Source organism: Haliotis asinina, chromosome 14 (genome assembly GCF_037392515.1).
Source record: "Haliotis asinina isolate JCU_RB_2024 chromosome 14, JCU_Hal_asi_v2, whole genome shotgun sequence".
Taxonomy (NCBI): Eukaryota; Metazoa; Mollusca; class Gastropoda; order Lepetellida; family Haliotidae; genus Haliotis; species Haliotis asinina.
In genome coordinates, this window is record NC_090293.1 from 36020389 (window position 1) to 36092477 (window position 72089).

The 72089-nt window shown below is 38.8% G+C and overlaps 1 protein-coding gene and 2 pseudogenes across 1 annotated transcript; 1 reads left to right on the forward strand and 2 right to left on the reverse strand.

Annotated features, from left to right (window-relative positions):
• Positions 1–14447: 14447 nt before the first annotated feature.
• Positions 14448–16990, reverse strand: LOC137260774 (uncharacterized). The gene is made up of 3 exons (XM_067798347.1): positions 16748–16990; positions 15520–15628; positions 14448–15340 (listed from the first exon to the last, which is right to left on the reverse strand). Exons 1-3 carry the CDS (start codon positions 16988–16990, stop codon positions 14448–14450), a joined length of 1245 nt encoding a protein of 414 aa, XP_067654448.1.
• A 15859-nt stretch (positions 16991–32849) lies between these two features.
• On the forward strand, positions 32850–35086 carry LOC137260775 (uncharacterized; annotated as a pseudogene).
• An 8969-nt stretch (positions 35087–44055) lies between these two features.
• On the reverse strand, positions 44056–57857 carry LOC137260776 (mucin-22-like; annotated as a pseudogene).
• Between the last annotated feature and the right edge of the window lie 14232 nt (positions 57858–72089).

Sequence of the window (72089 nt, forward strand, 5' to 3'; positions counted from 1 at the left end):
GACTGCCATGAAGACACTACATGGACACAAGGGGACGAAGGACGACTGCCACGAAGCCAACAGAGGACCATAAAGGCAAGTAAATATCAATTAACATCAATTATTTCTAACATTAAACTTCTCATTATCTTTACTATCAGCTCCGTGGACATCATCATCCTGGGGGCAGAAATGGACCGTGAAGTCCTCCAGAGGCAGTAAAGACTGCCATGAAGACATTACATGGACACAAAGGGACGAAGGACAACTGCCACGAAGCCAACAGAGGAACATAAAGGCAAGTAATATCAATTAACATCAATTATTTCTAACATTAAACGTCTCATTATCTTTACTATCAGCACCGTGGACATACAGATTTTTCCACAATTAGGCATATATATACATACATTTCGCATTCATTACCTAGGTAGTAAATATCAATGATTTCAAACATTAATTTATTTTTCATTTATACAATTAGGACCATGGACATCATCATCCTGGGGGCAGAAATGGACCGTGAAGTCCTCCAGAGGCAGTAAAGACTGCCATGAAGACACTACATGGACACAAGGGGACGAAGGACGACTGCCACGAAGCCAACAGAGGACCATAAAGGCAAGTAAATATCAATTAACATCAATTATTTCTAACATTAAACTTCTCATTATCTTCACTAACAGCACCGTGGACATCATCATCCTGGAGGCAAAAATGGACCGTGAAGTCCTCCAGTGGCAGTAAAGACTGCCATGAAGACACTAAATGGACACAAGGGGACGAAGGACAACTGCCACGAAGCCAACAGAGGACCATAAAGGCAAGTAAATATCAATTAACATCTATTATTTCTAACATTAAACGTCTCATTATCTTTACTATCAGCACCGTGGACATACAGATTTTTCCACAATTTCGCATATATATACATACATTTCGCATTCATTACCTAGGTAGTAAATATCAATGATTTCAAACATTAACTTATTTTTCATTTATTCAATTAGGACCATGGACATCATCATCCTGGGGGCGGAAATGGACCGTGAAGTCCTCCAGAGGCAGTAAAGACTGCCATGAAGACACTACATGGACACAAGGGGACGAAGGACGACTGCCACGAAGCCAACAGAGGACCATAAAGGCAAGTAAATATCAATTAACATCAATTATTTCTAACATTAAACTTCTCATCATCTTTAATATCAGCACCGTGGACATCATCATCCTGGGGGCAGAAGTGGACCGTGAAGTCCTCCAGAAGCAGTAAAGACTGCCATGAAGACACTGCATGGACAGAGGAGGACGAAGGACGACTGCCAAGAAGCCAACAGAGGACCATAAAGGCAAGTAAATATCAATTAACATCAATTATTTCTACCATTAAACGTCTCACTATCTTTACTATCAGCACCGTGGACATACAGATTTTTCCACAATTCCGCATATATATACATATATTTCGCATTCATTACCTAGGTAGTAAATATCAATGATTTCAAACATTAATTTATTTTTCATTTATACAATTAGGACCATGGACATCATCATCCTGGGGGCAGAAATGGACCGTGAAGTCCTCCAGAGGCAGTAAAGACTGCCATGAAGACACTACATGGACACATGGGGACGAATGACGACTGCCACGAAGCCAACAGAGGACCATAAAGGCAAGTAAATATCAATTAACATCAATTATTTCTAACATTAAACGTCTCATTGTCTTTACTATCAGCACCGTGGACATACAGATTTTTCCACAATTTCGCATACATATACATACATTTCGCATTCATTACCTAGGTAGTAAATATCAATGATTTCAAACATTAATTTATTTTTCATTTATACAATTAGGACCATGGACATCATCATCCTGGGGGCAGAAATGGACCGTGAAGTCCTCCAGAGGCAGTAAAGACTGCCATGAAGACACTACATGGACACAAGGGGACGAAGGACGACTGCCACGAAGCCAACAGAGGATCATAAAGGCAAGTAAATATCAATTAACATCAATTATTTCTAACATTAAACTTCTCATCATCTTTACTATCAGCACCGTGGACATCATCATCCTGGGGGCAGAAATGGACCGTGAAGTCCTCCAGAGGCAGTAAAGACTGCCATGAAGACACTACATGGACACAAGGGGACGAAGGACAACTGCCACGAAGCCAACAGAGGACCATAAAGGCAAGTAAATATCAATTAACATCAATTATTTCTAACATTAAACTTCTCATCATCTTTACTATCAGCTCCATGGACATCATCATCCTGGGGGCAGAAATGGACCGTGAAGTCCTCCAGAGGCAGTAAAGACTGCCATCAAGACACTACATGGACACAAGGGGACGAAGGACGACTGCCACGAAGCCAACAGAGGACCATAAAGGCAAGTAAATATCAATTAACATCAATTATTTCTAACATTAAACTTCTCATCATCTTTACTATCAGCTCCATGGACATCATCATCCTGGGGGCAGAAATGGACCGTGAAGTCCTCCAGAGGCAGTAAAGACTGCCATCAAGACACTACATGGACACAAGGGGACGAAGGACGACTGCCACGAAGCCAACAGAGGACCATAAAGGCAAGTAAATATCAATTAACATCAATTATTTCTAACATTAAACTTCTCATCATCTTTACTATCAGCTCCATGGACATCATCATCCTGGGGGCAGAAATGGACCGTGAAGTCCTCCAGAGGCAGTAAAGACTGCCATGAAGACACTACATGGACACAAGGGGACGAAGGACGACTGCCACGAAGCCAACAGAGGACCATAAAGGCAAGTAAATATCAATTAACATCAATTATTTCTAACATTAAACGTCTCATTATCTTTACTATCAGCACCGTGGACATACAGATTTTTCCACAATTTCGCATATATATACATACATTTCGCATTCATTACCTAGGTAGTAAATATCAATGATTTCAAACATTAATTTATTTTTCATTTATACAATTAGGACCATGGACATCATCATCCTGGGGGCAGAAATGGACCGTGAAGTCCTCCAGAGGCACTAAAGACTGCCATCAAGACACTGCATGGACACAAGGGGACGAAGGACGACTGCCACGAAGCCAACAGAGGACCATAAAGGCAAGTAAATATCAATTAACATCAATTATTTCTAACATTAAACGTCTCATTATCTTTACTATCAGCACCGTGGACATCATCATCCTGGGGGCAGAAATGGACCGTGAAGTTCCCCAGAGGCAGTGATGAGTGCCATGAAGACACTCCATGGACAGAAGTGGACCAAGTAGGAAGGGAGGACCAGTGCCACGAAGCCAACAGAGGATCATAAAGGCCAGTAAATATCAATTAACATCAATTATTTCAAACTTTTTTTTTTTTTTATTGACCCAATTCCATATAGTGCTGTAAATGTTGCATACAATGTTTGCAATGGTATATGGGATTACATTCAACATATGTTTTACATACTCACGAGTATCCATGCTATCCTGTGATATGCAGTGTTATATTTAATATGTTATAAAGTAGGCATCTTAACAACATGGCATAAACATCAGATAAATGAGTCATTTGTGACATATCATATTGTCTCTATCCCTATATCTGGCCTATCATGCTGTATATTGCATCACGTCCAAACATATCTTATTGTGTGTTGCATTACATCTAATGTATCATGTTCTATAAATAATAGTGCATCACAGCCAGCATATTTTGTATATTGGAAATACATCTGACATATTACGTTGTTAATATCACCTCCTGTAATAAATAATGTCATGTTGTATATTGCAAAAAACATCCGATATATATTGCTTTGCTATACAGCAGTATACCCAAAATACCATGTGCACTTATTATCACATCTGACACATCATGTCGTATATAGCATAACACCTGACACAGTATATACAGTCGGGTCCAACCAACCGTGTTTTACATTGTGTATTATGTGACAGATATTACATATAGGTCTTATCAAACATATGTTACAAACAGTATCACATCTATCAAGCAGAGTCTAACATCAGATTGAATGCGTACTGTATATTTCGCCAACATTTAACTCATTGTGTTTTATATTTGATCATCTAGCCGCCCTATAATACATTTTCCCAGTGGTACATCAGTACACTTATTAGAACTAGAACAATGATATTTATTTATTTTGTTTCTAAAGAGGAAACAGATAAAGACTTCACAAAAGCAGTTGCTGCATCACAGGTCAGCTTTGAATAGTGGGACTAGAGGATGCCATTTCTTTGCAAATTTTACCGTTTCATTATTTCTTTTGGCAATGAAGCCTTCAACTGTGAAAATATCTTTTAAGGTCTTTATAAAGTTATTAGATTTTGGAATGATTCCTTTCAAAGAAGAGACATAGATATGTCTTTTCACTGAAATGGTGATATGATTAAGTTATGGGTTTTTACTTAAGGCACCAAAATACACCAAATATTTTGTCAGATGACATTTTTATATCAAGTAAGTGTCATTCCAAATTTGAAGATCATTCCAAAACGTTTTGGTTTCACGGCATTCCCAATAAACATGGCAGAAGTTTTGATCCTCATCCTTACAAAAGCTGCATAATGCACGTTGAATAAGGTTAAATTTTAAAAGTTCCTTTTAGGTATAGATGATACCATATAAAAATTTAAATTGGAAATCTAAGAGTTTTACATCATTTACGTCTTGTCTGTAAGACTTACAGGTCACATATATTCTAATAGCGTACAAATGCAAAATCACTTGCTGACATCATTATAAATGAAACCCTGTCATTAAAAATACTCATTTCGATCTTTAATTACCTTAAATCGACCTTTTAGTCAACAGTGCACAATTCTCAGCCGCAAACGAAATTTCAACCAACCAGAGCGCCACGTCTGCGTGACGTAATTGTAGGTATAGATTCTTTAGTGAGGGTCTTTGCAGTATTCATCTACATTTCAGGGGTTAAACTATTTCGTTTACAGGTTTGTACAAACCTGCAATCGCGAAACCTGTTGTGAAAAATGAAAGCTATATGTTCTCACAATCTACTATGACTTAGTTTTTTCTCCTGCTTTGCCTAGTTTCTGAGTTACAACCCTTGTTTTCATAGACAATTCTGTCAAAATCACTTGGTGTCGCTAGGTTGTAATTCGTGTTAGGTGGTATAAACCTAAACATTATTTGTCATCATTCACTTGATGCTTAGTTAATGAATTTATCACAGGTATAATTAGTGGTAACGCCACTTAGATTACCCGACAAAGGCCCCCATTTGGCATTTCTTGTGTCTGGATGGATCAAAGGATTAACCAATAACACGCTGATTGATTAAATAGTTTTATGGGGATTTAAATGGGGGGATTTGTCAAAAGGTAGTGTTTATGTATGTACATTTACTAATATATACAGAATACACTCTGCCGTATCTGTGTCTGAGTAAAAACAACACCCTTCTTTCAAAGGATTGACCACCAATACATTGACTGATTGCTCATTATTGGCTAACTAATTACTTTTTTAATAGAATGACGTACATTATGGAATCAGTTGCCAGGTGTGCTATCTTGGGTGACCAATGAGACTATACAGCAATGTGAAAAACCTGAAATGATACATTTCGTATATTCGATTGTTGAAAGACACATCACTTGGGAAATCTGCAGATGATTTATATATCACTCGTTTTTGTGGATATTGATAGATACATTCCTCGAACAAGGTAATAGTCTGACATTGCTCCAATAATATTTGCATTTTGTTTTTATTAAGTTGTCGTAACTTTCAGCAGAATCATTGTTTTCGTTGTAAGTTGTAATGATACAGACGACATACACAAGGGCGTGCGTGCGAATTATGATTCATATAGGCAAACTATAAAATGTCTAGATATTACATTCCTGTTATACATTCGCACATCGCTTCTTTCTGTTAAGTTTCAAAATCCATACAAGTATGATTATAAAGTAATTAGGATCATGAGACCAAATATAAAGATGTATATTGACATGTGTATACATACTGGTGAGTGAACGTTTACAAACCAAGTAAATTTAGCAAGTGTAGAAATTTATCACGCAGTATTTTCACTTCGACCCCGACCTTGCTTATGTTACTTTACAAGTTGTGTCATGCAAACTACTTCTGGCTATGATTCAAATACGTATTTAACTACTAGTAGAAAGTAGTTTCGATTCTCTAACTTGATGAAAACAAACCATAATCTCATTAATTCAAATGGATTTTAGTCTGTGACTTCACGCCCTGTTTGAGAATGAATGCTATTTAAGTTTGTTTTCATAGACTTACAAAATCAAAATTACTTTCTACTGGTAGTAAAATATGTATATTATTGATGGACATTTGGATTTTACATGACATTGCTTATAACATAACAATTTCACTCTTGGAATCGAGGCGGGGGCCGATATAATATTATTTACAATAATATTGGCACTTCAACCACAACCTCGTGTCTGAGGAAGAAAGCATTATATTCATGCAAAATCCTTTTGGTCAGCAATGTGTAGTAAGCAGTCTTTATTTCATAAACTCGATGAAACTTGAACTCCCATTTTCTATCCTGGGGCGAACCATCCGATTTAGTATATACCACAGGCTTCCACAATGCTCGCTTCGCACACACAAACAACCAATTAAAGCACAAACTATGCGGTCCGGTGGAAATCTGTGCATAGTGACACCATCACCCAACCCCAAAGAGCAATTGACGGCAACACAACAATTCGGCATGTCTTTGGTGACGTTGAGAAATCAGCAAAATGATGAGCTACACATTTTCTATACAATTAATTGGAAATTGTTCCTTCTATTACGTCACATCCAGTTCTCTGACGACAGTGTTATGTAACCGTGTCTGTGGTTTCGTTTGCGGTCAAGAGAGAAGCAGATGGCTTTTTAGCAACTTTTAAGCGCTTGGTATTAACTAACCTTGGTATTAATTAAGGTTTGTTTTTTTAAAAAAATGGTGTGTCGTTTATGACTAACCAGAAGTCTTTCATATGCAGTGATAAAAAGAGTACAAAAAAATTGAGTTCTTGAGTCCTTTAGAAGTGATTGGCCAATCAAAATTTGTATCATCGAACATATTTTCCCATTCATGACACATATGAGCATTATTTTTATTAAATGACAGTATATCATAAAATAATCTTGAGCCATGTACTGATTTCATAAAATTCTTTTGATAAGAACTTAACTTCATGTCATAGACATATGCATATACCTGTGATTAGTTATTATGTTTGTCCATGCTTCGGGTAAAATATTTAGGAGATATCTATGATCTAGCTCTGTCCCTTTTATTAAATATTTACTTTTCAAACATTCAAAAGACATCAAACCATCTTCATCACACAAGTCCTTGATGGTTAATAGTCCTTTATTTGCCCAGTGTTAGATGTAATGATTTTGGTTTTTAAATTTATGATTAAACCATAGTGGCTGCACTAAAATTTCATCAAGGTTGCTTTCCTCTATAGTGGTGTTTGTACAATACATATTCATGCTTTTAATGCATCTTTCCAATATGGATTATGAATATGAACAATATTACAAAAATTGGCACCAAATTTCATTATATCATGTAAAGGAAAATTGCATGGATTACATATTGATGATTTTCTGAAATTAAGTCTCAAAGTAGATAGTTTCAAGGCACTGATGAAGGTTATGTCAACCATCCTTAAACCCCCATGCTCATAATCCTTTTCCAAAGTACTTCTCTTGTTGTTGTCAGTTTTGTCATTCCAAATGAATTTGAAAAATATTTTGTCAAGGGAGGTAACAAAATCTTGGGGTGGATTTGGTAATGTATTGAGGATATGAACTAATTTTGCAATAGCTAGTGTCTTTATAACAGTGATTTTGCCAATAAGTGTTAGATGTCTTTTTCTCCAGACTGCCAATAATCTATTTATTTCCTCTAGTTTTTTCTTTGTATTGATGATCCATTGATCTTTCAATTGAGCATTAAATATAATTCCCAGGACATTAAATTCATTTACTCGCCATTCAATATTCAAATACTAACATAGTTTATCTCTACAACCTGCTTTTCATCCTATCCAGATTGTTTTAGTCTAATCAATATTTATTTTAAGTCCTGACATCTTATAGAATGTATTAATTGTAGCAATAGCAGAATAAAGACATTTTTCAGTACCATCTAAAAACAACTCAGTATCATCTGCATATTGTCCTAATCTATACTCTTTATCATCAATTACTATACCTTTGACTTTTTCATTTTGCCTTATCATGCATCCAAGGACTTCAGCTACAAGAAGAAAAAGACAAGGTGATAATGGGTCCCTTTGTCTACAGCCCCGTTCATTGGAAAAGAATTCTGAGAGATGTCTATTTTGAATGACACAAGAAGTTGTATTATAGGTTAGGATATTTATCCATCTAATAATTTGGGGATTGAAACCAAACTTTTCCAATACCAAATTGATAAACTCTTTAGAGACAGTATCAAATGCCTTTTCAAAATCGATCAGAATTAATAAACGTGGGATGTCTCTTCTTTTTGTCTCAAACATAATGTCATAGAGTAATCTTGTGTTTTCACTTATATTTCTACCAGGTATAAATCCAGTCTGATTTTCATGTATAAGGGAGTCTAAGGTTTTTTTTAAACGATTAGAAATACAAGTGCTCACTATTTTATACAATGAATTCAATAGTGTTATTAGTTCCAGTTTTTTAAAAGAGTTCTGTTTTTATTTGGCTTGTAATAACACCTCTTTTCATTGTAAAATATATTTGATTTTTATTAAGAATACCTTTAGTAAATTTATAAATCCATAAATCCAATATTTAAGGTCTTTCCAAAAATATTTAAAGAAATCTATTGGAAATCCATCTATTCCAGGACTTTTGTTATTTTTCATATTCTTAACCGCCAATGTTACTTCTTCCATGTCAATGTATTTCTTGTAATATGTTTCTAAGATGCTCACCTAAAGTGGGAGTGACTGTATCTTGTAAACAAGAATCATCCTCATATTTCCTACCAGAAGAGTAAAGCTTTTCGTAAAAACTTTTTACTTCATTTAAGATGGAATAGATGTCAGTAATTTCATCATTGGTAATTGTGACAATCTTATTAATTGATTTGCTAACATAGTTTCTATTTTCTAGGTTGCACAAATATTTGGTTGGCTTTTCCCCCTCTTCATACCATAGAATTCTGTTTCTGAGCTGTATACCCCTTATTTCATTTTCTTTAATTTGTTGTAGTTTAAGTTTATGTTTTGCAAGTTCGGTTAATAAATTTTCATCTACAGTTTGAAAGTCCCTTCTTATTGTTTCTGCATAGTCGTTAATTTCAGTTTCTAGTTCTGAGGTTTTATCGGTGAATTTCATTTTTAGAAAGGTTGAGAATGAAATTGATTTTCCTCTAACTTTCATGAGGAAAGTTTCTAAAAATAAGCTATTGTCAATCTTAAGTTTTATATTAAGGTAGTAAGTATTCTCATCATATACATCAATATCTGAGTATTCTTCAACCATGTCTTTTAGTATGGATCTAACAAGTTCACTATATTCTGGTTGTAACAATAACGAAGTATTAAATTTCCAATATCCCCGCCCTCTTTCTTCGTTAATGGTATTTGAAAAAGTGTAGGTAATAGCTGAGTGGTCTGTTTTATAGCCTGGTAGAATATTGGAATTAAGTGTAAGGTTCAACAGATCTTGTGAGATTATGAAAAAGTCCAATCTGGCCTGTTGTCTTTGATGTTTTTTCCACTATGTAAATTTTTTCAGAATATCATTGGAATCACGCCAAGCATCCACAAGATCATAGGCTGCAATCGTGTCTAGAACTGCTTTTCTGGCCTTGGGATTGTTAATATTTTTGTTGTTTTCTAGATCAAGGGAAGGATCAAGAACCAGATTCCAATCTCCTACCATAACCAGAGATTCATTCTCAAAATTTGAGATCCTTTCAAATAGCTTTAAATAGAATTTTGGGCCATCTATATTTGGTCCATATAGATTTGTGAGGGTAAATCTTTTATCTTCTACAGTTATGTCTGCAATAATGAAATTTCCACCATCATTTTCCAGAGTTTTTTGTATGGTGATATCAATATTATTATTGAAAAGTATTGCAATGCCTCTTGAATTGGACTTAAAAAGTGCAACTATACTCTGCAATCCCCATTCATTTTTCATTTTTGAAACATCTTCTTTGGCTATATGGATATCTTGAAAGCAAATTAATGAGTATGATTTCTTTCTAAAGAGATTCATAACTTCTTTCCTTTTATTTTTTTCTGCCAGACCCCTTCAGTTAATTGAGATCATCCTTATCTTTCTTATATTATCCATCTGATAGTTATGTTAAAGTCAAAATATTTTAAAGTATATAAAAATTATGATTGAAATCTTTAGGAATAGGCTTAACTAGATATATGCATATATACTGTATTTCAGAACATGTTGGATCATCTAATGTAAATGGTTGGGAACAGTGTCTTCATTTTTGGAAGACTATTAAGAAAATAAATATATTATAAACATAAGCACTTAATTACAAAAGCCTAATGCTGCCACTTTTGTAGCATAAAATATCTTTTTCAAAGACAATTCTCGTTACATCAATTATTTACTCGTTACTTCGAGTATTTTCTCGTTATTTCAATAATTCTCTCGTAACTTCAAGTATATTCTCGTTATTTCAAATTATTTTTTCGTTGCTTCGATTAATTTCTTGATACTTAGAGTACTTTCTCGTCGTTTCACGTTTCAGTCAAAAACTTGAAATTTTGAATATTTACTTGTTGCTTCGATTTTATTTTTCTTAATTTCTAAGTTTGATGAAGCTAGCATGTATATTTTGGGAGATCTGCTCCGAGCAAGATGACATCCTCATAGTCACAAACACCCTACACCCAACACCCTACACCACCTGAGTTTCAGTGGTCATAAAACAAACTTTCAGTTCAATAGGGAGGATGCACATCCTTGCAACCACGGTATCTTCCCATAAAGCAGACCTCACAAAAGACAGACCGCTTAAAACAGCACACTTTAGGGTTGTTTGCATGAGGCTTAATTAAGCTGATAATAATAACATGTGCCCAGATATGTAATATATAAACTATACTTTTTTTAAATTCATGTAATGAATTATGAGTTCTATATTAAGATCTATTGCATCAAAGATACAAAATAAAGTGCTTGAGAACATTCTCAGCTTCTCAAACAAATCAGTTCTCTACTACTATTCATTCCAATTTCCAGTAAACTAAGAAAGATGGAAATGTGTTGCTACTGTACTCTGCAGTGACTGGTAGCAGAACAAAACAGAATTTTTATTCTTTTCTCAAAAACACAAAAGGTGAAACATAGAACATACAAGAATATGTAAATATAATTAAGGTATTTACATGACATCATTTGAAAAGGAACAGTGTTTCATATATTTGGATAATTTGAGACTGAGTGAGTGGCTGATAATTAAATTTCATGAGAAAAATACATGTACAGATAGAGGGATTCACACAGAAATATCTTCTTAAAAATGATATTCATTGTTCAAAAAGTGGTGGGCATATTAGTAAAACATGGAATTTGTCACATATGGATTGACTGCAAAGTTTACAAAGTCGGCCTTCTTTCAAACCATTCAGACAGCACCCTGTTTCCATTGGTAACCTATGATTTGTTGTCCTAAATCTTGTCAGTGAAATTCTACCTTGTAAGGTTAATTTATGATGAGGCTCTGGAATAAGTGCATTTTCATACATTGTGAAATGAAATCCTTTTGATGATTGAGTATTGTTTAAATTCCAAGATTGAACAAACTGGTCTAACTCACTGTATTCACTATACTATGTACTGACTCCGGGTGAACTTATTAATGGAATAGGAGTGGAGAGCATGGATGAGCTAATACGTGTACTCACCGAGTTTATCTTACAGGAGGTCTGTCACTTGGGAGTTAACTATGAAATGATACCATATATTAGATAACTTTTACTGAACTCAATTTGCTCAAAAAGTATACCATTTTGGTATTAATATCAGTACGAATTGGTTTGCTTCCAGTCTCCACATACAACATGTAGCGAAACAGTTTTCTTGAAAATATTAAATGAACATTTTCAATAACACTAATAAATAATAAAGTTTCATATGGCCAGAGGTCGCATAACCATTTCTAAACCTAATGTTGTCTTTTTTATCAGGTCACATACCACAATTTTCAACGGTATAGCTTAATTAAGCCTTATGCAACCAACCATAAAATGTGTTGTTTTAAGTGGTCTGTCTTTTGGGGGGTCGACACCATCCAAAGCATATTTCCTAAACTACTCATGATAACTTAATTAGACTTGGAACTTGTATAAAGCATGATAGATAGGTTTGCCATTTGGGGTTTAAACCCAGATAGGAATCTTTTGCGGGTTCCACCCAAATGTGACTTAGGCTGTGGATATGAGGATGTCATGTTGTTCGGAGAAGATTTCCTTAAACTAGACATGCTAGCTTCATCAAATTTGGCACACATACCAAGCATGATCCATAGATGTGCCATTTGATAGTTATATTCAGATATGAATTTTATTTTTTGCTGTATCTATGGACACGTGACTTAGGCTGTGACTATGAGGATGTCATCTTGCTCGGAACAGATAACCTAAAATATACATGCTAGCTTCATCAAACTTAGAAATTAAGTAGAAAGAATCAAAGCAACCAGTAAACACTTGAAATTTCCAGTTTTTGACAGGAACTTGAAGTAATGGGAAAATTTTCGAAAATTCAGGTTTTTGACTGAAACTTGAAGCGACGACAAAAGTCTCGAAGCAACGAGAAATTAATCGAAGGAACGAAAAAAGTAATTTGAAATAACGAGAAAATACTTGAAGCACCAAGTAAATAATCGAAGTAACGAGAATTGTCTTTGAAAAAATATTTTATGCTACAAAAGTGGCAGCATTAGGCTTTCGTACTTAATGATGCTAAAAAGGAAGAACTGAGAGAGAGAAACTGTAATCAGAGACCATATATATCAGTATATGGTCTCTGCTGTAGATGACTCAACACTAGAAGAGGAAATAAAAGAAGCTATATACAAATATAAGAACAAAGAACGAGGCATTTGTGCTATATTCTCTTCACCCATGAACGTGAAAATAGCCTAACCTGTATCGATAGTGACTGTCAAACATAACAAAAACATAAATCTTTACATAAACTAAAGGCGAGGTCAGAATTGAGGTATCATTCAAATCAGATTGGCAAGGCCAGTGGAACCTTTGGAAATCCGATTCTTCACGAATGCAAAAGAAACAATTCCTGTGACAAAGGATCTAATAGTTATTCATGACATACACAAGAAGAAACTGTATTACACCTCACCTTTTATACTGACGTCTCCTAAGAGTCCTATTCTAGAGGTACTTACGGATATCGACTGAACAAATAATACAAACAATTCTTACCAACTGAATGCTTGTTGTTTTTAAATGACGGGTCTTCCCTTCTAAAATAAGCGACTGTCAAATGCTAGATCCACGAGGTGAATTGCCAGTGATGAGTCCAGTGAGAAACGATGCCGTCGGCCATTGATTTAGAGTCAGACTTCTCCTATTCTCGCGGTATAACGGATAAGTCACGTAATGGAGTGTATGGAAGAGCAATCCTGTCGGAAATCTTGGGTGAAACAAATAACTTGAAAACGAATAATTCAAAAGTAGAAGTCCTCAAACTGAAAATGTTTACAAAGAAAGTCAAGTCTGTCAGTCACCCTTCACCTGGACTGTGAGGGCATCGGAATATGCTGTGACGTCTCAACACTCGATTTCCGAGCAGTACACCAGATGAGTCCAATGGGGACAAAAGTCGCATTTTCCCCACTTCACAGACAAGTTGGGGACATCTACGAAGTTCCTGGGGTTGAAATTTTTTGCACACACAGCATTTTTCTTCCTCTGCGATTGATGACGCGTCACGGTCGTCACTGATTTCCGGCGAAGATACCGGGATGGCACCATTGTTGGCACACAACCCTGACGTGGAAGGTCGCACATCTTCCCCCTTGCGTGATGACATGATGTGATCACTGAGAATTATTTTCTCCTTTTTACATCCAGATGAAGATATACGTTTTGATTTTTGCTTCTTTGCACAGTTCCTCAAGATGTCGGTGTTGATTTTTTTCATATGATTTCCAGTGACGGACTTACACGGTGGACAAAGTTTCTTCTGGATTTCTTCTCGACAACTGCTTTAATTTTCCTAGTTTCGAGAAAAGCGCCAGCAAGAGCAGAAGTATCAGTCGGCAACTGAGATTCGCATATTGTCACAGGAGGAGCGTTCACGTTGCCATTTGTGTCATCGGTGCCAGCGGAAGTCAGAGGGAAGATCACAGACGACCCTGTTCCAACAGCTACAGTAGATGTACTATGAGTTGTGTTCGGAATTTATGTCAAGACTTCAGCTGGATAAATAATCGCCGGTGCTGTCTGTGCTTCATCTATGACACCTCGATCAAACGGGAAGATTCCCGACTTGCGAAAAGCGTTGGAGATGTTGGCTGGACATAGCGCTTTGATATATGGCTGAGCTGACAAAGCGGCATCTTCATATCTGGTAATAGATACCCCAGGGTTGTTGTGAAGATATGTCTGACATTCCCGGTAATAAGGATTCTTGAACGGACCGAACACTCTAACATCAAGAGGTTGAGTCAAATGGCTTGTGTGTGGTGGAAGTACAAACAGAACGTTTCTTTTTCTTGCCCAGTCAGTTAGCGTCAGAGATATGTGCGATTTGTGACCGTCATAAAGGATCGGTGTAGGTGGGACATCAATCCCTTCCTTTATTCCAGCATGTTTGGCAAGATGATCCATCACATAGGTCTCAAAAATGGCGGAATTCGACCATCCAGTTTGCGACATCTTCCCGTTGGATCCAACTCGCGCACCTGTCAAGAGATCGTCTGACCAACGTTTACCTGGGAAAACGTAAAATGGCGGAACATAATTTCCGAGGGCGTTCGCCCCTGCAATGATTGTTACACTTGCCGATCTAGGTGATGTGACGGCTTGTGGGGTGGATTCTTTTCCACACACAACCTTTGATGGATTGTGTTCTGTGCTCACACCAGTTTCGTCGATGTTGAAGATGCGCTCAGGGAAACTGTTGAAGCTATGCCTCGTCATAATTGCTTTCAGCTCACGGAAGTACTTATCTATTGCTTGTTTACAAGCACCCTTTGCCCTGGCTAAGTGTAGTTTCTGTGGTTTGGCTAATTTAAGGTCTGGCCAGCGTTTCAAGAAACCATTGAACCATTTGTTATTAAGGAATGGGTAGCCTTTACATGCTTCTTAACTGACTTGAGATAGTCGGCTGCAAGATATTGGATGTTGCTCTTCCAAATCCAATAACCATATTCAATTTCCGCCATGTATTTCACATGGTTAACCAGAGATTCCTCTTCTGCAGTTGTAAAGAGTCTGTCAGGTCAGGTTTCCCCGTTCAGAGCAACATTACATCGTGTTCGATCCCTCAAAGTTGAATCGGGGACGTCATAGACAGTAGCCTCGTATGCTTTTACAAGATTGTCCTTATCATATGGCTTCTTTACCCTAGCCTTTGCTCCCTAAAAGACAAATACAAAATCTCTTTTGAGAGAGAGATATGTATATAGGGAGAGAGAGATATATATGTGTCTATGTTGTATGTACCCTTTATTTATAGAAATTCTGTTACAGTGTAATTAATGTAGAAGTCGTGACTTAAAAAAGGGTTATTTTATGAAGTCATTTTTCTACTATTATTGTTATTCTTTTTGTTAAAAAATGTGTCTTTAATATGAAATTTGTATCATGTATTCTTTTTATTAATTGCTATTAATAAGACGTATCACATTACAACTATTACATTTACTGTAACGACATGTATAACCTTAGTTACAAAAGATTACCAGTGACGATGGCACCAATTCCAGTCTATGGCCCTTAAATGTTTCCATACTTTTTAGAGCGCGCGCAAATGAAGTCACGTGATAATCATTTGATTTCTATTTGTCAGTGGGTGGTACTGTGGCAGACGATGTTTGTAGTAGAGACTGAATATTTCTGTGTGTTCTTTTTAGCTAGATAGAGATACCCTATTGTGACAGAGTAAATGTCATTGATCCCGGGCATATCAAAAACACCATGTCATGGTTCTTTCCTTGTAAACTGACATTGCAAGATTTTGTTCACTCGAAGAATTGGGTCACTTCCTAGTTACCAGTCGGCAAGGTAAACAAACGCATAGGCGATCTCGGCAGAAAATGCGTTTACCGCGAGAATAGGAGACGGCCCTAATATGAAAAGGAATATGACTCGCGTGTGGAAAACTGTAAACAAAACTCCACTTCCTGTCTAGTAGTTCCGAAGTGAATAACATTACTAAAAATAGAAAAGCACGTGGTAATGTTTATAAACAGTTTCGGTAGTTTGGGTATTCGTAAATGAGAGATTCACTACTGATCTGGGAACTTACTCATTGACAAATTCGAGCAGGAGTCTTAGAAATGTCCAATAAAAACACTTTGCTTAAATCTGAAGAGCTTAAGCAACTGAACAAAACTGTCATAGTTAAATTCATATTTTTTGTTGTGATGATTGTCTTACGGTGTCTGGTCGACATCGATTGTTCTCCATTCGTCATGGGAACTTTTTCTGATTTGGAGGCTAATGTCTATTCCTCTCTCCTGAATTCGAGTCTGTACCTTATGTTTCTTCCTGAGCTCAAACGCTCTGTTAGCCTTTGAAGAATCACGTCCTCTCTGTTTCTTCAGGGGAACTGGAAGGTCAGTGCGTACTGTAAGTTTCTTCTCTTTTATAAAAGGGGCACTGATGCGGAGCAATTTCCTTGCACTGGTGGAAACTTTTGTTATTGTTTTTCTCCCATTAGTACCCAGATGATATCCCAGAATTCGTGACTGGTTCGTGACCTCTGTTGCGCAGTCCATATGCGCAACTGACAGTTTAATTATAGACAGATCAACTAAAGTGAAGTCATTTTAACAACATTACAAATGTATTATGAAAACAAATGAAAGGTTATTAATCTACCAGTGGTAGAAATGGTCAAAACTATTAGGACGGACAAATAACGGAGCTAATGTACGTCTCTATATTTTGTCTCACGACCCTAATTAATGTATTTTTATATTTGCATGATTTTGAAAATTAATAAAAGAACACACGGTGTGCTTATACTGATAGTAAATTTCTAACATGACTGTAAAATTTAAACATTGTATAGACTACCAATTAGAATCATATTTCACACACATACGTGATCTAGTGTGTTTTCTGGCATATAGATTCTGCTGAATGCTACAACAAATAAATTAAAATCACATGCAAATAATGAATTTAACACAGACTACTACGTTGTTCAGGAATATATCCATCAATATCCACATAAAAGAACGATATTCCATGCATCAGCAGCTGGTAAATAATCCTGCTCTATGTCGTGTTTCTCACAACAGTCTAATTTGCGAACACATAGTTTCACGTTTTTCACATTGGTGAAAACCTGATAAACGTCTCATTGGTCACCCAAGAGAGTACACCTGGCAACTAATTGTATGATGTTCTAAGTAATTTATAATTAGTTAACCAATAATGAGCAATCAGTCAATCAACGCAATGGTGGTTAATTCTTTGAAGGGAGGACGTTCTTTTTACACTCGCACTTTACGACAGGATGTAGTTAGTATAAATCAGTACATCTACACACACTGCCTTTTGACAAATCCGCTGTAGTAGATAGAAGTAATTAATCAATCAGTGTGTTATCGGTTAATCCTTTGGTGGATGTTTGTTTGGGTAACTCAGCTGATAAACCCTCTTGCAACACTTACATGCACATATTACTTAACACACAATGCATTTGCCACTACAGACCTTAATTTATAATGTTGAGTATTTACTCCAGACAGGAAAAATGCCAAATGGAAACCATTGTTGAGTAACCCGAGTGGTGTTGCCATTAATTATACCTGTTATAAATTCACTAACTGATCAAAGCTGACAAAGCTGACAAAGGACCATAAAGGCGAGTTCCATGCACATAGATACACATGAGGAAATTGAAGAACCGAAACGTAGAGCATAGATACAGACTACTTATATGCAGGAATACCGTATTAAAAATCTGTCTACAGACCTTTTCTTCTATTCCCATTTGTCGAAAGAGCTGACAACTATGTGAATGAACGTGATTTACCTGGTAACCTGGTCACGCTGAAACGCTCACTTGGCTGTAAATATCAATTAACATCAATTATTTCAAACTTTAAACTTCTCATTATCTTTACTACATATATGAAGGTTTGCTTGCTGTAGCCACAGCCACTGACGCTATGGTTGCAAGACGTGTGTTGATCACAGCAGTTTTCAATAAGTCATTTTGTCTTTATGTCAAAATGGGACTATTCCTTTCACTGGACGATGTCTATTCCGTTAGTTCTCAAATCCTTCTCCAATAATTTAAACACGCTTTGATGTTTAAAGACGCTGGATACCTAAACATTTTTTAAGCTTTCTGCAACATTTTACACTACGTTATTTAATTTTCAGACGATCAAATATAATTTTCTTTAAAAATTGCTGGGGGTTGGGCAATTTTATTTACGTTTCTTGAATACGTATATTAGAGTGTTCACCTGAGGTATTTACACAGCCATTAAATTTCTTTCCTGACATACTTGGTTTCATTACTCTGTAATATTTCTCCAAGAGTTAAATTTGATCTAACGACTAATGAAATGGTAAATGACTTTGTTTCTTATTCACAAGTGATGTGGTGGCTGAAAAATGGCGCTTGAGTATATTCCGTGGTTAATACAATGTTTTTGTTAAAAACTTATTGGGACATGTTGCACCTGGCATTTGTTATAACATGTCAAACGTACTAAGCCTGTCTTATTAGGGCATCATGTTCAGCTGAAACATTATGCTTTATTACGCAATAATATACCGTAGGAATATATTGAAGCGTATTATGGGCACATTCGTTACGACCGTGATACGCTTTCAGAGGAATAACCTTTTACAACAAAGAAATACGGACTAAGACTGTGATTATTGCCATTGTAAGAATCCATTACGTCATATCATAATGATCAAATTTCTGTATAATGGTTTAACAATAAACCGCATGCGACACTTCAGTTGCATGGCCTCCCATAACCTGGATATATGCTCGTCCTCCTCTCGGATGTAGTGGTACCTACAAAATATGTATGCCGCCCCATTTTCATGTTTCTTTAATAATGTACGTCCACAAACTGTATGTAAAACTCGTTATACACGCGAAAACTTAAACGAGTTCAAGGACCCGAATCGCTATAGTTATATTTCTATATATGTGTATCTGTGTAACACACACTGAGAACGCATGCCCTCACAATATTTTGAATATTGCATAAGTTGTACTGAGCAGTCAGTGAAATTGAATCAGCAATAGTGAAACAATTGATCATTGGTCAACTGGTATTTATGGTATCAAAAGCTTCCATAAAGCTTCACTATAAAACGTGTTTGAGCATGCGTATATCTACACTGAACGTTATATGTGCAATGTGTGTGTGACCTCTTTACTTTCCCAGTTACCCACTGGGTATAGTGGAAATAAGGCGAATACATATTTGTAGAAGGTGTCAATTCAGTGATACGTCTCGAGACTTTCAGATAAGCTGCGCATTTGCTTAAGTGCATGTGAAAATAAACGACTCGTTTCTCTCTGAGTTCCATGCACATAGATACACATGAAGAAATTGAAGAACCGAAACGTAGAGCATAGATACAGACTACTTATATGCAGGAATACCGTATTAAAAATCTGTCTGCAGACCTTTTCTTCTATTCCCATTTGTCGAAAGAGCTGACAACTATGTGAATGAACGTGATTTACCTGGTAACCTGGTCACGCTGAAACGCTCACCACACCTTAAAGGTAGAAGCTTAGCTAGGTCACGATACCAAAACCATGGACGTACGTGAAATAAAGTCAATATTTCACATACTGGATTATCCTGGTTACCTACAGGTAACATTTAGGCTGTTTAAATACATACACTAGTAACCGAATGGTACATAAGTTTCTAATGGGATGAAAACATTCGAAACTTGAAAATTTACAACATTTGGTTAAGGATATATCGACTCTATATTTCTAACCCTAGTAAATTCAGAAGTTTCAATACCTGATTACAACTAGAAGGGACTTATTTAAACACTCTACTCTACGATCATGCATTCATCCAGCTATTGAAGTTTGAATACATTCTTAGAAATGTCTGCAAATCCGATCTCATCATAAAAACTAAAGTACTGGGCGATGATGACATGTTCCAAAGGTGCAGCTTCTTACGATAAAAGCACCCAAAGTCCGGAAATACCGCGGATCGTACACAAATCCGGTCATAGCATCGGGTACTTACTGGTCTATTTGCGTTTTTTTCAATTGTGTACAATCCGGCTTTTTCGTCCCGTGTTTACACTCGAATTGTGCAGTGCAAACGGACTGTGATCATAGTATGTAAAAGGTCACGTGTGAGGGCTTAGGTTTTGTCTCTCTATACAGAGTAGGAACTCAGAAATATTCGTCGTATTACTGCTAGACACATATTAGATGATCCTGCGCACTAAACGCATTTGTGACAAGAGAGGCGGTACAACGAATTGGGCGAGTACACTTGGCTGCTACAGGTAGCTTGACGATTATGCATGTGCAATACATGCTGACCGATTGTATCAGAAAATAGTTTTCGTTTAAACAAGTTTGGGAAACATACATGAGGCTACTTTGAGGCTCAGTCAAAGAAATGTTCAAAATAAACACCAGGTGTGTCTATATTTAGACCATGAGTCACATGGAAGTCCCCCCAACTTATTTTTAGACTCAGCTGGAACATTTAAGGCCCCCAAACAGCCCTCCAGATCATTCTGACTTCACTTGCCAGAGAGAACGTGTCCTCTCCAGTCTATGTTCGTGACTCTGGTAGCTGTTTACCTTGAAGACAGAAAATGGAAAGGGTGAAGGTTCACCGGAAGATCCTACGGAAGAATTATTCTGGCCCCATGCAGGCCATACAGCGTGTAGAAGAAGTGGTTGACAGACTGGTACAGTTTAATGTCCTTACTTGCCTCATGAAAGCTGAGATTATTGAGAAACCACAAACCTCCTTTGACTGGGTCAGAGAGCTACTCAACATGTTACCTAGATGAGGCCCCAACCCTGTTCTGCAAAGCCCTAGAGGAATGCAGAGAGATACAGGCCGTGACATTGCTGGGACTAGAGACAGACAAGACCAAATATGATGATGGTTGTTACCTATATACGGACAGTATCCCTCTCAAACCACAAACACAATTCCAGTTCCTTTCAGTCTTGGCCTGTGCAGATGAAACAGAGTCCTAGTCAAATGGCATGGGCAGGATTTGTGTACTTACTCAGAGGAGATGCTTGCAAGTGTTTTCAATGTGGTGTCATTCTCAAGAACTGGGAAGTCGATGATGGTCCCTTGGTCGAGCATGAAAAATGGTCTCCAAACTGTCCGTATTTAGCCCTGTTTAAGAGATAGACTGGATGTGTTTGTGACTATTTGGTTGTCATTGGTTGATATAAATGTCCTAACACAAGGTAGATGCAAGTACAGCAGAGTGGCGCAGTGTAAGCGCACTGGGCTCACAACCCAGAGGACCGTGGATCGAAACCACGCTCTCCTCCTTTTTGAACAACAGGGGAGTTCTATATGTTCAATTGTGCAAACGAGGGCAATTTAGCTTCATTTAGCCGTGGACCTGTGATAGTGACACTTCATCTGCAACTGTCAGTATTCAACTGCAACAAGAAATTGAACAGGAGGTACTGGAGACCCTATCTGGAAGATCCTAAGAAATGCACCAAATATTACTACTTGCAGGCCAAGGGCTATCCCAGTCCCTTTATTAATGTAGACGATTATATGATCTATTACGAGAAACAAGGAGTCAAGATGGACCTACCCACTTCTACGGACACGTTTGCTCTCACGTCTCCCACCCAACAAGTCGTTTAACAGGCGAATCCAAGTTGAAAGAAAAAAGTGTCGTCCACACCATGGACGCAGTGCCCACAAAACGAATGAAAACAGATTTTTAAATAGAGACAAAAGGCTAAATGTGTCATTTGCAGTAGGACTGTCGCCGTGTGAACATGTATTCCTGTCCAGTCTGCACCAAACAATATGTTTGGGCTCATGTTTGTCCCGTCATATTAACAGAAGTAAAAGGCAGCAACAATATCCATATACATGTATAATGATGTGTTTTCAATATTGTACAAATACAAGGCTTGGGTGGAAGGGTTGACTGAGGATGATGATGACGAAGATGACGAAGATGATGATGATACAGACACCCTATCTGAGACAGAGAGCGGACAGGAGGATGAAGGACATTGACATGTACAGTAGAGTATTGGGCGTGCTTCTATCCCATAGTTTTACTTATTTCTAAACGGAGCTAATAAACCATGAAATCTGTATATCTCTTGTGTTTTTAATGTATTGTTCTAATGCAAAATTGTATTCAACGGTTAGAATGAATGAACCCATTCACGATTTTCACAAGAGGCGATTAATGGGATTATTGACTTGGCTGAAACATGAGTTTCCAGTTCGATGCTTATACTGTTGTTCACTGGATTGTCTGCTTCAGACAAAATCTGAACTATTGCTTAGTGCGGCATAAAACTCACTAACCTCTTTAATACCAATGGCAACTCTATGTACTCAACCTCGTCATACAACCTCGTACTATGATCAGTCATAAAAAGTTGAAACTTACAGTTCAAACGTCATTACTGTTTCCGTTACTTTTTTGCTCTGTAATGATCTGTAATTATTATATTCATTCCCTTAAAAATAATGCATCATTTACGTATTTGAGCTGCCGTTTGGAGTCAGGGCCGATTGCGCACAGGTTTGACAGCTCCGTGTTTTAGACAGGTTCCCCCGGTTCTTTTACGCCTACGCTAAGGGTAAGGGACGTAACTCTAGTTTACTGAAGACACATGTTCGCAATGTCTTTGTCTGATGTTAGAAATGGAGGGAACCTGGCTTACACAATGCAAATGTGTGGAATATGAGTTAGGGATTATGTTCTGATGGATTATTCTGGCTAGAGTGCAGTTTACCAGGGACTGCTACATGGGGACTGCTGAGCGCTTGCTAATGAGCACGCTGCTGTATTCTTCTTCTTCTATTTTTGTGTATTATTAAAGAATTATATTATATACATTAAGTGATGTGCTGGGTTTATCATAAATCATGTTCATTATGATTCGGGCATGGTTAACAATACATATTTATTTGTTTTCAACAGTTATTTTATTGTGACTGAAATAACAAGAAATAAAGTATTTATTTTAAAATCTCTTCACCACATATGATTGTGTAATTTTGTGATTGTTTTCTTTGTTTGGTTATTAAGAGTACAGCTGGATGTTTGCAAGGTGAATACACTTTAAGATAGTACACTGATGGGTGAGGGGTTGTTTGGTACAATTTCCAATGCCAGTATTCTAAACCTTAGGGGACCTCTCTTGGTGAAAATAGTGGAATTTTCCAGCACCAGTGGCTGACCCCCTTACTGATGTAGGTCATATTGAGAAGAAACTGTAACCTTAAAAATACAGACCAAACTGAGAGGAAATGGTGAGCTTGTAAATACAGGTCAAATTGAGAGGAAATGGTAACCTTAAAAAGAAAATATGGGTCATATGGAGGAAGTCTTGACCTTACAAGTATTGTAGGTCATGGAACCAGAAAGTTCTACAATTTGGTACGGGAAGTTCACATCCTCCCTGGCTCTGGCGTTCAGTGTTAGAAGACATGGCTGAGGAATATCTTGAACTGTGAGTATTGATCATTTTTATACAAGTGATTACAAAATGTTTGTTCCTTGAAATATGCTGTAAATGTAAAATGTTTTTTCATGATGTTTTTTTTGTGTGAATACAATAATTAGGGGGCGGGGGGGGGGGGGGGGGGTTGTTAAATATTTTGTATCATTTGTCAATTTTTTAAAATAAAGGAGCCCCCTGGGTGGGCAAACGATTCATTCATTGTTGGAGTACAGTATGAATCAGTCTGTTTCTTCACATGAATGGGTTACTTGTCCCAACCCCTCTGAACATCTAGACATGCTGGATATCTACCCAATACTGGATCTATCCATTCATGGAGATATGTGTGCTGCTGGATACAACGGAAATATGTGTGGATCTATGTCCTCATATGTGTGATGCGGAATTTATTATGGATGCCATGTGGTAAGTTGTTCTCCCTTAGATGTTGTTTACACACATGTACACTAACCTTGATGTTCTTTTGTTGTGTAGTTGAAAGACTGAGCTGTTTTAAATCCAGTGAATTACACAAGACTGTTTAGTAATCCAATAAGAAATATCCCCACTGTATAATCAGGGTTGTAATCCAAGGAAATACCCACAGTATAATCCAAAGAAGACTGTAATCAAATGCACTCTGGTATATCCACAATATGTGAAGCCACTTCAACGTATAGCCACTAGTGACTTCAGATAGTCGCTTTTCTTCTTAACGAAGAACAGTTCGCTTTATACATAAGTCAGGGAATATCTTAGTCCTTAAACTACAGTGTTAGTTGGTCAACAAGACTCTAGAACCATTATACAGTCATTACTATTATCGACACATTAGATTCAGATTACAAAAGTAAAAGTGGCGACTGGAATTTTGTTCACAATCCTGATTTAGACACGTTCAACTACAATTTAATATATTAGATCCACGGAGTGAACTGAACGACAAAATAGATGTACAACAACAAACTCGTATAAAACAAATAACTTTACCTTTCAAACATTGAAGCAAAAATGTTGTTCAAGCAGGTATTATCAGGCCTACAGATACGACTTTCAACACACTGGCTTATGATTGTACAAAGTTGAAGACGGTGGAATATGAGAAAGGATTTTGGAAATTTAATCACTCACTTTCAATAGATTCGAAATACGTTGAAATTAGAACACATATTATATTAGACAGTCGATAAACATAAAATGTGTACTGAGGAAGATGAAAAGGGAAAAGATGTTTAACGTTTATGGTGATAGTTATGTAAAAAGAAGTTTTGGAAACCATGGGCAATCTTGCAATTCCATTACACGAACAGACAAAATAAAAACGAAAGAAGACTTTAAACGTAGAAGATGGGAGAACCCGTAAAACTAAAATACTGGGCAAAAGAAACTCATCACTTTGAAAGTAATTGTATGCCAAACGAAAACGCTGGTACAAACTTAATCTAAATTCAAGCAGAAAACATTCACCCAAATGCAATATGGTCCCAATAACAACCCAGCTGTCCGAAACTGCTTACGAATCGTACATTTTTCATAATGTTAAAAAATCTATTTGTGAAGCATTGGTCCAAATGCACGTGCATGATTCTGTCGTAAATACTGATGTTGGATAGTTACAATGTATACTAGCCACATAAAAAAGCTGAGCATTGTCAAAATGTTATCACAGTTGATAAGTACGACAACAAAGTTAAAGGTACATATGAACTATAATGGAGGGATCATGAGACCATAACAAACTGGGAGAATTTCAACTGAACAGTAAATTACAATGACGTCACGAGTTCACAAGCGGGACAGGGGTCAAACGGCCATGCCACAAGTTCAACAAAGGTAAGTCCACCATGGGCACTGAGAGCAGCAGTGCATCGATGACGCATAGAGCCTGTCAAACGAAGGCTTCTGGGATGTCACTCCAGATTTTCTTAAGTTCTGTTGCGAGGCAAAGGTTCAAAGACATTATCTGGCGGATAAGGAAGACGGCGTAGACGTCGATCTATCTCGTCCCAATATGCTCTGTGTGAATTTGCAGGTCAAAGCAGGTCAACGTTATGGTGTTGCAAGAAATCCATAGCAACCCTTGCCATATGAGGGCGGGCATTGTGCTGGTGCAATCTTAACCCAGGACCATGACTTTGCAGATAGGGAATACTAAACTAAAAAATTATGTCCCATGTAATACCATGTTTATCAAACGAGTGAATGGTTTGGTGTCTAACTGGTCTTCGCTCGTTAGATACCGATACCATCCACGAGTTTCATAAATATGGTGTTACACAGGTCATAGTTTGCCATTTTATTTATTACTCACCCAACATTAGCAAAATAATATCGAGCGAAGTACTTCTTTCCTAAGAATTCAACGAGTGTGATGACATTCTGCTTAGCCAGAATCAATCAAGGTCGAGTACTACTGTGACAGAGGTATTAGCATTGTGACGTCATAACTTTAACATGCATACGGCATCACGCCATGTTATTACACAATGTGTAATAACTTTGTAAAGTTATTAAACAGTGATACCTTCAACGGGCGAGACGTGATACCTGAGGGAATGTTTGACCTTTGGCCTAACCTGGCTGTACAACCTGGCTGAGGCAAGTCACTGCATACGACCTGTACCCAATCAATCGGAAACGAACGGAAGAAATGTGAAAGAACATTACAGAACTAAATTATGTACTTCCCAGTAACTTGACAATCTTTCTTTGTTTTCTTTCGTATGTTGTTTAACACCTCACACGGCGATATTCTACTCATATATCGGCGGTCTGTAAATAACTGAGTTTGGACTAGACAATTCAGTGATTACGTATAAAGAGGATACTAAACGACATTCCGTGTAATGCCATTTTCATCAAACGAGTGAATGATTTGGCATCAAAGCGAGAAAAATGGTCTTTCATGGAAGCGAGTTCAGTATTCTGTTTATTACTCGCCAGCATAAATTGATAGAAACTGCGGCGAAATCGCCTACAGTGTGATAACTCTCACCTTTCAGCGAGTCAAGCAAGGCCTTGTGCCATTGCGACAGCGGCATTAGCATTGTGACGTCATAGCTATGAAACATTATGACGTGATATGTCTAGTGGTATTACACTTGTGTAGTATTGGCGTAAAACGTTTCTTCCACGGGCGAGTAATAATTTTAAAAGGAATTGCCAAAGGTCGAAGAATCTGATCCCTGTAGTCAACACCAGTTAAGCTGCCCTGAACAATCAATAAAAGGAGTTCTTTGGCTTGTTGTTATTTCACACCAAATCATCACGGAACCATCACCACCAAAGCGATTCCTCTCAAGACACAGATCTGTGCATAACGTTCTCCCTCACGTTGATGTCCATCACTATGGGAAATGTTAAACCTGGACTCATCCGTAAAAACAACATTTCTCCACCAAAAACCAGGGTTTACCCATGATTTCGGCACCACATTTGGTGACCTTGTCTATGACCTATGAGGATAGGTCGTATAGCGGGACGTCGTGGTCCGATCCCGTGATGACGTAAACATTGTCGAACTGTGTTGGGGTGAATACGGCGAAGTCCTGGGATGGTCCGGGTAGTCATTACTGCAGTCTGAAACGTGTGGCGAAGATGGGTCACCCTTATCCATCTGTCCTGTCTTGGCATTACATGTAGACGTCCAGAGCGTGGCCGATCGATTTGTGTTCAGGTAGCGTCTCAGCAGTGCAGAAATGGTGTTCCGGTGGCAGTGGTAATGTGCAGCTACTTGTTGTTTAGACATTCCCCCACGGACCATTAAAATGGCCCCATGACGTCGTGTACACGTTAGCCTTGGCATACAATGCGTTTCAATTAAACGATGTTTAATTTTCTGAACGATTGCAAGGGCAGGGGTTGAACTTTCCAAAGTGACAGTCTTGTGTGGCATTCATTTGCTCTGTTCCTCTTTTTTCGAAATGCACGCGCAACAACGTATTGCACGTCTCAAGGACGGAAGCACCGACGCCACGGAACGTGACACGCGTTGGATACATGTCACTACTCTCTGAGTTTAAATCCTTATGTGTCTACACAGGTTTGATAAATTGCCCAAACAACACGACGAATGTGACCAAGACTTACAGCAAGCGCAACGTGACAGGGCGATCGGTATGGCCAATATGGCTGCTTTAGAACCCACAAACCATCAACAAATTATGAAATCGCGACCAGCCAGTTCAAAGACCGCCGAAGATCGGGAACAGATTCAAGACGACGACAGCACTATTACACGCCATCAGCAGACGAAAAGTACAAGCATCTGATTATGGCTGCTATCATCCTTGGAAATCTTAATGTCCAGCGATACAGGGACGACGTGTTCAGACCTTTGTGGTTCCCTTTCTTTGCCCAAATATAATCCCCGAGGGATCATTCTGCAGCACGACAACGCATGGCCTCATACTGCCAGAAACTGTTCAAGATCCTGCACAACGTCAACGTTCTGCCTTGGTCGACTCTGATTCTCGTAGTGTTCAATTTTGATACCTTCACTCTTTCTTATTGAAATGCGACAAATGCAAAACCAGCATTAGAATGATTTTTTTTAAGTCAGCTTATTGAAAAATGCTTTCTGTATAATTAATAATTATCACTAATCGCACATACGTCTTTGTTTCTAATTTTGGGGCCAAGTGAAGTCGGTGTTAACTTTCTTTTGCCCTATTTGTGTTTCATCTGGTCTGTATATGTGATGCTTATAACGCTTTAGAGAAAGAGAATCTTCCACAGAAAACGTTATCTAACCGTAGTGTTTTGTTGCAATAGCACTAACGCGTTTTCGAAGACTGTTTCACGCTTCACGTGGGACGACAACGGGACTTATTTGACATTTTTCGGTAAAGTGAAAACAATTCATATTCAATGAGAGTATGCAGCATACAAAGTGGTCCAAAACACAATTTTTTACATCTTATAAATAAGTCTTACAACAATCATCTTATAAATAAATAAGTCTTACAACAACCGCACCCCCACCCCACCCCGAGTCTGGAACAGACAATCCAGTGATCAACAGCATGAGCATCGATCTGCGTAACTGAGGACCGATGACCATGATCAAGTCAACTCCATGATCGGAATGTCAACAGAATTATCGTCATCATCGTCGCAGCCAAAGCAACCAAACGAGGAAAACGTCGTTGAAATTGCAACGTAAGTAGCATGAAACAAATATACTTGAGGATTTCAAGATCACTGTCACTTAATCCCCAAACCCAGATACAGCTTTATCTATGTACTCACGTATGTTATTATATTGTTTTGGCGGTAAGTTAGCCTACTAGTTACATGGTTAAAATGTGTGAAGCCTATTTCTGCTTCCCATTGCTGAAATATTGCAAACAGAAGCGTAAAACAAAACTTACACACTTACTATGGAATGTATTGTGTATACAAGGTATTACGAAACAAGGGCACTCAAACCACAATGTGAAACTTGTGGTAGTTATATCTACTCTTTGACGACACTGTGCGTTTTTCGAATTTCTATGACAAAATTCTTTTAATCGGTGTCATGTGAAAAACTGAATATTACAATATTAAATCACGCCCCTGATGTCGCTTTGCACATTACAGCACTCCTCCTGCTGCACCTACCATTCTTCCCTTGAAGGTGCGTGACTGCAGCTTGGCACATTGTCCATTTTCCACGTTGTCCTGCCCGTGTCTCTTGTTCCAGTTGGTGTAGGAGGAATGGGGACCCGCTACAGACTCGCCGATTTTGCAGAAGACACCTACAGAGGCTATTCTCCTAATCTTTTCCGTACTAAAGAGCCTACTCATACCCTAACACCTCCACCTACTCGCTGAACATCTCCACCTACTCACCGATGAAATCCATTTCAACTCAGTAGTCCATGGATGTGATCATTCACGCTTTCCTGAAGATACTACGAGCTCGCAAAAGCATATAGCAAACACCTTAAGAAATGAGGTCCGAGTAATACATACGATTTCTAATAATATTGAACTATTCACGGAGATGAAAAGAACTGAACATTTGCATGTATTGAGGTTTGGTTACTAACATATCTTACTCGTTTGCTTCCTTTAAATAAACGTTGCTACAGTTGCCAGACTTCCCATCTATCGATGGTTTCCAGACAAGTTGTCCCTGACTTACCACACACCAACTGTGTTGATCAACTGCAGTTTCAAGACATCCATAAAAGGTTATGCTCCACTGTAATTGTTTAAACGAGGTTGTTGAGTCACAGCAGAATCGTGTAACTTACACTGTAAAAGGACCACTAAACTCAATTTTTTGGTACTCTTTTTATCACGGCATATGAAAGACTTTTGGTTAGTCATAAACGAAACACCACTTTATTTTTTTTAAAAACTTGTGGTTAATTAATACCAAGCGCTTAAAGGTTGCTAAAAAAGCCGTCTGCTTCTCTCTCGCCCGCAAACGAAACCGCAGACAGGTTACATAACTCTGTCGCCAGAGCCCTACAGTGACGTCATAGAAGCATCAGCATGAGCATTTGAATTAACGAGATTATGTATGGTTTGTTCTCATCAAGTTAGAAAATCAAAACTACATAAATATGTATTTGAATCATTACCAAAAGGAGTTTCCATGACACAACCTGTAACATAACCTAAGCGAGGTCGGGGTCGAAGTGAAAATACTGCGCAATAAATTTCTTCACTTGCTAAATTTACTTGGTTTGTAACGTTCACTCACCAGTATGTAGACACTTGTCAATAAACGTCTTTATACTTGGTCTCATAATCCCAATTACTTTATAATCATACTTGTATGCATTTTGAAACATACTAAAAAGAAGCGATCTGCGAATGTATAAAAGGAATGTAATATTTCATAGTTTTCCTATATGAATCATTACACTTAACGACGAAAACAAAGGTTGTGTTGAAAGCTACGACACTTATTAAAAAAATGCAAAAATACAAATATTAAAATTAAAGTCATAGGAGCCGTGTCAGACTATTACCTTGTTCGAGGAATGTATCCATCAATATCCATACCATTCATCTGCAGATTTCCCAAGTGATGTGTCTTTTTAACAGTCTAATATACGAAAACGTGATGTATCGTTTCAGGTTTTTCACATTGCTGTATAGTTTCATTGGTTACCCGAGATAGCATACCTGGCAACTAATTGCATAATGTGCGTCATTCTTTTTTAAGTTAAGTTATTTAGTTAGGCAATAATGAGCAATCAATCAATGTATTGGCGGTTAATCCTTTGAAAGAAGGGCGTTGTTTTATATAGACACAGACAAGACAGAGTGTATTCAGTATATATTAGTAAATGTACATACATAAACACTACCTTTTGACAAATCCCCCCATTTAAATCCCCATAAAACTAATTAATCAATCAGCGTGTTATCGGTTAATTATTAGAGTATATGTGACCTTTATCAAGCTAAAGTGACTATAACCGATGATGATTTTGAGATTTTACGTTTGCTTTCCAACATATTGGGTATTTGGAACACGGGCCAACCAGTTCATGTAGTGTTTGATCGAAAGAAGGGTGATTTGACTGAAACATATGACAACCTGAAGGTGACGTTAGTGTTGCATAATGAAGTTTGTATTATATTTGAATTGGGGAATTTGTAAGAAGTTGTGAAGTGGGTGGTTTAGTTATTACTTGCTTTGTTTGTTTTAATGTTTTGTGTTGCATTGATTTTAAAGGTAGCACTAGTTGATTATGTGGGATTATGAACGGCGTAAAAGGCCGGTTGTAATAAGAAATATGCCTACGGTTTGGGTGACTGGGCTAAGGAGTGTTTGTTATGTTAGGTGACCGTGTGTGGTAGCGTCCATTGATCTCTGGAGCACTATTCTGTGTAGTTGTTAGTGTGTGCATTGTGGTAGGGCGTGGTGGGGCGTTTCTCTTTCTGCTTCTAGGTTCGTTTGTCCGTTTGATGGTGCTTTTTATTTATTTTTGTTTTGTTTTTTAATTTATGTAGATTGGAATTCCGTTATGTATCATTTGTTTGTCTTCTGGTAAGAGCCATGTCAATAGTTTTTTTGGATTTATTGTAGTTTTTAGTCTGTATGTGTGTGCTTTTTTGAGCAGATTCTATAGTTTGAATTCAAATTTTGGTATGTACTTTGTCACTTCAGGAAGATTGTTTTGCTGGGCTTTTTGGTTTTAAGATAATGGTATGTTCACTTCTTGGAGTTTAAGTGCCGCTTTGGCTGCTTGGTCGGCTGCACACCAACATGGGCAGGGTCCATATGAATCATACCGTTTTGCTTATGGCGTGTAGTTAAAATTGACTGGCTATCTGGGAGTCTGAATGACTCTTGTCGTGAGGGTTCTGATGAGTAGATGTCAAAACCGGTAGTATTTTACACGAGTCAACAGATAGGTCTGGGTAAATGTGTCAGCAATTTGGTCACTGTTCATGCATGTAAGCTTGTGTTGTGTTTTTAGATGTTTTGGTTCGTGTGTTTATTTATTTCGGAGGAGAGTTTTTGTGTTTATGTTATAGACTTTAGTTTGGTCATACCCCTCTTAGACGGACAGCTGATGTCATTCGTTTTGTATATTAATGTAAGTTGAATTGCTGAAATAAAAATATCGAGATGACGTCATAGTGTGTGCTTTGTCAGTCCGAAACAGACTATGAGTTAATTACTGACATTTAGTAACATTTAGCTATATGGTGTTATGGACTGCGTTGCCATTTCGCTCTGTTTTCTCACCCCTCCAATGTTTACATTTCATCCACCAACTAATTCCCGCGCTTGAAGTCACTTCTGCTTACGTCAGCAGCTTGCCTCTCGTGCAGCTAAACTTACAGCCACGTAATATCCGCTGGCATTAAATGGCAAAGCCTCACATACTCAGTCAACCGATGGAAAATAGTGCGTTTCGAGTACGTTCCACTGTTTGTCACCGTTGCCCGAGAGTTCAAGTCATTCAGAAATGCCTCCTAAACGCAGATCGGCTTTAAATCATCGGCTTGTACCTGGAGGAGTGAAATCCGCTCGTTTGAGCTCGTCGCGGGAGCAGCTTGGCCACAACAATCCCATGGTGCCAGCAACGGTCAGCACAGAGCCAGTTCCGGGGACCAGTCACGAAGTCGCAGAGACAGTTGGGTCACTTGCTAATGCCGCTAATAGCATTCTCGTTCAACCGGGTGCTTTACTTCTCGAGGTTCCACCCCGCCCCATGCGCGCCATATACCTCACAATCACATGCGCGCACTCATTATAATATACAATGTACAACGAACTGTCCAAACTACTAGCAACCCAGCACCTTGGTTCCCATGTCCGCGCGTCTATTCGGGAAAAAATACGTAAGGGGTATTTGTAGACCCGCACCAACTGTTGCAACTTCAAAACGATGTCTCGCAGGAGTCCGTTATTTTTTCCATGGAAATGGACAGCTCTGGACAGGTGGTCTTCCGGCATAAGCAGCAACCCTCTGACCATAGGCCAGTGGACGTCCGCTTTTCACACTTTCATCAGTCTTTATATCGAAAAACACCAGGATCCCAACATGATGCAACATTAATTTTGCTTGCATACATGGAGACAGTGCGAGGGGCAACAGCACGTCTTGGCGGGGATTGTTGGGCACAGTATGACATTCAGACAGCGTATGGAGCGCAACCTGACACGGGCTTGGGGCACTATCGACTGTCAGCTGTGGCTGGAGTTAATGCTCCCCAACCAGCGATGATCCCAGCAATCCGCCAACAGGCTCCATAGCCAGCGTGGCAATACCGCTGCGCCCGTATGTTGGGATTATAATAAGCAAAGTTGCAGACTGCAACTATGTGCACAAGTGCCAGTCTAGTGACAGCATTGGGCATTGAACCCGGTGAGCCCACATATTGTCTTGCATAAGCTGATTAAGGAAATTGAAGCAGGGCGTATCGCTGGTCCGTTCTTGGCACCCCCTCTGCCGTATCTAATAGTTTCACCACTTGGCCTGGTACCCAAGAAAACACAATCGCCTCATTTATCACTTGTCTTATCCACCAGGCTAGTCAGTCAATGATTTGATCCCACAAGAATTCTGCACAGTACAGTATAACAGCTTCGACCAGGCAGTCGCCATGGTGCAGTCCTTAGGTAGAAACTCACACATGGCAAAATACGACATAACATCAACCTTTAGTCTCCTACCAGTACCACCTAGCTAGTCAGTTCCTTCTCCTTGCCATGTATTTTCAACACAATTACTACATTGATAAATGTCTTCCTTTCGGCTGTGCAATTTCTTGTGCTCTCTTTGAAAAATGTAGTACCTTTCTCAAATTGGCTACTAGGAAGTATATATGTACCAACAGCGAAAATATTAGTCACTACCTTGATGATTTCATCCTGGCTGCCAAAATTATAAACATCTGCTTACAGCATCGCTGTAGTTATTCAATCACTTGGGCATTCCAGTGGCCCCCGACAAAACAGTTCACCCAACAACATGCTTAACATATTTGGGTTTAACCATTGATACCATTAAGGGCGATAAGGTAGAACATTTGATACAACAGCTCAATCACATGTTGACAGAACGCAAGAAAAACGTGACCTTGTGCAATTTGCAATCAATGGTTGGAAAACTCAGCTTCGTTTGTAAGGCTATACCCATGGGACGACCATTCATTAGGCGCTTAATTGATGCTCAAAAAGGGCGCTCTCATCCACACCATAGAATCAGAATTGCACAGGGTAACAGTAAGCCTCTAATTTCTGGCTAATCATAATGGCACCACTTTATTCTTGCAACCCCGTTGGATGGCCTCCCAGGAGGCACAAATCTTCACTGATGCAGCCAGCATCGGTGCGTACTTTCAGGGCAATTGGACCAATGGTCGCTGACCAGCAGAGTGGCATGAAAAGGGATGGCTGAAGGATGTATCCATGCTGGAACTTTTCCCCATTGTTCTCGCAGTCAAGTTGTGGGGCGCTGCCCTGTCAAACAGTCGGATAATGTTCTTTTGTGATAATCAGGCTGTAGTCCACATAATAAATCGCCAGACAGCTAAGCCTCCACGGGTCATGTCACTCCTTAGGTGTTTGGTGCTTTTATGTCTCAGGCACAACATACTGTTCAAAGCAAAATATATTGACACCCACGCTAACGTTTTAGATTCTCTTTCGAGATCCTCCGTGCCTTGCCTCTGGTTTGCAGCCAGTCGTTCGAGGTAGCTCTGTTTGCTGTCGCATATTTGTTGACTTTCTTCGTTTTTTTCATAGTCGGCGAGAGCTTGCCTTTTTTCAGCCATAATTATCGCAGTTCACTCGTCAGCCTTACAGGTACATTTTCAGAGCTCCAAAACAGAGCAGGATGGTCAGGGAACATACATTACGATCCAGGCGCTGCCGGGCTCCCACCTGTGTCCTGTAGCAGCAGTGCAGCGTTTCTGCCGCCTAAGCCCAACTGGCACAGGGTATTTTTTGACTTATTTTTATGTCTCACCACTAACTTAATTTCAGTTTCAGGCGGTGCTCAAAAAGGCACAGGCATCAATACCGGAGCCCATCAACCCCAGTTTATACTCATCGCATTCATTTCGCATAGGAGCTGCCACTACATCAGCATTGCGGGGGTTCAGTAAGCAACGGACGCAGGAACTGGGCCGTTGGACTTCGGACGCTTACCAGACATACATCCGCATACCTTCCTTTCTATGATCTGTACAGTTGCCATGTCATAATGCATGGGCGCCATCCTATACCTATCGCCACGAGTTTCAGATGCAGCCTGGTTCATTGGATCCAGTTACCTGGCCCGGCCGCTATAGCACACGGAGGCGGGACAGAGATTTGCCATCAGCGGCAAGTGGCTGTTTAAAGGAGGAATGCGTTGGGCCCAGTTCCGACATTGCATCGACAAGGTCATAGCTCAGGAGGCCCAGCCAAAAGTAGTTACACATTTAGGCTCTAATGATCTAAGTTATATGCCAGCAAAACCCCTCTTCGACAGTATTACCTCGATTTGCTGTACTTGCGCCTTAGGTGCCCAAAGGCTACAATTGTATGGTCATGTATGCTGCTCAGGTTGACATGGAGGGGGGCACAAAACCCACGCGCCATCGATATTAAGCGGCGTAATCTTAACAGGCGCGTTGTCAATGTTGTGAGGGAGCTGTGAGGGAAAGTGGCCCACCACTCCCATATCACTGACGCCCACATCAGCGCAAGAGATAAAGTACATTTGAACTGGTAGGGCATGCAAGAGTTCTTCCACTCTCTAAATCGCTCCTTAATGCTATAATTGGCCTTGCCATTTTGCTTGATTCCCCGCGCGCGCGAGTGCAGTCACGTGGTGTGGGCATCAACGCAGGGAAATAGTAATTTTACTGGCATCTCATCTCAGTTCAACTCACGTGATGCAGCCCAGCATCAAAAAATTTTCCCGTCTAACACCAATTGTTACACAAGTACACTTTCCTTGGACTAAATTAAAAAAAATTCAAACTAACTCCAAATTTATGTAACTTGTACCAGAGTGCATGCCGATTTACATAAACAGTCGCTTTTCGATAATCAACGAAGGCACAAAATAATTAACTTTCGTCTTAATTTTTTGCAATACTGATCAACCCATGTAAAACAAACGTTAATCAACAGTGCTATAATTTTGCCTAAACCAGGCTGTTCCTCAATTATCAAACTATACTTTTCACACCAAAAGTAATTCTTGAATTCAAAATAGAAGTTAAACCTCTATAATTGTCTGGTATTGACCTAATTCCCTTCTTAAGAACAAGAATAATAACTCCCTCAGTCCAGCCTGACGGGAAATACTCTAATCTAAAACTAGCATTGAATAACTTATGAAGAACTGTGCGTTAAAGAAAGTTACTGTAAATCAAAAACTTGGTTAAGAATACCATCATAACCAGCAGACCTGGACACCTTCGATGTTTCGATCGCATTAGAAACCTCCTTTAAACCAACATCTTCATCTAATTCCCCGACCCATCTCTGTATGTTACCCAAATCAATCTCTCTTGCAACATCGTTGTCTATGTCAGGGACTATTTCAGACTTGAACAAATTTCTAAAATGATCCTCGACATTGTAATTGCCAATACAACTTGAATTCTTGTTGTGGTCCTTTATTTTTTTTTCCAGAACGGCTTAATATCCGTTTTGCTTAATCGTGCTGTTTCATTTGCTGCTTTCCTGTTGTAATATTTAACCTTTATTTTGCAACATCTTCGATATCGACATCCGACAACATTAACTCTATCAATGTCACTACCAGATAGTGTAAACTTACTAACCACTGCCTCTTCGAAGTTTGACCTCAGTTCACGGCACTCGTCGTCGAACCAACGCTTGCCACATGGAGCACAAGCACCCAGCTTGATCACATGATCACTTCCGGCACACATCATTGGTTGACGCAACACAGTTGTCAGTATTATTGTTGTCAATATTTATATCATCCAAAATATGCTCAAGGCTTCGTAGAACATCCTTTGAAAATGTATCGTCAAACAATTTCTGAACTTTTTCACATTTGCTATTTTTTCTGTACTGGAATTGAGATCGCCCATAGTTGTAATGTCACCAATTGTTTTATGTTTACCAGAATGTTGAAACAAACATTCAAAAGCATCTCAACCTCTATACACGTTTCTCCTACTGCTATTCGATGGAGTTATATAAACAAAGTCCTCACTAGCACTATGAATTTGTGTAACGCTGTGTGTATATACGCCACTACTCCACCAGAGTCCATCCTTTGTTGCTTTTAGTTGTTATATTTACTTACAAAATTAAAGTTCACCAACTGATCCACTAAGTTACCGCTCCCGTTTCAGACTGCGAAGGACATCCTGTCCTAGAGGTTGCCATCAGACTCTCACTGAACTGTTATTAGACGTGTTCTGTCGTTATGGTTACCAGAACCACTGTATTGTTATCAGACATGATGTCGTTATACACCCAACATACTGATGTAACCGGATAATGTCTGACAAAATGGTTCTTATGCATCTCCCGTGGTATTGCTTGTTGCTTACCTTCTGCAGCTCTGGCTCTAGAATACTGTGTGGCGCTAGTTACTGAAAACATACCTTCTGAAGTAATGATAACGAGCTGCCTACCAATGCCTGAGGCTCGATACATCAGCCGGGCCGAGTGCCGGGTCTGGAGTAGCAGGAGCGTTTCATTGTACCTAAGGTAACGTGTGTTAGCAGCATCCCAGCATGGCGGCAGGTAGATCGCTGTGCGATTATTTCCCCGAATTAGCAGTCTGCCACATGTATACAGCCAAAATTATTTAACACACTGGTAAACCTTGATGCTGCAAATACATTGAATTCGTTGATTAATGTCTATGCTTTGAAGAATAAGCATTCATAAAATCTCAAGTTCCAATTTGAAATTCCCTTGAAATAAATACAAAGTGGGTGATCAAATCCTGAATAATGCAAAAGCACCAGTGTCACGAGCATCTATGACCAGTTCGAAAGAATGTTTAATATGTGATACCTGGAGAACAAAAGCATTTGTGAATGACAATTTTCTACAGCAGCGTGTGCAAGCAAACTAGTGAAAGGGGCTCTGACAAGTGAGACCATTTTACAAAACATAGGGTAGTAATCAAGCATTCATTGAAATCCCATAGCTTCCCTATTTCGTTCATCCTCGATATCTCCAGGGCATACGTTCTGATAAGTCTCCACTATACCCTGGATGCATCTGCAGCTAAGCCCGATAAATTTATTACCTCCCTTGGCTGGCATTTTATCCAATCAGGTTTGTACGCTGGGAAATTGAGCGAACCAATCACAACTCACTTTAGCTTTTTAAATTATCTAACCGATTAAACTTCGCAACACAAATCATGCACAGGTTCTCTGGAAGAGGCAGAAGGAGTTTTTGCATATTGTTTTCTTAAATTCGGACCTATCAATGTGTCTGTATGATTTCTCCCAAATCTGAGTCCCACTGCGACCGCTATCTTTTTTTACACTGGCAAGTGCAGTTCTACCGGCAGCATAGCTGATTGGCTACAGTCAGAATTCGGAGCCAGCAAACGGAGGTAATAAAATTTTTGGGCCGAGCCGTAGATGCATCCAGGGTATAGTGGAGATTCATCGGAACGTATGCCCTGCAGATATCGAGGATCTGTTTCGTTTTGAGGAACTTGATTTTTCCAAAAAGATTCCACCTTCGTTCGAACATGCCCTTGCCTATTACATGCATAACAAATGAAAATGTTGCTAAATTCAAAGCTAGCTTGACTTGTGTGAGTCTTCTGAAGAAGGCACGGATCATTGAACCATCACACACAACTACCTTCGTCCAGCCCTCCTAGTGGAATGTGCTCTTGCGTCTGAAGCAGAAGAAATATGCAAACTCGGGGGATCAAAGAAATATTAGTCCTATGACACGATGACATCTGATTTAAGTAGCTGGTCATTTTTTTTCAAGGAAAAGATTTATACTGATCAATAACACAATATCTTTCCATAAAAAAGGACTTAATCTTTTGTGTGTGTTCATGCTTAAAAGGGGAGAGGCAGTCGTAAAATCCCAACTGTAGGCTCGTTAAGAGTATTTATATAAAACGAATGTAAGTCTTATTGAAACTGTTCACATTATTTTCGCAAACGTGATTTGAAAGTTACAAACCTGCAACGATAATGTTATGGCTGTAGGTTAATGTGGAAGAGAGTTTATTTGGTATCTTAAGAAACTAAATAGCCACCTACTATTGAACACTCTTCGATGTAGCACTTTCGCCATAGCTCTCATATTGAAATGTATTTGTATTGATATCTGATCCCTGTCCATTCATCCCGGTTTTCTCTGTTTTCACAGCATTTTAACACCTCCATTCTCTTCTGGGTGCAGTCTGCATGCCTGAATGAGCGAAAGTTCGTCATCATGAATATGGAAAATACTTAATTTTGATTTGGTCCGCCGATTGACAGCCACATCATCGCCGAAGCTAATATTTATGGATTAGTGCGTCTAATCTCTCACAAATCATTTTGTATAGAGACCACGATAGACACCTACAAAACGTGTTCCACGTTATAACATGGTTTGGCGCGGTTTCAGGATACAACCATTTTTCCGACAGACCGGCTCGACTCGTACTATATATTTGCTGACATATCGTGTTTAGTCATGATAGGATGGAGATACATGGACAGGTTACAACGGGGCGAGGTCGTCCCACTTGTCCGGTCAGTGGGGGCTTCTTTGCGGTTAGTGTAACAATAGACATCTCATGCTGATCTTTTGGTTACAATCATTCCTTAAATCAGCACTATAACTATAAATTGAAAACACAGTATGCATTCCGTGGACATACCAGTTTAAATGTTACGTTTTGCTACTACAGGAGACATCTTATGAAAATACATTTTGCGTTTGGGTGTAGGTGTGACTTATTAAAAAATATGTTCAGAAGTGGCGCGTCCAAATGAATTAGCCATTGCTTCTTAGAAAGAAGCTGGTTGTGTACTGACTGGCTTGTTAGTATTACAAAATGGTACTCCGCCACGGCACTCCTCAAAGACGAATGGTGGCGATCATGAAGTCATGTCACAACGAATCTACAATTCACTGAAAGAGAGTACTGATTTACGTTTACGGAGAACAATTTATATTTTCACTGTTAGTACATTATTTGATTGAGTAGCATTCGCTGTTATTATGTTTTACAGATTAAAAATTGAAATGCAGCAGAGAGGGTTCGGGTGATCCTGGCACAGTCAGGCTGGTCAAGCTCATCATCAGCTCAGGGCCCTCGCCCCCTCTACACGCAGCCCAGACAGCGAATGGGACTTCTCCCAGGAAACACTGCCTAGTCGAACCCACCAAGAACTTTTCGGAGAATATGGAGGCTCCCCAACACTGCAGCCTTCTGCATTACCCAGATTGTCAGAAGGGCTGTGCTCCCGGTGGAGAACCCGGGCACTCTCCTCATCTGCGCCAAGAGATCAGGAGGTACCAAACCAAGGGAACCGAGAACAATGGGGAGCCTGACGACAGTGTACTTGGGATGCAAGCGAGACATTTCAAAGGCGAGGTCCGCATATTTATCATGCTTTTCCTGAATCTTGCGAATCACATTGCTGTCAAAAGGGACAGAAAAATCAATGATATAAATAATTTCATTGGTTTTATCAAAAAGGACAAGATCAGGTTTGTTGGCTGGAATTCGTCTCAGGCTGTATATTGGCCTATTCCAGAGAAGTTTGTAGCTGTCATTTTCCAGGACGCCCTGGACATGCTCAGGGTCGTACCATGGATGGACCTCGGAGTCAAAGCCACAGGCATGGCGGAGACGATAATAAAAGCAGCGAGCCATGCCATCATGTCTTTTAAGATATGCTGTTTGTGCCAAGGAAGGGCATCCACTAACAAGGCGTTGGACAGTCTCTGTAAATTGATTGCAAAGACGACATTTCATATTGATATTTTCTTTAAGAATCACATTCTGGCGATTGCGAGTGGGAAGTGACTGGTCCTGAGCAGCAAAAAGGAAGCCCTCAGTTTCACATTTGAGACCAGCCGACTTCATCCAGGCGAAGGAGTCGGTTGGATTGCTGTTCTGTTCCACACACTGCATATACACACGATGCAATGGCTTCTCAGACAGCTTCTCCACAAAGGACCGACTCTGGGCAGACTTGGTGAAAGACTTCACCTGGTTTACTCCCATCACTGTACCGTCCAGCAGTACATCGCCATCAACAAAATCAACTTCAAATTTCAAATTGTGTCCAACAACCTTGGCACGCTTAAAGTAGCTGTGGAATTCCTTGCTTTCATCATGAATCTTGACGTGCATCACCAGAGGATCATCTGACAAATAAATATGTGCAAAAGTACACAATACATTTCTGTCATGAAGAGCTTCCACATTAATCAAACCCCGACCTCCCGAATTGATTGGCATATATAAACGATTAAGAGAGGAACGAGGGTGGTGTGCTCTGTTATCAGACATGATCCTTCTGGTCAGGCGGTCAAGACTCTGGATGTCTTGTTTTGTCCAATCAACTACTCCAAAGGAGTAGGAGAGGACTGGCACAGCAAAAGTATTGGTGGCTTTGACTTTGTTTCGAGCATTTCGCTCTGAACTCCAGATTTTCTTTAAACGAGATTTATACTCGGCCCGAAGTTTATCTTGAATAAGGGCATTCTGGAGCTTGTCTCGAACTTGCATTCCAAGATAGGTGTAAGCCTGATCTTCCACAAGATGCTCAATAACTCCTCCCCCTTGTAACTTGACCGATCCATCAAATGTTCTTGTATAGCGCACAAATCAAACTGCAAGGCAATTTCTCTAGGCGCTAGGTATTTTCCCTCGATCACCGGATGTCAATCTCAACAGCACATCGTATTTCAATCTCAACTCCCTGGGGAGTATACAACTCTTGCTGCCACTAGGCGCACCGAGTTTATTGTGGCTCTCTCATCCTAACGAGGTACCCATTTGACAGCTGGGTGGACTGGGACACATAGTCACAGCATTCGCTGTTATTGTTATAGAGAGGACATAACATTATGGATGGTCAACTTCTTTATTTTAACAATTGCGACGTTTCGGTATAGGTTCCTATAACGGTATAATAACCTATACCGTAATGTCGCGTTGTTGATCATCCATAATGTTGTGTAATCTCTGTTAATACATTTAATGCTTTCTGGGTGTTTGCTTTGAAAGGAAATTTTTCATCGTTTCCTTTCTGCCAACTATTCTTTCTTGAGATGTTTATGGATGAAACGTTCAAATTAATAATAAAATGAATTCGAAATTAAGAAATGTAGCAGATGTTTTCAGCAGTTTAAAGAACGCTTTGGTTTCACGCTTCTTCTCCAACTAACATTTACTTGCCAGGTGGTTACAACAGGAGACCAACCGACTGCTTGTCGAATTATACTACTTGACATATGCGTGTTTCTGAGGCATTATCTCCGAATTCGATGACGGTAGATTCGAACCCAGAATGATGAGATAATAAGTATACTTTTACGCCGCCTTTAGCATTATTCCAGCAATGTCAAAGCAGGGGCACAAGAATGGGCTCCACACATTGTACCCTTGGAATCGCACCGGGTTCTACGGCGAGACTGGCGAACATTTCAACCTATAGGTTACCCCATTGTCCTTCAGGATAATGAAATTATTATATTAATAAATAGTAGCTGTTCTTTAGCTCCTTCTGAGCCAGCGACGACAGGATACCATAAACTTTACCCGTTGTGTAACACCATGTGTAATTAATGTCATGCACAGTGTACTGTAAGGGTACCGCAGGATTGTTTGGTTGGTTTGTTGTTTATTATTCCAGTTAGTTCGCGGCGGTCAGTAACGTAGAACGCCATGCATACCCGACAGTTGTATAAGTATAATATAACCCATTCTTTGTGACAGGTACCTGAACTCACGGAACAGACTAAAAACAGACAAAAACAACACAAATAATTTCGTCATGATGTTCATTTATTTCAACAGAGCTAGCCCTGCCACGAAACGCGATATGGGTAGGCTCAATGTTTCATCAAACTTTCACCATGAGAGTTGAAAAGCCCAAACATTAGCAACCGTTTAACATGTATATTAATTCTATTTGACTCAGTGCATTTGCAATAACCACGATTTCTGATTGGTTCATGTGACCTCTAGACGGAACGCTGCTGGTCCCGCTTTCATTAACATGAACTAAACAGTAATCAGTACCAAGGAAAACCACTTCTAAAAAAACGTATTTGAGCTCTTCAACCTACTAGTATTTAATAGGTAAATACGAGAATATCACATCAAGCTAACAAGAACAGATTGATGAAGGTTTCTATACTCCCATGTTATGGTATGGGCAAGGAGGCTTTAAGTATTAACAATACCAATGGACGGATGGTGGTATGTGTTGCATATTATAGAGGCACTACACTCTTCATTAGTTTGGCACTTCGGATCACAGCACATTGCAGCCACAGTGCTCGGATGTATCAATTTCTTGAATATGGAAAGGGACAGCAGGGACAGGGACAGCAGATATAGTCTGCATAATTATAAAGCATCCTACCTTTAGTTTTGTTCAAGCTGTAAAGGCTGATAACTAACAGCTGTAAGACATTAGAAGAAGGCAGCAGCCAGGGGCAGCAACAGCAGCACTAGCAGCTGTTGTACGACATTAGAATAAGGCAGCAACCAGGGGCAGCAACAGCAGTACTAGCAGCGAAGACACCAGGGGCATCTCTACTCTGACACCTACAAGGAAATACGTTCCCAATCACTCAACATTATCCAATTGATAAACCACACCAAAGTCCACTATTTTGTGGTGAAATACATTTACAATTGAACATACTCCGTTTCACTGAAATATGTATGGAGGGCTTATTTGTACCAAATTATCATAATTACCTTCAATCGATTGGACAAATAGTCAACGTTGTTATGAAAATGCATCAACAGATTACATGATCGACATTCAACCACGGTAATGAGAGATAGTGACACTTCCCTAACCCCAAACTCACCTGTGGAACAGAAAGATGTGACGGCAGGGGCAGAGAAGTTGGTCTTCAACACGTCCTTCAGGGTTGTCCCATCACAAGTAGTCTGGTTGGTTAGCGTGATTGCGTCTACACAGGTGGAGAGGGCTCTGGATGCGCTATACACCCAGGAAACAGAGACGGTTATGTGTCGGGGCAAATAAAAGACACACAATCGCAAACATTTGTAACAAGAAGGAAATCTACAATGACCGTGATAAACCAGAAATGTCTATATCCCGCAAAAACATCACTCTTACAGATATGATTTTGCAAAGTTCTCTGTCGTGGACGATGTGGTTTGCTTCCCTATCTCCAGACTATTGCCGAACTGGTAGTAGCTCTTTAGAGGTGACAGCACTTCTGGAGTTTGTATTTATTATTTGCAAAAATGTACATGTAGGCCATCGGCCCATGGTACACTGGTCACTGTCCACAGTTTGGTTAACACATTCCATAGTGAAAATATGTAAGCATACAGCATTGCCCACACAATTGCAACTTGCGTTCGGTCCAATAGGTGTCATTTTTTAACAGTAGTAGACATATATCATTGATCAACAGAGTCTCAGTATTTTCTCGCAGATAGTACAATCAATGCAGCACGTTTCATAACTCTAACATTGGTATTGGTCCATGGTACATATATCACTGGTGCATAGAGCTACGATCTTGGCTTGCATGTTGTACAAACATTGCAACACGTGTCATAATTGCAACACTGATACTGGACAACAGAGGGTTAAACTTATGAATTGTATGGTTTATGAAACGGTTTTCTAAGATCACTGTAAGCGGTGCATACAAGAAGGAAATGAAATTCATTCTTGACATTACCATTATTACAGAGTTTACAAACCCGCACCAAGCTCCTCTAAACAGAGTTATGATCATGCAATATTTGACACCTCTTTTGCAAGTTTATGGTGGATAGGCGTTGAGAGACAACCCGTAAGCATACAGGAGGGTAATCTTCACTCTGCTCACATCATTCTACCAACTGAAAAATCCCATGACTTGGCAGGAAAGTAGATATGCCAATATTGTTCAATGTTTATAACTTACGTGCACTTGGTGTCGTTGGTACTGACATCGGCTTTGTTGAAGTTGATCTGACACTGACAGGCATTGGTGACAGCTGATGAGAGAAGATGATGCATGCGATTAGGGGATGATGTGACATTAGTCGGTTTCCTTACGTTAACAATAGCAGTTCTTTGTTCAATACATTATTGCTGGAAGCAGTCTAAAAGGAATAAGATATTTAGATCTGTTTTATCCACTCGTATCACAAATATCATTTTCAATTTTTAAGAATTCCAAGGCGCTCTTAAATTAACACTTTCCAGCTATGTCTATTATACTTACGACATGTCGTCGAACCGATGTCTGTGAACGCTTCTTGTGCTATAGTGCCAATACTTGCCCGTGTTGCCATCGTGCCACAGCCATTGTCAAAAGACTCGTCAATGCATGCTGTCAGAGTATTGACCTCACTGGATAGTGAAAATGCATGTGTTATAAGGTTGACATGGTGACAGGTAAGCATATAACTAAATGTTCAAAGGTTCAGGAACCCTAAGCACAAAACCTTCTTAGCTCTATGCCATTCGTAAGCCTATGGTAGAGTACGGCCTTAAGAGAGTTTGTAACGTTACGAACGCTTTGTGGATCGGGTCCTAGAACAATTTGTTTTCGCTGACACCCTGATATAATAACAGTCATAAAAATATCAGTATCCCTAACTTATATTGTCTAGTATATATAGGTGTGCAACAGTCAAACCTCCCATCATGTCCGGTGATATTTTAGCAGCGCCAGCTTTTATTTTCACATTTCATGCCTTTGAGGGATAGTCGAGCTACAGAGTGCCAACAGTTTTTTTTCATCATGGATGCATTAAAGCTGTCAAAAGACCACTATGGAAGACATGTGGAAAGCAGTTCCAGTATGACATGTTACTGACCAAACTGACGTTCAATGCAATTCTGCGTTCGACATGTGTTCCTGCGTCCATGTTTTGCATTTGTTCGTGACGCCTGTAGTGTACTTACGCGCACTTCTTGGTTCCGTCACTAATGTCGGCCATGGCATAGGCGATCTCGCAGTCACAGTTGCTTGTCTTGGCTATGTTTAGAGAAACATAACACTGCGATTTAAAGAAGCGATAACATGTTTTTTCTTAAAATTCTCCTTAAGAGGAGAATGCGTTATTGAATTGATTAAGCCTGAAGTGGCGTATTTTTAAGTTGCCGATATAGGTCGTGAAAACTCAGCAAAAGTGCCCCGAAATGATGAACGTTTGAGTCTATAGGCCACTGCGGAATACAGGCATATACGTACGACACGCGCCAAGAGTTGTAATAGCTGAACTTGTTGTGGAGGCCAGGCTGCGGAGAGTAGTAGATCCGTCACATCCGGTTCCGGTTTTACCCAACAGGCAACTGACAAAGTTTTTCAGCGCCCTGCAATAGCAACCTATTATATTTGCTATATACGCATTATGTATGACGAAAACGTGTGGACTAACAATAAACACCAGCTGCACAATTCCATAATCAAGTGAGTTAGGGTTTTAGGAACTTGCATATCAATAATAGTAATAAACAAGCGCTCAAGAAATACATCGACTCCGAATAAAACATTTAATTTGAATATATCTTGCAAACCTAAGGAATTCTATGTCCTTCGTCGAAATTGTCCAAAACTTTCCGTGAGAGCTTATTCGAACTCTGTGACTGACTGATTGTCCATCTGCATTAAGCTTCGGTGATTCAAAGGCCAATTATGGTACAGCTTACATCTACGAATTCACTAAACTTTCACAACACAATCACAACATTACGTTTAAAGTGATGCGATTATAACGAAGATAGCTATTTCTATACGGACACCATCCACACGTACGTGCATTTCATGGCATTGTCACCGATGTTTGACTTGGCATACTGTAGATCACAGTAACACGTCGTGTTGACAAGAGCTGGAACAATGAAAGGAATGGGTTTTGACTCGGGGTACAGAAATGGCCCTTGTGATCAATAACCCATTGGCGTAACTTCCTTTATACTCAACGGTACGTAATGAGCGAAATCTGATATATGTAGACTGTACCATTCAATATGTTTTCGTTAAGCGAAAATATGAAACAGTTCCCTTAATCTCTATCCATTAACAAAAGGTAAGGTTTACAACAAAAACGAAGAAATAAGGCATTGTGACAGGCATGGCGACACTATGGGTGAGGTGTTCCACGTACTGCAAGGAGTGCCCGTGATCGCGTTTATGGTAGCCTCTGCTTCTGTTGCAAGGGCCACCACAGTCGTTGTCGCATCGCAACCAGTTCCTGTCGTGTCCTTCAGGCAACTCACGTACTTCTTTGTTTCTCTGTGAATTGGGAATTGTAAAATCATACACGTGTCCAGCATAAATGAAAGTCATCAAAATATGAGTTACGGCTTATAGGTCAAGCTATGACCACGCTAATGTGATCTTTCGTCCTTCTCAACGTTTTGAATATGCATTAAAACAAGGAAAGCAAGACAATGGCAAAAATATTAATTTAAGACATGTTGAAATGTGTGTTTTCATAGCAAGAAGTAAATTCGATACCCATAAAATATATTCGAAACCTATCGAATCGTAGTTCAACAACGAAAACCGACCAGGGTTTTCGACATGCCTTGACACAATGCCAACACAAAAATAGACATGACTAGTGATGTGGCATTGTTGGAACCTTACATTTGAAGTAGATTAAATGAGATAACTTAAGATAAGATCGGTGAAAACGGATTTTCGCCTGCTTGTATATATGACAAATCATGCCTTCAAAGTACACAAAACTCTCAAACGATGCATTTTATGTTCACTTCGACAGATAACTTATGATCATTTATTCAGGCTGTCATATATTGCCACCCTTTCAATGTTTTGTTCAGAAGCAGACACCAATATTATGAATTTAGTGCCAGGCATAGAAAGTGTGAAGACTGTGACGTGGTATCAATGACGTCTCTGTACGTGATGGTGGAATGCCAACAACAAAATAGTGTAGATGTCTCTGAATATTACAATACTCTCAATTTTTCAATCATAAATGTATTCCCACACTCTGTCCATCGAACGTAGGAATCATACAAACGAACTGCATCCAAATACTCATATTATGTGAGGCTGACACGGCCCCTAGAAAATTTGTGGAGTAACGTATGGACTATAGACTTCTGACCATAGAGACAGCAGGATTCAGAATTATTCCAGTGTTAAAATCCTGCTTGAAATGTTACCAAGAGGTGGGTATAACAGTCTGTTTTAAACCGTTACAGTATGTGCGGCGACACACACGATACAAGTCGTTTACTCAATTTTGGCTTTTATAAATATAACAGAGTACACAAGTTGTTTAATCATGTTGAAACCAAAACAAGTTTAAAAACTCAGACTGAATGCCTGCATGAATCGTTATACGAATAGATGATGGTGAAGTGAATAGGGCTTCGACGGTCCGCTCACATCTGCCGAATGCCATGCCATCTGACCAGCTACCCATGAAGATCCCAGTTAGTAACCAATGCTTGTGGCAAGAGGCGAATAACGGAACGGGTAGTTAGGCTCGCTAACAGGGTTGACACATGTCATCGTATCCACATTGCGCAGATCGATGTTCATGCGGCTGATAACTAGAGTGTCTGGTCCGGAATTATTTACAGACCGCCGCCATATACCTGGAATATTGCTGAGTTATATCAGCCAAACCATTCGAGCATCAAGTGCGGTATGTAATCCAAAAGATGTGTAATGGTACGTACGTGCACATGAGTGCATCAGTGCTTTTATCAGCCTTGCCATACGTCGCTTCACATCCACAGGTAGTGCCTGCTATTGCACCTGTGAAGGACGATACAGGATCACATTTCTACATCAACAGCTTCAAGGGATACTTAGTTGAGTGGGTTTTGTTTAAGCTGTGTCACCTGTATTATGCCTTCAAGTAAGAAAAAGACGTTGCTTAGTTAAAATAGGAGCCATATAAATCCACAGATACATTTACGTGTTCATCACAGAGTTTACATATTCAATATTGTAGTTGTGTAGAGAAGTATACTGCGGCTTTAACTAACATTCATTCGTTCATTCTGATATGATAGTGAAAGGCGACAACTCACTGCATACAGCTGTAGTAAGACCAGTTATGGTTGATTCAGCAGCAGTGATCAAGGTTGACACGGTTGAAGTTCCGTCACATCCAGTTCCAGTCTTATCTTTTTGAAACAGCCGATGTACTTCTTTGCTTCACTAAACAAATATGATGAAACAATAATATAACAGTGACGCTTCACTACACAAATATGATAGAGTAATAACGTAAGAGCAACATCTGCTTTACTACACGGATATAATAGAATAACAGCATAACAGCGATGGCCGCTTCACTCTAAAGATATGATAGGATATTAACGTAACAGCAAAATCTGCTACACTACATAGATGTGATGAAATATAATAACGTAACGACAACCGCGTAAACACACAGATATGATAGCATAATAACGTAAGAGCGAAGTCCGCTTCACTACAGAGATATGATAAAACAATAAAGTAACAGTGACGTCCGCTTCACTACAGAGATATGATAAAACAATAAAGTAACAGTGACGTCCGCTTCACTACAGAGATATGATAAAACAATAATGTAACAGTGACATCCGCTTCACTACAGAGATATGATAAAACATGACGTCCGCTTCACTACAGAGATATGATAAAACAATAAAGTAACAGTGACGTCCGCTTCACTACAGAGATATGATAAAACAATAAAGTAACAGTGACGTCCGCTTCACTACAGAGATATGATAAAACAATAAAGTAACAGTGACGTCCGCTTCACTACAGAGATATGATAAAACAATAAAGTAACAGTGACGTCCGCTTCACTACAGAGATATGATAAAACAATAAAGTAACAGTGACGTCCGCTTCACTACAGAGATATGATAAAACATGACGTCCGCTTCACTACAGAGATATGATAAAACAATAATGTAACAGCGACATCCGCTTCACTACAGAGATATGATAAAACAATAATGTAATAGTGACGTCCGCTTCACTACAGAGATATGATAAAACATGACGTCCGCTTCACTACAGAGATATGATAAAACAATAATGTAACAGTGACGTCCGCTTCACTACAGAGATATGATAAAACATGACGTCCGCTTCACTACAGAGATATGATAAAACAATAATGTAACAGCGACATCCGCTTCACTACACATGGACATCATGGATGGTTGATAGGAGACGCCAGAAAGGTATATTCCTTCAAATACAAAATGCGTTTCAAGTGTACAGTGTATGCGTGCACCTCGGCATGACTTCAGCACGTTATATCTGTGAATCTATACGTTATCTCATACTACTGTTCATATGTTTTTGAACATTTACATGGAAGCAAAAATTCCACCATAGCGATCATTCAAGTTAAGTCCAGTTTGCATCATCTAAAACCTAGGTTTTGCTTAAACCGGTTATTCTTATCGGCAGCCATAAGGGTGACCTCATATGGCCAACAGCTCAACTTATGAATATCATAAGCTGAAACAATTATATTATACAGAATTCAGTAGCAACATATGAAAATCTGAGCACAAAAGTTTCAAATAGCGTATTATAGTCCCCAAAGGGGATTACAAAGCACACCATAGTGAGATGTGATCTTGTAATTAGTATGTCCTGTATACAAGTTTGGTCAACACTAGAACGTCTTCCTTGCCGTTAAAGACGTGTAATGTGTAACGACTTTGGTTCGATGGCGAATAACACTTACGAGCACTTCAGGGCATTGGAACTAATGTCAGCTTTGGCATATTCGAGCTCGCACCCACAGGTAGTATTTACTACAGCTGTAAAAAGAACAGTTGCCTTCAGAATATAAGTGTTTGATGCACATGGTATTGTAATAAGTTAGGCGCCGATCATGGGCGTCGTTAATATGAACAGCTTATATGTAATTCAAACACTTTCCACACACAGACGTTTACAGCATTGATGAAACTTACAAACAAGGGCCTAGCTGTAGATGTTGGGAACAATGGGTCACAGTGATTCACTTACTGCAGCCGGCTATGCTGTTGATGATTGTTTCTGTATTAGTTGCCATGGCTACCACCGTCGTTGAGTCACAGCCAGTGTTTTCTTTAGTTTTGAGGCAGGATGCCCTTAGTTTTGCTGCGCTGATAATAACAAAAACAATTTATATGCTTGACATGCTGAAACATTTATAAGAAATATATCGTGTTCACACTAAATTCTTACACATTTGTGGCTGTGTATTCTGGCATTCAGAACAAAATCTTGGATTAAAGTCATTCAGCTTCTTGTATAATGATGACTGTGTGCTCCACCAAAGGGTATATAACTTTATTCAAATGACCTGTGTTCAATGATGTCCAGTTATCATTATAGTTGACAGTATTTAAGTAGGAAATATCTTATGTCTACTTATTTGCAGTCACCCGGACATGCAGTTAGATCGGTGGAGAAATACACTCTTTGACAAGTACACGTGTCGGTCGGAGCTGGGAAAATATACACGAACATTCATTATTTATTAAATTTGGGTAAATATAGAAAGATGGGCAGATGTAAATGTTCCATAAATTAACCCAGTACCCTGGGTTGTGAGTGAGTGAGTTTAGTTTTACGTCGCACTTAGCAATATTCCAGCTATATGGCGACGGTCTGTAAATAATCGAGTCTGGACCAGACAATCCAGTGATCAACAACATGAGCATCGATCTGCACAATGGGGAACCGATGACATGTGTCAACCAAGTCAGCTAGTCTGACCACCCGATCCCGTTAGTTGCTTCTTACGACAAGCATAGTCACCTTTTATGGCAAGCATGGGTTGCTGAAGGCCTATTCTACCCCGGGACCTTCACGGGTCACCCTGGGTTGTATTTATATCTGAGTGCATTTAGATTTGAAGACATGCTACATAACTTGTGAAAGTGTCACAACTACTTCATCGTGAACTAAGCACACCACAAGTAGTACGTAAATGGAAATGATATATGTGGTGTAAACTACAGGAACTTACATCTATGTCTGGAAATTAATACAAGAGATTTATATTGCAAGAAATTAGCGAAGAAATCAAGAATACAATATTGACAGTCTTTAGATATAGTCTGGTTCATAATTATTGAGAATTTTTCTTCTTACTTTGAGCTATCCTAACACCTCAACTGATTCACTGATACTTAAAACTAAGTAATGGTATAAGGGAGGTAACTCATCTTGGCCTACTGAGTATAGTACAATTAGAGTTACCTCCCCTGAATTTGTAGCAGACGTCATTTTCCTCAGCACTGTCAACAATGTCTGCTGAAGATAAAAGAAGGTTGATTTTTGAGTTGTGTAATCAAGGAATTGATAATGTAAATACATTGGAAGAGAGAACAGGAACTCCTCTTTCTACTGTGTATAGGATTAGGAAGAATTTTAAAGAGGGAAAGGATTTTGGGCACCAGAAAGGAGCAGGGAGACCCAGCAAATGGGACTTCTCAGATCGCGTCCGGCTGGGAATTTTAGCGTCTAAAAAGCAAAGGGCAAGCATCTCCAACATCAGGTATGAAATGATAGAAAGGGGATCAACAGTTGTATCAAAATCTACAGTTAGAAGAAATTTGATTGATCTTGGATGGGAGAACAAGACTGGAATTCCTTCTCCTCTCATGAAACAAGAACATAAAGACAGGCGTGTTGAGTGGTGTTTGGCACATGAAAACTTTGACTGGGAAAATGTGATTTTTACTGATGAAAGCTCAACATGGGTATATCCCAATAATGTGAAAATATGGACAAAGTCTGCGTCAGCACCGTTGTATCGACGACCTAAATACAGCCCAAAGTTTCATGTATGGGGAGGGATATCCTTATTAGGAACGACCCCGCTGTGTGTGTTTGAGGGAAATCTGACAAGTCAACGCTACACTAACATATTAGATAATTTTCTCCTTCCAAGTGCACATGTGTTTTATGGAAATGACTGGATTTTGCAGCAAGATAATGATCCTAAACACACCGCAAAACATGCCAAGCAGTGGTTTCAGGAGAAAAATGTGACTGCATTACCATTTCCTGCATATAGTCCTGACTTAAATCCCATTGAGAACATTTGGGGGATGATGAAGGAATGTGTGAATCAAAAGGGGTTGACAAAAATTGAAGACATGAAGAGAGAAGTGGTCCGATACTGGGACAGCATAACTCACGAGACACTAACCTCTCTGATAGGAAGTATGCCTACCCGTCTTTGACTGTGCCGTGAAGCTCAAGGAGACTTGATAAAATATTAAATTGTTACCTACACAACATGAAAAGGTCAGTTCACTTTCACAATACATTCAATTTTATCTGATTTGTTCTCGTTTAATAATATGAAATGCTTTAGCTATTCTCAATAATTTTGAACCATACTGTAGGTGTCGTTAGACAGCAGGTGCAAGAGCTGGTATGTCACATGCACCACTGCCACTCCGACACGGCAGTTTAGTTGCATCCAGACGCACAAAGACACTTTAGGAATATACCGAGTTATTAAAAAAGTGAGAGTTTTTGTCATTCGCCGTTTATAACATGCTGAATGTTTGCATGCAATAGGCATTTGGCCACATTTCAGAACATCGCTGCATCAATGCATGTTTCTCAATATGTCATCAGAAGATTGTGGCCTTCAAACTATACAGAAACAAATTGCTGACCATCGGCACAGCTTTGGACGCAAAAGGGGATGAACCCTAGTCAATTCTAATAAGGGAGTGAATGTAAGAGACAGGTGGTGAATAGGTGGCAGGTGGTGAATAGGTGGCAGGGATAATCGACGTGAGGCCAATGCGAATCGAGTTCGCTCACGACTTGTATAACCGATTAGAATTTTGTCTGAAGTTTTTCTCATTACTGTTCACGGACCATAGTGGTGTGCGTGATCTTTTTGGTGTGGGTCGATAATGGTATTGACCAGTAACACAGTGACTGGCCCAATGGCGCTTTACATACGAGTAGTCCCAAGTCAACACAATATCCAGCGACATCACCATTTGAAAAAGATGATCTGCAACACTTGGTCATTCCAAGACGTTCATAGTAACATTCCTACCAATGAACACGCCTGGTACCCAATGGAAGAAGTGCACATCAAAATACAACAACTGAGTTTAATGAACACAAACTGGCGCTTGGTGCAGCAGGTGTCAAGATGCCTGGCCCATCAGAAGAACGCTACATGATATTGGTGATATTTGCTGCGACATGTAAATTTCCAGTTCGACTCCGATCTCCTCAACGACCTTGGGCACCACCATCCAATAACACCAACAAGTACAACCCCCAGATAAAACGATTTTTGCATATAATTCCAACCATCCAATCACACAAACCATCGGAACACTCCCCCACCCCCAACTCTCCCCACCCTCGAACCATAGTAGACACTATCATATCATTCCCATTTATCAGTACATAGAGATAAAATGCTATTCCCTGGTGATCATAGCTGTAGATGTACATTCAGTCAAACACATACTGCAACCCGTCAAGCCAGTGAAGTCGGTGCCTATTTGACCCGCTTGAACCGCTGTCAGTGGGCATCCGGCGCCTGTTCCAGTTTCCAGACAGGAAAGATAGGCCTGCAAGACTCTGCGTAAAATATATGAATAAGGTATATTTAGTTTAGAGCGAGTGAGGGCATCCACGCCAATCTGGGCCATGCCAATTTATGATGCACAAAAGAGCAACGTGTAAGGTTACCGAGGTACGATGAATCACATCCCTGGTTGGTCGCATGGAGTAAAAATTAAAGAGATAGAATACTGCAGCGGCAACCATTCAGGCAAACTAAAAGCAAATAACGTTATTAAGTTGTTTGCAGAAAATATGTGCAAAACATTCACTCAATACATTTCCCTGAAGCAGGTCCTACTTCCCAAAGAGTTTGTGCCCACATATAATATCTATTTATTTTCAACGTCCCGAGCAGCATTTGAAATTCTCAATATAGCAATATACTGATTTCACTTTGACGTTTCACTACTTGGATCAATGGACTTGATCTGAATTGCAGAAGTTCAATTGATTTACTGTTCTAATGCAAGATAAACTATGTATGACGATATGCACGATTCAAACGTATGTTATGTATTCTCTGACTATCCCTGTTACCTACCTGGTGACAGATAGGAACTCTAAACACTTGCCCATTCAGATGGCGGATGTACTGTAAGTCCCCATGGTCCCTAGTATGGTGATCTACCTTCAGTTGCTGGTAATTTATAGCCCATGTTTATACTCATCTGAACTGGCAATTCAATTATAGAAATAGATGCTAGTTTTACTTCTCAAATACTGTGATAGTCTAGTTCGCATTACTGTCCTTCGTCGACAGGTTTTTATAGTTTACATGTACGTATGGTGAATGTACTTGTTTTAGTCACGACATGGCTGAAATATTGCCGACGTGACTATAAAGTTTAACTCACTCACTCACTCACCCACTCTAAACACTTCGTTTGTTCTCTGTATAGCTAAATATTGATTCTCACTTAAATCGCTGTCTTCTTTGAGTGATGATTGTTTCAAGTCGATAAAAAATTTGTGATCTCACTGAAAAGGGTGGAGTAAGAGTTCTGACTTCGGTATAATGTGTACTTTAGAGCAGACAGATTTCAGTAATCATTGATTGCTTATCGAACCTACGAATGGAGCTGGATATAAATGTTGCGAGGGCCTCTACATATCGAAATATATGTACATTCACTATTTGCATGGCAGAACAAAACTGGTGTCATTCCAAATTATTTCACAGTTAGCATACTTACATAACATACATGGATAAAAATCTTTTCCATACTTGTCGTTTAGTTTATTCTAGCAGAAATTAGCAATCAAACTGTCGACCAATCAATTGGAAACATTAGAATTTCACACCGTAAACGAGAACTGGAGAAGTGATGATATCTGCTTACGTGCATTTATCAGCGTCGTTGGCTCCTGCAGCAACGTCAGTTGTGTAGGTAGACTCGCACGCAGTACACGTGTCGGCGTCACTGGATGTGAACAGCACTGGTGACAAAGAAAAGCATGGTATATTGAAAATACATGAACAGGGCCTGTCGAACATTTGCGTTGAAAAGCTATGACAACTATGTATTCCATACTGTAAGAATTGTGTACATTGATATGCCACGTGATGTATTCCATTCTGTAGGGACTGTGTTCATTCTTATGCCATGTGATGTATTCCATTCTTTACACTTTACCTATGGGGAAATAAAAACGTGAGGAAAATCAGTTTACACAACACACCCGTTACAACATCTGGACCTTGATACCGTTTCACACAAGATCCTCACTACAACATCTGGATCTTGATAATTTTACATGCCTATTTCATTCAAGACACCCGTTACAACATCTGGACCCTGAAAGTTTCACACAAGATGCTCATTACAGCATCTGGACCTTGATAGTTTCACACAAGATGCTCATTACAGCATCTGGATCATGTAAACTCATTACAACATCTGGGCTCTGATAATTTCACATAAGACGACCGTTACAACATCTGAACCGCACTTGTTTCATACAAGACACTCGTTACAACATCTGGATCTTGTTTTACACAAGACGCGCACAATATCTGACAAGATATATCTTGTTTTCCATGCTGGACTCCACAAAATGGAAATAGGTACCGATGAATTTCACTTTAAACACTAAAGTAAATCGAATGAAGTGAAATTCAGATTACTATTCTTCATAAATTATCGTGTCAGATGAACATTTAACTCTCAGAATGTCACTCAACTTAGGATAAAAGTTGATGAATAAACGATCATAGTTTCAAATCACTTTATTTGTTTGAAAGACAAGAGGTATGCACATTAAATGAAATAACTAGAACAAGTAGGGTTAATCTAATTTACGCTCATCACGTACCGCACGTGCATTTGTTTCACTGTTCCAGCTTCCTGTACTGCGCTTACACCCTTGTAATACAAAACAATAATAACGATTTGAATCTATGATGGTTTGTTAAACAACATTTTACCCTTAGTGGAATAAAATTCCCAGACTTGAATGTTCAGTAGGCAAGGTTAAATAATGAGGATTCGCAAACTTAATTTAACTTTATTTGTTTTACTCTTTAGTTTAAGTGAAATTCATTGGTACGTTTTCACTGCAAGCACACTATAGTTCAACTTGATATATAAGCTAATGTCTAAATCATCATAGATAGGTTACAATATACTACTCTTCCTTGGAAAAGAAAGAACACGGATCAAACTAAAAAAATGTAAGTGAAATAGAGTAAAACGTATGGAGACCTACCAACAACCACGATAAGACCCAGCACCAGTTTCATGACTCTTGGGAATGGCGACGGGGTGCGCGGGTCACCTGTCTTTTAATACCTGAAACCTGTCACGTGATATGTTTATTCCAACTGTGCAGAATCATCTGTCTAAATAGCGCGTTAGTGATGCCATGGTGACGCTTTGTCGACACAAATCAATCTTTAAGTCTAGCTTTTGACACAAGTGTCTGTTCAAGCGAGAACTGCTTACTGACGCTCAGCACGTTGATTTAAACAACTATACTGTGACAAAACATTACAAATACACCACTTAAAACTATTATCTGCAGTATAGTGAACGGATTACATTATATATGACACCACAATTCCCTCTAATTTCGTGCCATTCTGTGAATCCCAATCCGTGTGAGGGCTGTAGTTCATTGATAGTGCGATATTACGATTAGTTTTCAACTATGTGTTCGGTGATGTAATCTTAATGACCAACCTTCATGAAACTTCATGAATACTGAGTCATGGTAAGCAATGTAAACAGTCGAAAAAAAAGTTAGGAGCCCAGCCATTGGCCATGACTATGTCCGGAGTATGATAGACTCAGTGCTCACAAATCGTATTGTACTGACGATAAATTGTTCGCTTTAAGTTAATTTAATTTAGAGTAACAGAAACAAGGTATCCGCCCACCACAACCACAGCATTGCAAACCATCATAATCTTCTGTTTTCCCAGATATTTGTCGAACTCACACTGTCAATTACTAAACGAATCAGCTAAAATGAAAGTGAAACTGTGTTTACTATGTATATCTATTGATTACCACAAACACCGACTACCGCCCTGTAATACACGAGTCTACAAACAGATTAAACAATAAAGATTTAACACTCAAAAAACACTAAGCTTATACGATTCCAGACGAGAGATACAAACTGACGAAAATCTTCGATGATGGCTTCTATAACAAGGCTTCTCCCAATCGAAGCCGAAACCCAAGGGGAACAAGAACAACATCCACGCTTGCAATAATATTCACCAAAAACTTCTGACTCTGTCATTGTATAGCAACAAGGTTTGTGACAGCGACAACCGATACAAAGGATAGCGACCACATTCACTGCTAAACATATGGCGTTGACATAGTGACACTGACATAACAGGTGTTCCAATGTAAGCAAAGTTTCCATTTTAAAAGCCGATTATTTTAGCAAAAATGGAACTATTTTTAAAAAATAGGTAATGCCGAAGAGTGAGTGATGTCGACGAAGACTTTAAACTGTGTTATTTGTTTGTGATCCAACATTTTAGAACTGATTTGACCAGATATACTTCTACATGTAGTGATGCGCAAATAGTTAACGGAAGACAGACAATCTAAATTTGAACGTTTAAGAAACATATATCTTTTCTTGAAAAGGTGAAGTGAAATGGGTCTTCAACGTGGTGTTATATTCAGTTTAATCTCACCAAATACATGACTAAATGCATGAATTTTAAAGTAAGCCAAGTAGTCATATTGTTTCAGATAGTCCGATGACAGACTGGGCGTTTCGGTTCCCAGACTCACAACAAAACAAGGACACACTGACAGGGTTTCGCGATAAAGATAACACTTGCTGACACGTGCTGCAGAATTTTACATCCATGGTTTCAAGTGCTCATGGCTTGAATCCGCGAAATGACTTCCATTCATATAGGAAACTCTTATCGGTAGTAATTATGGTTATTTGCAAGTCTTTCCTATACTCCTAAAAGTTGTGTTACGTACCTACTCCTTATCGTGTGTGTGGATACTTTCAGCACCTTGTTCTGGCTACTTGTACGTGACATTTCAAGGTACCAAACACTTCTGGCAGTTCATCACTGGCAAGCCATAACGTTCATGTCATCTTATTTGATTTGTCGTAAAGAAGGAGTAATGACCTTTTTCAAGCATGGACAGTCACATTAGGCCAGTTATTTATTCTTCTTTAACTCCGATGGTGCAAGTTGACATATGTTTGACGCTTATAAACAATACACAAAATTATCGCAAATGTGACGATGATTACACAAAGCCAAATGTAACATATAGCATATTTGGCATTAATCTTTCTGACTAAAGTACAGATTCTAGTAGTTTTGGTTGGTTGAGTCCCATCCGGGATTAACCCATATTCGCGTACTTTTGAAATAATTAATGGTATACATGTATACCTTGTGGCAACGATAAGAAAATCGTTTCGAATTGTTTCAAAGGTTCTCATGGATTCTATTTCTATAAATGAATATCAACTACAAACTGAAATAGATGTCCATACTACTACCGTGCAAACAGAGAATCACAGATTTAATCGCGCATGTATGTCAAAAGTGAACAGAGGTCCGCCGATTTAGGGAATGATTCATCTTGCCATTCTTCCATTTCAAAGAGAAATGCATGCCCGGCTTAATAATCTAATCGTCAACATTAAACAACACAAGTTTCTTCTGTTTCAAAGAGAAATTCATACCTGGTATATCTAATCTAATTGTCAGCTTTGCAAGAGACTTACACAAGTTACAGAAGTTACGATCTCTTTAGCACCAAGATCACTTTGAGCACCTGGCCCGCGACTCTTCCAACATTAAGTGAACACATGACACGCTTACCATGATGGCATACTCATCTTTTTTATTGCATTTGGTGAGTTTACTAACATTTCTGCTCGTAATTTTTGTTTCATGCTATATCACAATTTGTCCACGTCGTAGGCCAAGACAACGTTGAAACAGCCTACATGTTAAAGTCACTGTCACGTGTATGCCACGACAAGAAACTGTCATGTCCAATAAAAATAAAACTATATATTCTTATATAACTATAAACGATATTCTTTCACTTCTTTTGATACAACACGTACAGGACACAACCTATTTGAGATTGGATGAATCAAGGTTGTACATTTATAATACATACATATAATCCACATGGAATTTCGGACCATATAACCCTCATGAAAGTAACGTTACAAATACACGGGTTGGAAGCTTTGTAATTCTCGGGACAATACAACGCAATTCTCAAAATTTATCAGTACGGTTTGGCGAGGTCATTCTGGAAAGACGGGCATTCCGCAGATCGATACAGCGTGTATGTGCGCGTTTGCCACAAATCCGTGGGTGTTGAGTTCCACAAGAGTTTATACGTAGGTAGCTGTATAACACAGTGAGCATGACAATAATATGAATGCCGGGGATCATCTGGGATCATATAAGGCGGATTCACATACGGCCTTTGTCCCTATCGTCATGGCAAAACCATCAAGTGCAGTTTGTGTCTCACACATAAACGTAATGAGACACCCTAAATACATGGTAAAGACAGACCGAAGCCGATCGCCTTGATCGGCTCGGCATTGTAATATTTGCTGGCGGCACCGCATCACGTTTGTGTCATACACACTGATATCAGCTTCTTTTGGCATTACACTTTCTCTCTAAATAACTCCCAAATAATCATTTAATCAAATGCGTCATTACTTTGAACTAAATAGTGTTGACACAAGAAGATAAATACAAGATGATGTAGCTTCTGGATATACATGTCAGCAGTTGAACATCCACACTGTATTGTTCATATTGCAAACGGTCCTTCAGATAAGGGGTGTATCTGCTTATGAACACATCAAGGAACAATGAAGTTAATAGCATGTCATTTTGGGCAGTATAGAGGCCTGTACGCCACCTTCTCGTACTTTGACAGTGGAGAAACAGCATGAACATCATAAACTGGTCATGGTTAAAGTAAGTCCCCTTCATAATGGATTATCTACCTACCACTTAAGGATCACAAATACTCTAGAGGTTGCAAATGCATAAATCACTCTTTGGCGTAGTTATTAATGAATCCCCGTCATTAAAACTACTCATTTCAATCTTTAATTACCTTAAATCGACCTTTTTGTGAACAATTCTCAGCCGCGAACCAAATGTCAACCAATCAGAGCGGCGCGTCTGCGTGACAAAACATGAGGTATAGATATGAGGGCCTATGCAGAATTCATCTACAATATTTCGTTTACAGGTTTGTACAAACCTGAAATCGTGACAGAAATCGTGTTGTGAAAAATGAAAGGAATATGTTCTCACAATCTGCTACCATTCAGTTTTGTCTCCTGCTTTGCTTACTTTTCGAGTAACAACCCTTGTTTTCATGGACGTTTCTGTCAAAACCACTTGGTGTCGCTAGGGTGTAATTCGTGATAGGTGGCATAAAACTACATGTTATGTGTCATCATTCACTTGATGCTCAGTTGATGAATTTATAACAAGTATAATTAGTGGTAACGCCACTTAGATTACCTGACCCCCCATTTGGCATTTCTTTTGTCTGGATCGATCATAGGATTAACCGATAACACGCTGATTGATTAATTACTTTTATGGGGATTTAAATGCTGATTTGTCAAAAGACAATGTTTATATGTATGTACATTTAATAATCTATACTGAACACACTCTCGTGTCTGTGTCTGTGTCTGTCTGTGTAAAAACAACACACTTCTTTCCAAGGATTTAACCGCCAATTGATTGATTGCTCCTTATTGGCTAACTGAATTACTTTTTTAAAGAAAGAGGGACATTATGCAATTAGTTGAAAGGTGTGCTATCTTGGGTGACTAATGAGACTATACACCAATGTGAAAAACATGAAACGATGCATCACGTTTTCGTATATTAGACTGTTAAAAAGACACATCACTTGGGAAATATGCAGATGAATGGTATGGATATTGATGGATACATTCCTCGAACAAGGTAATAGTCTGACACGGCTCCTATGACTTTAAGTTGTTTTAATTGTGATATTTGCATTTTGTTTTTATGAAGTTGTCATTGTTTTCGTCCTAAAGTGTAATCATACAGACAACATACACTAGGGGGTGCGTGCGAATTATGATACACACTGGTAAACTATAAAGTGTCTAGATATTACATTCCTGTTACACATTAGCTATAAGTATCAGCAGATCGCTTCTTTTTATTAAGTATGATTATAAAGTAATTAGCTAGGATTATAAGACCAAATATAAAGACGTACATTGACAAGTGTCTACATACTGGTGAGAGAACGTTTACAAACCAAGTGAAGTTAGCAACTGAAGAAATGAATCGCGCAGTATTGTCACTTCTACCCCCACCTCGCTTTCGTTATGTTACAAGTTGTGTCACGCAAACTCCTTTTGGTCATGATTCAAATACATATGTAACTACTAGCAGAAAGTAGTTTTGACTTTCTAACTTGATGAAAACAAACCTTAATCTCAACAATTCTGACCGTGACTTCGCGATTTTCAAAAAGGGGGTCTCCTTTCTGAGGATAAATACTATTTAAGTTTGTTTTCACCGACTTACAAAATCAAAATTACTTTCTCTGTTGATAGTAACATATGTATGCGATTGATGGACAATAGGATTTTGCATGACATTACTTGTAACATAACAATTTCACTCTTGGAAGCAAGGCGGGGATCAATACAATATTACTTACGATATTTTTGTCACTTCCATCACAACTTCGGTTCCAAGGAAGAAATCGTTATGTTCATGCAAAATCCTTTTGATCAGCAAAGAGCAGTAAGTAGTCTTGGTTTCACAACTCGGTGAAAACAAATCTCAGTAGCATTTTCTATCCTGGATGCGAGGTAGGGGACGAACCATACGATTCAGTACATACCGCAAGCTGCCACAACGCTCGCTTCGCACTCACAAACAATCCATTTAGCACGAACTACAGGGTCCGGGGGAAATCTGTGCATAGTGACGCCATCACCCAACCCCAAGGAGCTATTGACGGCATCACAACAATTTGGCATGTCTTTCTTGACGTCGAGAAATCAGCAAAATGACGAACTTCCTACACATTTTCTATACAACTAACTGAAAATCGTTCCTCATATGACATCACTGCAGTGCTCTGGCGACAGTTACGTAACCTGTCTGTGGTTTCGTTGGCGGGTGAGAGTGAAGCAGACGGGGTTGGGGCAACTTTTAATCGCTCGGTATGAATTAACCACAAGGTTTTTAAGAACGAGTTTTGCGTCCCGCTTAAGACTAACCACAAGTCTTTCATCTGTAATGGTTAAAGGAGTACCAAAAAAATGAGTTTATTCGTTCTTAAAACGGGGAATCGTTAGCAATTTCGCATCAGCTACTAATTGTAACAACATAAATGTAATGTCCAAATGTGCAGATAATAGTTAAATGAAAAGGTGATGCATACCTGCGATTCTGATAAAATAAACGAACAAATAAAATATATAGTTGATCTATTCAGTTGAAACCTGGGTAAATGGGGGACCAAGTTCTTCTACCATAAGCTGTTAATAATGAACAGCTGAGAGACCTTTTGAAATTACTGCGGTATAATGTGTCTTTGTTTAACAGAAAAGAGTGGGTTTAGTGGCTCACGGTTACCTGAAAACAAACATACTGTAGACATGTAGTGGAGCCACGCTAAAGTAGTCACATGTATTCATACTATTCTCTAGATTAGCCCAGTCCATTTTCCTATCCCCAGATAAATCATTTTAATCTGCAATTATTACAGAATATTTTATTTCTGTCACCAAATAATTATCATCAATATTGTTCATAATCTGTAATTCAATGCAACAATATCACAGATAACTACACCTGTGTTCGCTTAAAGCCTCCGGTGTTCGTGTCAGGTTTAGAGATGGGATTGGCCTCTTCATACAAATAAACACCTGAATTCATCCACCGACTAGCATCAACTGTTTACAAGCTACAGATAATGCTTCTTTATCCATCCCAACCACACTGGCTGATTGTGCTAAAAACGCATTACGACAAACAAGAGCAAAACAATAACCAATGCTTGGAGGCGATATGTGCTCAGTGTTCTGTGAATGATATTCCACGGTGATATAGGACCGCGGTTATTCTGCGAACAACACCAACTTGCTATAGGTATCATAGTAACATAGGAACATTATATCTATCATGCTTTTCCTGAATCTTGCCAATCACGTTGCTGTCAAAAGGGACAGAAAATTCAATGATATAAATAATTTCACTTAGCTTTATCAAATAGGACAAGATCAGGTTTGTTGGCTGGAATTCGTCTCAGGCTGTATATTGGCCGATTCCAGAGAAGTTTAAAAGCATCATTTTCTTCAAACTCCTATGGAATATCATTCACTGAACAGTCCCTGCTGTATTATCATTTCCAATCTGTAAAACATAATAATAGTAATAATAATAAACGTGAAAACAACCGAATCTTCAGACTACAGATTAAAACAATGAATTATATTCAGTTGTTAAATGACAAGTTGTGTGATAGGCATTGTCAACCATTGATTGGTTGGTGTCAGCGGAAAGATCATTGATTCCCGTTGGCAGCCCCCGTCACAAATATATTAGCATATTACAGGCATTCAAACACATTTAATGACATTCCGAATCATTAGCTATGTCTTCTCTTCTCGTAGTTCTATCATGTCAGAATCAATATATTTCTATAAGGATAAGCTAAATAAATATATAATGACAGTTAGTCCTGGAGGTGGCACTGACCACCCCACCTGGCCCATGGATTATATACAATGTCGGAAGACGGCGTCGTGGAAAAGCATAGTGTGGATAAGATGGTTACAGATCTCCCTTATGCTATCAATACAGGGCTGGTGCGGAAGGAAATCGACATTGTTCTATCACGTTTTAGGTAAAGGAAACACCCTACGTCATGCTTTCTTGTAAGTACAGTGCAAGCAGGTATTGATGTCATGTACTTGTTTGGCATACTTCAGTGGCAGGATACTCAAGTGAACTGACGAAACACCAAAGTGGTACAATTGAAGATATCTTGAATTGAATTGAAGATATGTTGAATTAAATTGAAAATATATCGAATTGAGATAATTATTGATATCTCCAATGAAATTAAAGATATCGCGAATTGAATTAAGGATATGTTGAATCATATGAATGATATCTTAAGAAGAATTAATGATATCCTGCATTGAATTAGAGATATTAATATTATTAGACATTAATTAAAGATATCTCAAATAGAGAAATTATATTAAGGGATTACTGATATCTGAAATTGTTTTAAAGATATCTCGAATCGAATTGAAGATATCATAAATTGCATTAGAGATATCTTGAAATGGATTAAAGATATCTTGAATAAAAACAATTTCAAGATATCTTCAAATGCATCCAGCTACATATCCATAAATACGTCCGGTTCGGAAAATGGCGAGTGACCATGCATGTACACCTCGCACATGCCGTGAGCCGAAAAGCGGCCCTGTACTGCCAAGACAGGATCCTGCATCGCGGCCGAGAACATCGCTTTTGTACACTCTACCCAGATTCGTCGCTATATGGCCGAAATAATGCCACTGCGACGTAAAAAGTCACCACAACCCTCTTCAGATTCTCGTGGCCGACTACCCCTCGTATTTTCTCGAGACGTTCTAGAAATATTTCCCGTGGGGTTTTGACTAAAACATTGATATCGATGTACTCCCAGATAATTTCCCTGTACATACTTTTAACTGTCATGTTTTATTACCATGAATTTAGATAATAATAGGCCGGTAAACCGTTCAATTCTTGTATCAACGGTAGCGAGTTGGCTTGTTGACATGTTTCTGCATGCGCCAAGTTTCTATAGTCCATTTCTGTATGTGTTCAGCATTGGCGGTACGCAATGCCAGCAAATATTCCCCAAAGTTAGATTTCAAAATCCAAGCAAACTTAAATTCATGATAAGCAATTCAATAGTAACTGTTATTACAGTCATAAAGTACGTTTCTCTGGACAGACTCACCGGGTGTTTACATTACAGTTTCACTGACCCGTGTGCCAAATCACACGGCAATGTTTTAAAGAGCTGTGGTTGTGAGACAATATTTGTACTTCATTTAAATCAAAGAAGACAATAAGAAGTGGGGAATCCATTAGCTTTATCTCTAATATCAATGTGTTTATACCTTGAACGGGAATCAGGTTAGATGTATACTAATCAACATTCATATACAACGATCTTATGAAAATGTGCGTCAGAAAAAGACAATCGGTATCAAGGGGGTTAAGTATCCTGTGCAAGGAAATTTGTAAATTATGACATGACATGAACGCAAATATAATAACTAAACATATACTCTCTCTCTTTCTCTCTCTTTCTCTCTCTCTCTCACTCTCTCTCTATATATATATGTAGTGTGTGTGTGTGCTAGGGGTGGGGTCGGAAGTGTTATAATTGCATAACTCATTTATTGGCATTGTTACAAATGAAATCCGTCATTAAAATTACTCATTTCGACATTTGAATGCCTTAAATCGACCTTTTTGACAAACTTTGTCTCACGATTCAACCAATCAGAGGGGTGGCCACCGTGACTAAAAAGTGATTTATGCCTATGTGGGGCACTGTACATTTCCGAGGATAATTTGTCTTTTTTACTGGTTTCTCTAAGCCCAATTTCTCAAACTGAATTTAACCCGTGACGTCACGATTTAAAAGAAAAATGTATCAGCGCCCAGTGGTGAACATCCGCCAGTCTGAGAATAAATGCCATTAAGATGTATTTCCACCGAGTAACAAAATCTAAAGTGCTTTCTACTGGTAGTAAAATACGTATTTGATTGGTGTCATATAGGATTTTGCAGGACATTTGATTAAAAGATAACAATTTCAGTCTTGGAAGCGAGGTGAGTTTCAAAATCCTTTTGGTCATTAAGCATTTACTACAACTAGTAAGTACATTTGTTTTTTTATCGTGATCAAAACAAATTGTAAACGGCATTTTCTATCTTTAAGCAAGGGAGGGTCCATCCATCGGATTTGAAATATACCATGGGCTTCTTCAACGCTCGCTTCACAAACAACCCATGTAGCAGGAACTGTGGGTCCGATGGATATTTGTGCATGGTGACACCGTCACCCGGCCCCTGGGTTGAGGGCAAAGCAATGATTGCATGTTTTTGTTGACGTCGAGAAATCAGCAAAATTACGGACTTGTTACACATTTTATATACATGTGTAAAGCTAACCGAAAATGTCATCTTGCTCGGAGAAGATCTCCTAAAATATACATGCTACCTCCATCAAACTTAGAAATTGAGAAAAAGGAATCGAAGTAACGAGAAAATGTTTGAAATTTCAAGTTTTTGACTGAAACTCGAAGCGACGAGAAAATATTCGAAATTTCAAGTCTTTGAAAGAAACTTGAAGCAGCGAATAAATACTCGAAATTTCAAGTGTTTGAAAGAAACTTGAAGCAACGAGAAAATACTCGAAGCAACGAGAAATTAATCGAAGCGACGAAAACATATTTGAAATAACGAGAAAATACTCGAAATTTCAATTTTTTGAAAGAAACTTGAAGTAACGAGAAAATTCTCGAAGTAACGAGAAATTAATCGAAGCAACGAAAAAATATTTGAAATAACGAGAAAAAACTCGAAGTTACGAGAAACTCATTGAAATAACGAGAAAATACTCGAAATAAATAATTGAAGTAACGAGAATTGTCTTTGAAAAAAAATATCTTATGCAACAAAAAGTGGCAGCATTAGGCTTTCGTAGTATCGCTGTTATTTATGCTTATTGCATATTCAACAATTGCTGTCCTGTGTAATGTTAGATGACAGTGGGATGTGGAATCACTTAATTACATTTGTTACTTCTTTGCGATGCATATGCAAATTTACGAAGCAAACATCTGCCAGAATTTGAATGTCCATCTGTTTTAAGCAAATATCATAAGTTGTTAACATGCAGATTTAAGACCTTATTTATGAAAATCACTTTTTATTAAACATGCACTACTTAAAAGGAATTCTGTCAGATGTTAGAGAACAGTTATACATATAACTACGTATATGTGTAAACCATATTGTCTTTGTAATATACCACCTTACACATATTGTACATGGCCCAATGTCCTTTACACCGAAATAAATGATTGTTATTGCGGTATTCGATTTAACAGGTTTTTAATTTTGCTTGTAAAAACCGCTACACAGTCTACACGCCTTCGCTACTTGCTTGGAGAGACCACTACACAGTCTACATGCTCACATTACATGCTTGGAGAGACCACTACACAGTCTACACGCCTACACTACTTGCGTGGAGAGACCACTACACAGTCTACACGCCTACACTACTTGTGTGGAGAGACCACTACACAGTCTATATGCTCACATTACATGCTTGCAGAGACCGTTACACAGTCTGCACGCGTACACTACTTGCTTGGAGAGACCACTACACACTCTACATGCTCGCATTACTTGCTTGGAGAGACCACTACACACTCTACATGCTCGCATTACTTGCTTGGAGAGACCACTACACACTCTACATGCTCGCATTACTTGCTTGGAGAGACCACTACACAGTCTGCACGCCTACACTACTTGCGTGGAGAGACCACTACACAGTCTACACGCCTACACTACTTGTGTGGAGAGACCACTACACAGTCTATATGCTCACATTACATGCTTGCAGAGACCGTTACACAGTCTGCACGCGTACACTACTTGCTTGGAGAGACCACTACACACTCTACATGCTCACATTACTTGCTTGGAGAGACCGCTACACAGTCTACATGCTCACACAGTCATCACGCCTACACTACTAGCTTGGAGAGAGAGTTACACAGTCAGCTTTACTGACCTGTATCTGCTTCCAACAAACAGAAAACAACAAACTACCTCCTAGATATCATTCTACAACCCACATACGTATACCACTACATCATACATATCATTTTACAACCCACATACGTATACCACTACATCATACATATCATTCTACAACCCACATACGTATACCACTACATCATACATATCATTCTACAACCCACATACGTATACCACTACATCATACATATCATTCTACAACCCACATACGTATACCACTACATCATACATATCATTTTACAACCCACATACGTAAACCACTACATCATGCATATCATTTTACAACCCACATACGTATACCACTACATCATACATATCATTTTACAACCCACATACGTGTACCACTACATCATGCATATCATTTTACAACCCACATACGTGTACCACTACATCATACATATCATTTTACAACCCACATACGTATACCACTACATCATACATATCATTCTACAAACCAAATACGTATACCACTACATCATGCATATCATTTTACAACCCACATACGTGTACCACTACATCATACATATCATTTTACAACCCACATACGTATACCACTACATCATGCATATCATTTTACAACCCACATACGTGTACCACTACATCATACATATCATTCTACAACCCACATACGTATACCACTACATCATACATATCATTTTACAACCCACATACGTGTACCACTACATCATGCATATCATTTTACAACCCACATACGTATACCACTACATCATACATATCATTTTACAACCCACATACGTATACCACTACATCATACATATCATTTTACAACCCACATACGTATACCACTACATCATACATATCATTTTACAACCCACATACGTATACCACTACATCATACATATCATTTTACAACCCACATACGTATACCACTACATCATACATATCATTTTACAACCCACATACGTATACCACTACATCATACATATCATTTTACAACCCACATACGTATACCACTACATCATACATATCATTTTACAACCCACATACGTATACCACTACATCATACATATCATTCTACAACCCACATACGTATACCACTACATCATACATATCATTCTACAACCCACATACGTATACCACTACATCATACATATCATTCTACAACCCACATACGTATACCACTACATCATACATATCATTTTACAACCCACATACGTATACCACTACATCAAACATATCATTTTACAACACACATACGTATACCACTACATCATACATACCATTCTACAACCCACATACGTATACCACTACATCATACATATCATTTTACAACCCACATACGTATACCACTACATCATACATATCATTTTACAACCCACATACGTATACCACTACATCATACATATCATTCTACAACCCACATACGTATACCACTACATCATACATATCATTCTACAACCCATTTACGTATACCACTACATCATACATATCATTCCACAACCCACATACGTATACCACTACATCATACATATCATTTTACAACCCACATACGTATACCACTACATCATACATATCATTCTACAACCCACATACGTATACCACTACATCATACATATCATTTTACAACCCACATACGTATACCACTACATCATACATATCATTTTACAACCCACATACGTATACCACTACATCATACATATCATTCTACAACCCACATACGTATACCACTACATCATACATATCATTTTACAACCCACATACGTATACCACTACATCATACATATCATTTTACAACCCACATACGTATACCACTACATCATACATATCATTTTACAACCCACATACGTATACCACTACATCATACATATCATTCTACAACCCACATACGTATACCAATACATCATACATATCATTTTACAACCCACATACGTATACCACTACATCATACATATCATTTTACAACACACATACGTATACCACTACATCATACATATCATTTTACAACCCACATACGTATACCACTACATCATACATATCATTTTACAACCCACATACGTATACCACTACATCATACATATCATTTTACAACCCACATAGGTATACCACTACATCATACATATCATTCTACAACCCACATACGTATACCACTACATCATACATATCATTTTACAACCCACATACGTATACCACTACATCATACATATCATTTTACAACCCACATACGTATACCACTACATCATACATATCATTTTACAACCCACATACGTATACCACTACATCATACATATCATTTTACAACCCACATACGTATACCACTACATCATACATATCATTTTACAACCCACATACGTATACCACTACATCATACATATCATTTTACAACCCACATACGTATACCACTACATCATACATATCATTTTACAACCCACATACGTATACCACTACATCATACATATCATTTTACAACCCACATACGTATACCACTACATCATACATATCATTTTACAACCCACATACGTATACCACTACATCATACATATCATTTTACAACCCACATACGTATACCACTACATCATACATATCATTTTACAACCCACATACGTATAC

Coding starts and splice junctions, on each gene's coding strand:
- LOC137260774 (XM_067798347.1), bottom strand. CDS start 16,990: ATGGACTGCGCAACAGAGGTCACGAACCAGTCACGAATTCTGGGATAT. Junction 15,629..16,747: donor AGCTCAGGAAGAAACATAAG/GTACAGACTCGA, acceptor TTTGTCTTTTAG/GGAGCAAAGGCTAGGGTAAA. Junction 15,341..15,519: donor TTTGAGGGATCGAACACGAT/GTAATGTTGCTC, acceptor AAGCATGTAAAG/GCTACCCATTCCTTAATAAC.